The sequence below is a fragment of the Chenopodium album genome, chromosome 22 (assembly GCF_948465745.1).
Source record: "Chenopodium album chromosome 22, dcCheAlbu1.1, whole genome shotgun sequence".
Taxonomy (NCBI): Eukaryota; Viridiplantae; Streptophyta; class Magnoliopsida; order Caryophyllales; family Amaranthaceae; genus Chenopodium; species Chenopodium album.
Genome location: NC_137855.1, coordinates 18,829,276 through 18,901,364, shown reverse-complemented (window position 1 = coordinate 18,901,364; position 72,089 = coordinate 18,829,276). Strand labels below are relative to the sequence as shown.

Genomic DNA, 72,089 nt, shown 5'->3' with positions numbered 1-72,089 from the left:
GTCGGGTTACTTAACAGTTTTTTTTTTTAATTTGTCTCTCCGGCTGTAGAGTCGTAAAACAATATTTTGGCTGACCATGGGGTTAGCTTTTTAAGTAATGATGAATCATCCGGCCATTAGTTCGGTTGTTGTTTATACTTTGCATTTAAATGTTGCATATTTTGCATTTGAATTTGGGCTTGATAGGTATGGCATTCCGGATGTATATGACGTACCGGATGCTTTGCCCCTGGACGGCTGTGTGCTTGGGTTTACAAGTTGGTTGATTGACTGAAAATTGGTGATACCAAAAAGAAAGGTATGAGTAAATTCTAAGTCAATCAATCACTAAGGTGATTGCCCCAAGCCAAGCACACAATCGGCCATACGATCAGACGGTGCTGAATGCAGGCGGTCTTTCGACCTTGATGTCATAGTTGAATGACTAGTCATGCTACAGATATTACAAGTGCATGAGTTAGAATATAAAATTTGATTACTCCGCCTGCTATTCTTTTATTACAATAGCAGACGGATTTGTATTTTCCAGGCAGCCTCAGGTGCCTTCAACAGATTTCAGTTATCCTACTAGGTCCAATTTTAGAATCGGTTCGTCTGTGTAGGTTGATAACCACAAATGTTTTTTCTAATTATACTTAAACTGTTTGGCCCATTTTGGGAGACTGTATAATTTCTAAGAGTAACCTGAGTTAAAACTTTAGTCAATTGCTGGGTGATACAATGATCATCCGGTTTCATAAGACTGATTCATTTTTCAAGTTACTATGGTCAGGCGGCTATGAGTTGATCAATCGAATCGTTCAATTTTTGCTGTCTGTATGCGATGGTAGAGCAGACAATAGAATGCTCTCTACGACGATAACACCCGGAGAGGCGTCGCCGGACGCCATGTTTCTCATTGGAGCAGGCGAATTTATAAAATGTCCAACCATCCGGCTTAGAGCCTCATGCCCCATTTGGAGGGCGGTTGTATAGCCACTAAGCCTTTTTGTGCCTAGTTTGATCTCTGGCCATTGGCCTCTTGTTCAGATCTATATCGACCAAACGGGTCTATCTGTGTTTTAAGCAGATAGATTACATAAAAGGGCGCATGTATGTTAAATAAACAACATGATAAAATAAAAGCATAATTTGAAAACAGGAAGCTACTTTTTTAATTCATAAGCTTACTATTTACAAAAATTTACAATGCTTAGAAGTAGTACTTTTTGAGATTGTCTACATTCCAAGTTCTGGGTAGCCGCCTACCGTCTGGGGTTTCCAGGCGGTAGGTTCCGTCTCTTACTTTCTCATAGATCCGGTAGGGTCCTTCCCAATTGGGAGTTAATTTTCCAAGTTCATTCGCCCTACCGATTGCCTCCATTTTTCGTAACACAAGATCATCCACTTTCAAAGGGCACTTGTGTACTTTCTTGTTGTAGGCTCTGGTCATTCTCAGACGGTATATCTCATGTCGCAGGGCAGCATTACCCCTACGTTCTGGGAGGGAGTCCAATGCAAGTCGCATGGCCTCCCAATTTTCCTCTTCATCATATAACATGATTCTTAGAGTAGGCTCATAGCGTTCAATGGGTAAGACAGCCTCAGCACCATAAACAATGAGAAATGGGGTTTCACCGGTTGCCCCCTTTGCAGTTGTCCGGATGGCCCACAAGACATGGATTAATTCCTCTACCCATAAGCCACCAGCTCTTTCAATTTTCTTCTTTATGCCGTCTGAGGTGAGTTTGTTGAAGGATTCAACTTGGCCGTTTGCCTGAGGTCGACCGACTGAAGCAAAGTAGCTGGAGATACCCTGATCTCCCAACCAAGTTGTGAGTTGAGGTGTTTCAAACTGAGGGCCATTATCAAACACCATAGACATAGGTACCCCAAACCGGGTGATGATGTTCTTCCAGATGAAAGAGATGACATCCTTTGTCTTGATGTTCTTGACCGCCTCTGCCTCCACCCACTTGGTGAAGTAATCCACATCCACCAAAATATAGCGTTTTCCGCCTGGAGCAGGCGTATAAGGACCAAGGATGTCCATGCCCCATTTAGAAAACGGGACCGGGTTGTGGATTGCCGTCAGATCAGTAGCCGGACGGTGGATCATTTTGCCAAACCTTTGACACTTGTCACATTTTTTAACCATTTCCATGGCATCTGATTTAAGAGTTGGCCAGAAGTAGTGCCGTCTGGCTCTGACAGCCAAAGACCTGTTGCCTATGTAAGAGGCATAGAACCCCGCATGTAGGTCTTCGAGAATATCCTTCCCCTTCTCTGGGGTAACACACTTTAACAGAGGCTTAAGGAAACCAGCCTTGAAGAGTTCTCCGTTTCTCATCTCGAAGTTTGCAGCTCGCTTTTTCTGGATGGCCGCCTCCTGGGGTGAATCCGGAAGCGTTCCATCAGTAAGGTAAGCCCGGATGCCATCCATCCAGGTGGAACTTCGGTCAAGGACTCCAATGGGCTCTTCATGTATACTTCTTCTTTCTAGAACTTCCCAAAAGACTGACCGAGGTGTGTCACAGCAGGCGGAGGTACTAATTTAGACAATGCATCCGCCTGATTGTTGTCTGACCTGGGAACTTGACTCAAGTGGAATTCTTCAAGTGTCCCGGCCTCCTCTTTGACCGCCTGAAGATATTTGATCATAGCTGGATGGGTTGCTTCAAAGACACCCTCATACTGGCTAACAACCAATTGTGAATCAGAGTAGGCGTCAATTTTTGTCGCCCCAGCCGCCTTACACATACGGATGCCGGCTAGCAGGGCCTCATACTCTGCCTCATTGTTTGAGGCTTGAAACTTAAATCGTAGTGCATACTCAAATTTATCTCCTTCAGGAGACTCATAGATGACGCCTGCACCACAACCATTTTTTGTAGAACTCCCGTCCACATACACTTTCCAAACCTGATTGGGGTTATCTGGAGGAACCGGACGTGTCATTTCAACAATGAAGCACCCTTCACTGTCTTCCTTGGTTCGTAAGTGATTTCAAGACTTTGCATTTCAATAACCCATTTTAACTTTCTACCGGATGACTCCAAGGTTGACATTGGCCGCTTGAGAGGTTGGTCTGTATATATAACGACCGGATGTGCCAAGAAGTAAGGTTTCAACTTCTTGGATGCCATATAAAGAGCGAGGCCAAATTTTTCAACCATGGGGTACCGGAGCTCAGCATTCCTAAGAACATGGCTAACGAAATAGACAGGGAGCTGGATGTCGTCTCTCTCAGCAAGGAGAACAACACTGAGGGCATGATCAGAGACCGCCAGATACATGAATAACATCTCCTTGGGCAAAGGGCTGACTAGCCTTGGCAAAGAGTGCAAGTGTTCTTTCAATTTCTTGAAGGCCGCCTCAACATCATCCCCCCATGAAAATCTAGTCTTCTTCCTGATAGCTTGGAAGAAGTAGAGGCATTTGTCACCTGACCGGTTGAGAAATCTTCCCAAGGCTGCCAGGCAACCGGTTAACTTCGGAACTTCTTTAACAGTGCGGGGCGACTTCATGTCGATTACCGCCTGTATCTTCTCGGGGTTAGCCTCTATTCCCCTTTGATCAATTAAAAATCCGAGAAACTTCCCAGACTCAACACCAAAAACACATTTGTTGGGATTTAACATAACCCTATGCCGCCTGAGTGTTGTGAAGGTTTCTCGGAGATCAGCAAGGTGATCCGCCTGGAGATATGATTTAACTATCATATCATCAATGTACGCCTCTACATTTCTTCCAATTTGATTTATGAAAACCGTGTTAATCATTCGTTGGAAAGTAGCAGGCGCATTCTTCAAACCAAACGGCATCACCGTATAACAGAACAACCCCTGATCAGTGACGAAGGCCGTCTTCTCTTGATCTTTCTTCCAAAGGGGGATCTGATGGAAGCCTGAGTAGGCATCCATGAAACTCATTAAGGCATGACCGGCTGCAGAGTCGACAAGGCTGTCGATCTTTGGAAGAGGGTAGCTGTCCTTGGGACATGCCTTGTTGAGATCCGTATAGTTAACACACATGCGCCAGGTACCATTCGGCTTCTTCATAAGCACAACATTAGCAACCCAATCAGGGAAGTTACATGGCCGAATGAACCCAGCGTCTAATAATTTTTTCACTTTGGCGCCTGCCGCCTAACTTCTCTCCTCGCCGTGGTTTCTTTTCTTCCGCCGGATAGGCTTTCTCTTTGGATCCACGGCGAGTTTGTGGACAGCGAGATCCGGGCTGATGCCTGGCATCTCTTCCACTTCAAAGGCAAAGATGTCTTTGAATTCTTTCTGCAGAAGGTGTAAGTCTACACCCAACTTAGCATAAGCAGCCGTCCCAACCTTTACAGTTCGATCCGGACGAGAGTCGTCCAGAGCGAGATCAATATGCTCACCAGCCGGCTGGGGACGGAGCTCATCTGACCGTTCTCCGGTCAGTGATTGCTATTTCTTTTCCTTCTTCACCTCCACCAGTTGGGTCATTTTTCTTTTCTTTCCGGCTGTTGGTGGGGCTTGGCTGGCATCCTTGACTTCGTCAAGGTCTATTGGTTCCTGCCCCTGACCATCTGGGGCCACTGTATCTTTGACAGCCGAGAGATAACACTCCCGGGCCGTCTTCTGATCACCGTTCAAGGAACCTACAAAGCCATCATCCCTTTCATACTTGATAAGCATGAGTGAAGGGATGATAACAGCCTTGGCTTCGTTGAGGGTGGGCCGACGTAAAATAATGTTATAGGCAGTTAATTCCTCAACGACCAAGAATTTGACGACCAGATGTCGCCCTTCTCCTTTTTCTCCCAGCCGGATGGGTAGGTCAATTCGGCCGGCTAGGTACACCATTCCACCCCCAAAACCAACCAGAGGGTGGGACATGGGGTGCATGTTGCTGGGCTTGTACTTCAGCTTTTGCAAGCACTTGTAGCTGATGATGTCTGAAGAGCTGCCTGTGTTTATAAGTATTCGTCCAACCAGCTGGTTGGTGACTTTACATTCAATGACAACCGGATCGTCATGCGGGCGGCGAACCCTGCCCTTGTCCTTCTCAGTAATCAGGACATCAGGGAAGGCGCTGCTAGCAGACGCCTGTTCCTCATCAACAGCCGAGTCCATCTACCTCAGATGGCTCTTGGCGCCCCGAATGGTAGGGCCTCCACAGGAGAATCCACCTGCTATGGTGTAGACCGGATCTTTATCAGTGCCCTTGCTACTAGTAGGCTTGACGGTCTTTGACGACTGTCCTGGATTCTTCCCCTTGGACTTGGAGATGTAAGATTTCAACATCCCCTGGTCCGCCAGACGATCCAACGCCCTTTGAAGACAAAAGCAGTCGTTGGTATCGTGGCCAACTTCCTCATGGAATTGGCAAAATTTATTCTTGTTTCGCTTCGGGAGGGAACTCTTCATAGGATTCGGCTTCTCAAGGGATAGCCTATCCTTGATCTCCATGAAAATGGAGTTACAATCCTTGTTAAACTCGTACTTGGGGACGTACGGTTTAAACTCTTTCTTTTTCTTCCGGGTCGGTTGATCTGAGTCATCCACCGCCCAGACTTCCTTTCTTTTCTTGTTCTCTTCCTTTTTTTTGGCCGGCTGTCTTTTGGTTTGTCGGACTTCTTAGGGTCCGACTGATTTCCAGACGAGCAGAGGTCGGTCGCTTGTATGAAGCTTTCGGCCTCCCTCAATGCCGCCTGTAGGGTGAATGCCCCTTTCCTGACCAGGTCGAACTTAAACGTTGACCCGTCTTTCAGACCCTTGAAGAAGTCTGTGAAAGCTACATCGTCAGACAACCCCTGGATTTGAAACCGGGTCAGGTTAAACCGCCTGACGTATGAGCGAAGGCCCTCCTTCTCACCCTGCTTAATGGTGCTCAAGTCAAGACTTGTTTTCTTTGCGGGGTTGTTCATTGAGAAGTTGGAAGCGAACAAGAAGGATAGCTTCTTGAAGCTATCAATGGATCCGGCTGGCAGATTACCAAACCATTGCTGGGCAATGCCCTTCAATGTGGTCGGGAAGCAACGGCACCAGGTGGCATCATCCAACCCCTGCAAATACATGAAGTTGGTGTACGCCATGAGGTGGTCTTCTGGGTTTGCAGTACTGTCATAGGTACCCACCAACACATTCTTAACCTTGGCAGGTTGAACCGCCTCGGTTATCTCACTGGTGAACGCAGAAGGTTGTTCACCAAATCTAAGCAGACGGAGCTGCCAGTCCAGAGGCTGGACATATGCCGCCTGACCTCCAAAGGGGGCCGGCTGCATGAATTGTAGGTCATACTGACCATACGGCGCCTGGGGCGCAGGTGGGGCGCGTCCAATCATTTGGGGACCAAGCTGAGCGGACTTTCCACCAGTTCCACTCTCATGTAAGGACAATGAGTTCCTTACAGAGGTTTCTTTGAAGCTGTCTGGAAAGCTCAAGGTTGAGGCTGACTCAGACAGTTGCTGATGTCTTCTTCGCTCGATGATGTGCCGAGCGTTATGAGATGATTTTTTGGCGGTTTTCGGCTGATCATGCCGGTTGTTCCTCTGAGGCCTAGTGGGCAGGAGGATCTTAGTCCAGTCAAGTCGTGCGGCTTCCTTCCCCTTTGGATGGGGAGTCGGCTGCCTATCCTTGACTGGCTTCTTCTTTGTAGAAGAGGGAGTCTTTTTGGCCGGTTGGTCCGTGCTAGAACCAACCTTTCTTTTGATGATCATTTCTTTGATTTCACCCTTGAAGGAATTCATGAACTTCATGAGTTCCTCCCGAGTGACTGGGGTATCCCCCCTGTTTTAGGGGCTTTCCCTTCTAACCTTCCAGGGGGCCTTTTGCTTGGACCCACCTGGTCAATATTCCGTTCCAGCTGGTCTCTGGAACGTCTGTACTTAGAGATGAAGGAGTCGTCCTTGGCTATATATCTCTCCACCTCATCATCATCATCATCATTTTCATCCTCAGTGACGACCTCTAGCTGAGGCCGACTGGTTGGCTGAGGAATACCAGAGCTTCCTGGTTGAGCAACCGGTTGAGGGTTTTCCTGGACTACCGGTTGGATAACCGGTGGTAGATTGGTAGGATCAGGCTGTGGTACAGACTCTTGAACCATCTTAAGGTACTCTCCCCACAGACGGCGCCAAATTTTTTGGGTGTTTTTAGTCCCTCAGGAGAATTACAGCTCGAAGATTGCTCCGGTGCGGCCTGTACCTGCAAAACAACGGAAACTCCTGTTGGTTGGAGTTTCGCCTCCGACGATCAAGTTAGAACGTGTAGGAGAATAAAGTGTGCGGAAATAAAGGTGAGATCTTTACAGATCCCGAGATCAGGTGCTTTCTCTGTTTGTGAGAGAAATGCAGGTGATGTAATAAATGATTGAATCAACTTGTCCCCATAATGGGGAATCTCTCCCTATTTATAGGGTCATGGGAAAATGTGCCCTTATTCTAGGTCATGTGACCAAGATTTGGTGGGCTATGACAAGTCATGGGGAATTGGGCCTGAAAGCCGCCATTCCTTGGTGTGACAATGGTGTCCACGTGTCCTTTTTCGGTTGGCCTTGTGTAGACCAATTAGGCGAGGACAAGTGTCCTAATACTGGGCAGACACGTGTTGTATTCTCAGGCCGCCACGTGGCAGGGTAATTTTACCCAAAACAACATTGGTAAATTTTTTTTTTTTTTTGGAAGTAAATCTAATATATAATTGTAGAGTCGTTTTAACGAGAAGCCTCCAAAACTCCAATCCCAAACTCTCATTCATTCCCGCTGAAACTTAAAATCCCTCCAATTATGTAATTAAAATTTTAAATTTCAAAAAAAAAAAAAAAATAGAAAAAAAAAGAGCAATCTAAAATCTGGCTGATAAATACTTTGTAGGCGTGTAGCAGTTATCATTTGCTAACAGAAAAAAAGAAAAGCCTAAACAGAAGGATTTATAGTTTTATGCCTCATACAGTCATACTCCCTCATACTCTCAATAATGGGTAACACACAACAGCACAAGTTGAATGAGATATGAGAATCTGAATGGATGGAGGATACCGAACTCCATAGCCAACCCGAATCAGTCGTCAATGAAGAAGAAAGCGAAAATGAAGGAGAAGCCCGAGAAACCGGAGAAGGCAATCAAGTAGGCGACTTTCAGAAATGGGATTAAAGATCTTTCTCCTTCTTATTATGGGATTCTGTTTTGCTATCAAATCAGCGTATATAGTTAGTCAGTGTTTGTTGGTTGCATTTGAGTTACTTAGAATGGCAGTTGAAATTGTATGTATCACGGTTGAATCTTAATACAATAGAATTGTTATACTACGTATTTGATCATCTTTGAAGTTTAAATTACAAGTGTCATTTTAGTAACATCTTTAATTAGGTTTATGAATTAATGTGGGGTGGTTTGTATCATTATTAAAACTGATAAAGTGATAATTTACAGAAGTAGTTTAAATATTTGTTGATTTCATAGAGTTCAATTTCTTTCAATTATGTTGAGTAATATGTGAAATAATCTTAATGCACGAGATACGTTATTTGTGAAAGAAAACAATACAAATTGTATATTGGTAGTTAATTAGAGTGCCTTGAAAAAAATAATTAGGAAATTAGTTAGTTGATAGATATTGATTGATTAAAATCGGTGGGTCAAGGTTAATTAGAGCAATGAACTGTAGCAATGTGAGTGTTTTATTTGGTAATTGTATGCAACCAAAATCAGAAATCTAATCACATGTGATCTAATTTCGTGAATGATTAATAATTTTGGGAATATTTTGTTAAGTGACTCACTAATCTCTTTATTAATGGCGGTTCAATATTTGATCCCGTTGGATCCATTATGGTATTCGTGTTTTACTATACCATTTGACTTTTGATTGAAATGTTTTTTTTTTTTCATGGGAAAATCAACATGTCCCTTGCACTCACCTATTTGTGCTTATTGATTTACATATTGTTTTCTTCTGAGTTTTATTCTGTATAATTAGGAAAACTTCAATTCATTTCAATTAATGATTGTTATTGCTTTGATGTGTTTCATTGTTTCATTGCACTGTATTATAACGACGTCATAAGAATCATATTGCTTCGTGTGTATAAGCCTTACGACCAAGTAATATGAAGATTTAAAAATCCTTATACTTTCATATGTTACAACAAGCAAGCAGCTCAAAAACGCTCTCTAAGCATCCAGCTCAAATTTGGGCGATTTTCAACCTCACGAAAAGTGAGTCCTAGGATTTGAACCCCTTTCCTCATCAATTCCTTCCTTCTTGTTCTTCAATTTCCCAACCAATCACCATTTTCCCCATAGATTCATGCTACCAATCCCTTTCTTCCGCATGCCGCTGGCCAAGGTACTGAAGTGTCTTCATTAAATTCTTCAAGGTACACCTGTCCTTTCCTTAGCCTTTGCATGCGAGTTCGTCCTTTTAAGCTATTTCTTTCTTCGTCTTTAAGGTTTTGCTCATAGCCTTTGGCTTTTTTCTTTCTAAACGTGGTTCACATTTTCTTTGTGTTCTTCACTAGTCTTTCTTTATAATTTTCTCAACCACCTTCTTTTTTTATTGTTTTTTGTTCAAACGTGTTCTATACTTCCCACTCTGAGTTTAATATGGAGAACCAAGATAATCACCGTGGCCCTATTAAAAGAGGAGTATTAGGTAGGCATCCGTCAAGCCACAGATTAAGGCCTCCTACTGATTGGGATAGCTCTGCTATAGGCAGATTCTAGGGATCTTCTCCTCCTGCTCGTTCAATTGTCCAAAACATAGTTGACGCTAGGTGGATTAAGAGGGGCCCAATTCGAGTCAAACGAATAGGAAACTTCTACGCGTTTGTCTGCTCTAACCCAGCAGATGTGGATGCTATTCTTGAGTTGGATACCACTGTTATAGATGGAAGACTTTTTACGTTTCGAAGAGGTCAGCGTGGACTACTCTTAGCCAATCTCAACTTCGACTTCGCTAAGATTTGGATTAAGGTTACTGGACTACCTCTTGACCATCTTGACCCTAAATGGGCAGTTGAAGCTCTTCGCCATGTAGGTCCAATCATCAAGATCGAGGATCATGGAGAGGAGGAGCCTTACAATCCAGATTACAGGGCGCTGGTGATAGTCGATCTCTCAAGGCCTCTAATACCAGGTTGCTTCCTTCCAACTGATACTCCAGGTTAGGCAGTTTGGGTTTTCTTTCAATACGAAGGTGTGTTTAAATTCTGTCAATTATGTGGTGCACTTGGTCATTATACTAGCACTTGTGTTCTTACTGAGTATGAAGCTAATCGTCGGTTAAATCTACGTTATGATGCTTTTATGCAACAAGGTTGGAATGTTATTTTTGGTCCCCTGGTCATCCCCTTTACTCGAATCTTATTGAAGGGTTACCTGATTGGTTTGTTCACCGCAACACTAAGGTTAATTTACTTGAATTGGGAGATGTTCCTAGGGGAGGTTTCTTTGGTAATGGTGGGGATGATAATAATGATGATGCTAATGATGACTTCTATCATGGTAATGTCCCGCACGCTCATGACTTTAGCTCCTATCATAATGTCAATACGGTTTTCTACGAGGACCAAGGTGACAGCAGTGACTCAAAACAAGGGAGTGAAACAGAGCAAAGAGAACAGGGGATCGTGTATATTTCAAGTGACGAGAACTCAGATGATTTGTTTGTACACGCTTCTGAAACTTTCGAAGGGGAGGGAGATTCTGGAGAACCTCCATACAGACTTGTTACTCACCCTGATCCGAAAGGTAAGCAGCCCTTGATAGAGGAAGAAGATGCTAGATCTCCCCCGTTTTCTCAAGCACAACTTTTAATAGGCAGGGGTTCAAGGGCTTCTAGGTTTGGGCTTTTGGATGACCCGTACACTCAGTTCACTACCCAATCAAGCGACGGTGATTCTCTTTCTACAGGTAGGTTTTTTCGAATGTCTTTGGATGAAGCACTTTTATCTCCCACAGGTTGTCAGCGGTCGACGGAAGAGTTGCTAACTCGTAACCCCAATTTCGAAATTGGGGAGCCTTCTTCTAGGGTTGTTCCTCACGCTCAGCCACCACAAGTTTCCGCCGCCTTTAATCATTCTGAGTTATCAGGCCGAATTGCAGCAAGTGGGTCGAACACGGCCTATGTTTACATCAATGGAGTTCGAACCCCATTTATAGAAGGTGTCCCTCAGGTTAATAGGGATGGTACTTACTATCCAATTCATCATCGATGGGAGGACCAAGAGCCGCAGCACCCTGATGGGGTGCGGATTCGTGGGAAGATTCGATCCTTCCTTCACTCTTTGGGGAAGCGAAGCAGAGTATACCCTGTCCCGGCGCCGGTTCGAATTTCTCCACCTAATGTGACTTTCTCTTCGCCAAATTCTCAGGGCTCACTTCCAGTTCCACCTTTGGAGCATTATCAGGTACCGCATAACTCACCTATGCCTCAGTCGCTTCTTCAACAGGAAACATCAGATGAGAGTATGCAGATACAAGTTGAGTTTGAGCATAATTGGCCTCGTAAAAGAGCGCGTCCTTTTGCCAGCATCTTGGAGCGATCTCAATCACATGACGTGCCTGCTTTTCTTCGCTACTGCACTTCGAATTGGCTTCAGAAAAGAAGAAGGCTTCGATTAGAGAGGCTCGAAATCAAAGGGGCCTTTAATCTTTGGTCAGACAAGAAAGGTAGCAAGCTTCTATCTTCGAAATGTGTCACGGATGTCACAATGGCTGACGATATGGGGGTGGAGCCGGGGTTTCCTTCAGCTTCGACCGCCCGTAAAGGTAACAATCGGCTCTCTACAACAGCAGGAAAGCGTCATGCTTCTAAGGGTTTATGAGTTAGTTGCAACAAACACAAGGTCGATTCCTGTGAGGCATCGGACTCCTCAGATTCGGTGAATATGGTTGTGGACAATGACTCTGATCAGGCTACTAGTTCCGACAAATCGGGGATGCTTTCCTCTAACTCCCAATGAAGATGATAGCTTGGAACTCGAGGGGGCTTAATTCTCATGATTCTCCTAAGCTCCCTTACCTTTTGTGGCTACTTAATGTACATAAACCTATGTTTTTGTTTCTCTCCGAGACTAAAGGCTCGGTTAGTACGATGGCTAGCTTCTTTAGTCATAGGAGTCCTACTTTTGTTTCAGGTTTAGACTTGATAGGCGCTAGTGGGGGTCTACTAGTCTTAGGATGGTCTAGTTTGCCTATCTCTTGTGTTTCCATGTGTTGTTTCAATGAATACTACAAGAAGGGGGGGTTGAATTGTAGTATGAGAAATTAGCTAAACTTTTTGCGGAATTAAAACTAAGTAAGCTAAAGGAACATAAAGATAAACTGAAGGAACAAAAGTGCAAGAGAGATTTTTACGTGGAAAACTCCTTGGCCCTAATCAAGGAGAAAAACCACGACCACTTGGGATTTTAGGAAAAGAATCTTCACTAGAATAGGGCAGTAAATCCTATTACAAACTAAAGACTCTTACTTCAAGTTCCTCAACGAACTTGAAGCCCCGAGGAACAAGTCACCCAACTTGTTACTCCTTCTCTTCTCTTTCTCTCTTCTCACTTCTCTCTGCTCTTTCTCTTCTCTTTCTCTTCTCTTTCTCACTTCTCTTTCTCACAATACAGAAGTTCACTCAAACTTCCCCATTCCCCAAATTACAACTTAAAAGAAAGAATTTAAACTCTAGTATAAGAACATTAAGAACACTCAAATAGACTTGTATGGAATTGGACTCTTAACTCGAATAAAAGATGAAAACTTATGTGAGCAAGGGTGAGTTTTTCCAACAGAAATCAAGAGCTATTTATAGATCACAAAACATGTTTGGAAAAACTTAATTGTGCAGCAAGACACTACGCCACTACTCATACCCACTAAGAAGATCATGTCCCTAAAATTAAGGGACCATAAACTCCTCAATGTGCAAGACCATGTCTAGAAGAAGAACATGGGAGAGTAGGCCGTAAGTTTTAGAAAACGTGGAGATTTTTATTTTCAGAAAAGATTTTGTAAAATCAGAAATAAAAATAAAATCTTCTTTTTTGCTTAAAAAGATAAACGTTAGAAAATAACCACTTTCCTAAATTTTAGCTAGCACAATATTATCTTCTTAGACCAATTCCACACAAGAAATTCGAATGTACTAAGTATCTTATACTTACATAAATCCTAAAATACAAAAGTATATTTAGTCTTCATGTTTCTCTGATGAAGCTTCTACTTCGAGGCTTCTGTTCCTTGGAAGGAACTTCTCTTCTCTGGTGATGCTTCTTCTCTGAAGCTTCTGTTCCCTGGGGGAACCTTCTCTTCTCAAGTCTTCATTTCTGAAGCGCCTGTTCCTGTGAGGGAACTCTTCTTTTTGGATAACTTTGTTTCTGGCCTTCCTGTTCCTCATGGTATCTTTGCTTCGATACTTAATTCTCCTAGTCTTTGCACTGATCACACACTTAAACAATCAAGTCTTTATTAGTATGTAAGTAAGTGAGGTTGTGTCATCATCAAAATCATTAAGTCCAACAATATTCCCCCTTTTTGATGATGACAAACAATCCAAACTTACTTATAAGGAAACAAAGATAATCCACCCTAAACTAAGGAAAGAAAATGCAAAAAAAATATAATGCAATGCAGAAATAAACTACTTAACTAAAGCTAGAAATAGAAAACAAAAAGAAACAGAGAACAAAAAGAAGAAAATTTGCAAAAATTGAAAAAACTTGTATTTACATATACCTGCCTGTAGAGAAGTAGGCTTGCTGAGAAGACTTCGAACAGAGACCATAGAATGATTAAGTTTCCTTGGGATAGTTTGCATCTTTTCCCCCTTTTGGCATTATCAAAAACCAACACACAAGCAATAGTATACCATAACACAGCACCATCAAGTGGTCTAGTGTTAAGACAAGAAGCATGCATATATAGAGAAAACATTCACAAAGCATATAGGCAAAAGCATTATAGACATTCATCATCCAAAACCGATTTAAAACATCGGCCAAATGTACCAAATTTGCAAGTTCACAAAAAAACAGAGTGCCCAAAATATTACAGACCAAAATAAAAATTGTTTCCCAAAAACAAATAAAAACAGAGTTTAATCAACATAGATAGGCTGCAAGGAAAGAGAGGTTAGGAAGCAATGCTCTGGTCATCATCTACAGCAAGATCCTCCAGCTTCTTGCTGATTTGAGACACTATGTCCTTCACCATGGACTGTCTCCCCTGTTCTGAGCTTGAGACCAGCTTCTTGACATCAGTGCTCAGAATGAGCATGCTCTTCTTCAGTTCTGCCATGTTTTGCTTTGAATCCTCTTGTTCCTTCAGCGCCTTCAGGAGCATTTCCTTCATCTCCTTGACCTCCTCGCTGAGAATCTTGGATGGGGAACTGAAAGCTGCGAAACCTGTTCCTGCAGATGCATACTTGCCCGAAGTAGGAGAGGTGGTAACCTTTTGAAGTTCCTCCTGTACCCCAGTAATATCTATACAGATAGGTGCTGGGGCCTCCTTCTTTTTCATCAACCTTAGGCTCTTCCTCTTCTTCCTTACCCCTGTCTCTTCCACCTGCTTTTCCTCTTCCTCCTCTTGATCTTGTATCTCCTGAACAACACCCTCAACCATAGCAGCAGCCCTCTCATCTTCCCCCTCAGATGGTGCACTTACTTCCTTAGGTCTTTTCTCCTTTTCCTCCTGCACAACTTCAAAACACCCATCTACAACCCTCAACTTATGGTTTTCAAGGAATATAGGCTGTATGTACTCAGTGTTTTTGAGGGGCAAGGGTTCAACATCAGTTAGGGAAATACCAAAGCTTTCAAAGACATAGGTAAGGAGGTTACCATATCCCACCTTCCATCCCTTAGGAACACAGTGGGAAAGGTGTTGGATCATGATGGAGGGAAAGTTGATTTGGATCTTTTTGGCTAGAAAATAGATTAGGACAGAGTCAAGCTTGTTGGCACTGTCTCTCTTTTGAGAACGAGGGATAATGTCATTGAACACGAATTTTAACAGGATTTTGTCAAGAGGGGTTAGGTCATTGTGGTTTATGTAGGTTTCCTCCGGGTCACACCCTAAGTACTCCACAATCTCATCAATATTTGCATCAGGAAGAGGGTTTCTTATCACATTGTTCTTAAAATAGATATCATAACCAGTGTTGGGCACATCAAACAACTCAGCCAAGTACATCGCATCAAATTCAATGTTTTTCTTAAGCACACAACAATGAATTACACCTTTAGAATATTTAAAGCTTTTACAGAAATCCTTCATAACATCAACATACAAACTCTGATTGAATTATTCACCCAACAAATTTACCCAATTTTGAGCCTCAAATAAATCTAACAATTCATACAACTTAACAGATCTACACCAAGGTAAATTGAGTGCCAAACCTGTCACAAAGTGGTCACTGATCTTCTCCAGCTTTTTCATGGAAGCCGGTTTGTCTCGAAAGTTGACACCCATCTCCGGAATGTTCTCGATTTCTTCTTGCATGTCTTCAGCTTTCCTCTTGCGAGAAGAATTAGATTCAGTGGGGGATTCATGCTTGGAGGCTTCGGGATTTTGAGATTCCGGAATGATTTCCATGGTGATGTCTTGGGTAGTGTTTGTGTTTGCTTCGGCTTCAACTTGGGTTTTTGGTGAGACAGACATTGGTGAAAAGTTTTGATCGGAGTGATGAGAGAGAAGGTAATTTTTGTGAGGTGTAAATTTTGGTGAGGCTGACATGCTTTTATGGTGGAGGTAACTTGAGGGAGTGAATAAGTGAGGTGTCATTTGGGAGGTGAGGTGAATTTAGTTGATTTGACACTCCTATTTATTGCTTAGGGAAACGTAAACCGTGTTTCAAGAGAGTAATGGATGTGGGCAACTTTTGAACAAAAGATAATGATGAATTTTGATATATTCATCCGAATTTAGTGTTTAGATAAAAAAAATTGGAATTTTGAAGATCAGATAAACACAACAATTTTATCTTTTGAATTTAATTAATGAAATCACTTGCAAATACACTTGATACACGGAACAATTCAACAAGGCTCATGCAATCAATTTTGGACTTCTAATATCTATGACTTTTAAATTTACATGCCCATTAGTAAATGTTTCTCCTGCTCACAACTTGCCTTAACTATGTAATTAAACATATAACACTTGTGCACAGTATACAATAGTTTAAGCACGTCAGTTTGAGTTTCATACCTGAGGGAACTTGATGCATTTTTCTTAGTATAACTTAATCATCCCAAGTTCCATTCTCATCTTCTCATGCCTTTCTCTATTCAAGGGCTTAGTTAATATATCTGCAATTTGATTGTCAGTTTGGCAAAAATCTAACTTAATTAAACCCTTTTCAACATTATCCTTAAGGAAATGATGCCTTATATGAATATGCTTGACTCTTGAATGATGGACTGGATCTTTAGATATGCAAATTGCACTAGTGTTATCACAATAGATAGTAATGCAATTAAATTTAATACCAAAGTCACGCAACTGTTGTTTAATCCAAAGGACTTGAGAGCAACAAGCAGCTGCTGCTACATACTCAGCCTCTACAGTAGACAATGCAACAGTATTTTGTTTCTTGGAACCCCAAGAAACTAGACAAGAGCCAAGGAACTGAACCATACCTGAGGTGCTTTTCCTGTTGACTAAGTCACCAGCATAGTCAGCATCAGTAAATCCTCTAAGCATAAAGTCATCACTTCTAGGATAAAACAGACACAGGTTATCTGTTCCTTTGAGGTATCTCAAAATTCTCTTAACAGCCGTTAGATGAGATTCCTTAGGGTTAGACTGAAATCTAGCACACAGACCGACACTAAAAGAGATGTCAGGCCTACTGGCTGTTAAATATAGCAATGAACCAATCATACCTCTATAAGTCGTTTGATCCACACTTGTTCCTCGTGGATCCTCATCAAGTCTCGTTGCTGTTCCCATAGGTGTGTGATTTGTCTTGGCATTCTCCATGTTGTACTTCTTCAGAAGTTCCTTGATGTACTTTTGCTGGTGAATCATTATTCCTTCTGCTGTTTGCTTTATTTGGAGTCCAAGGAAGAAATTCAATTCACCCATCATGCTCATCTCAAATTCACCACCCATTAGCTCAGCAAAGTACTTGCACAAACCACTGTTAGTAGCACCAAATATAATATCATCAACATAAATCTGAACTACCAACAAATCAGTTCCTCTAGATTTAAGGAAAAGAGTTTTATCAACCTTTCCCCTTTTGAAATCATTTTTCAGGAGGAACTTTGAGAGCCTTTCATACCAGGCTCTTGGTGCTTGCTTAAGCCCATAAAGAGCTTTATCAAGCTTGAAGACATGATTTGGAAACTTAGGATTTTCAAAACCTGGAGGTTGTTCTACAAACACCTCCTCATTTAAGAAACCATTTAGAAAAGCACATTTCACGTCCATTTAATAGAGTTTGAAACCCATAAAAGAAGCAAAAGCTACTAGGATTCTAATAACTTCTAATCTAGCTACTGGAGCAAAGGTTTCATCGAAATCAATAGCTTCCTGTTGGTTATAGCCTTTCACAACCAACCTTGCCTTGTTCCGTACAATGGTACCATGCTCATCCAACTTGTTCCTGAACACCCACTTGAGCCCAATGATCTTCTTTTCCTTAGGCTTTGGCTCAAGGTGCCAGACTTTGTTCCTTTCGAACTCATTAAGTTCCTCTTGCATGGCTACTATCCAATCAGCATCTCCCAAGGCTTCTTGATGATTTCGAGGCTCTAGGATGGACAGAAATGCTTGGAACGCACAGAAGTTCCTCATTTGCGATCTATTTTGAGTTCCTTTCCCAATGTCACTGATTATGAGATCAGTAGGATGGGAGCCTTGATACCTGAAGGGCTTGGGATGAAATTCCCTTGCTGGAACTCCAATTTGAGGAGCTTCTTGTCCTGTTCCTTCTGCTTCTTCCTCTTCAGCTTGTTCCTCATTCACCTGTTCATCTTGGTGAGGAACATCTTCATTCTCTTGAGGTTCTTCCTCTGCTACAGGATGCTTTTCTTTGGCTTGCCTTTGATCTTCTTCTTCATCTTTGTCTCTGATCAAACCTATTTCAAAATCATTATCTTCATCCTGTTCCTGTACACTCACAAACTGGTTAGCTTCATCAAATATTATGTGAATGCTTTCCTCAACACACATTGAGTTCTATCAGAGGCATATCCAAGAAATATAGCCTCTTCACTTCTCTCATCAAATTTGCCTAGATTTTTCTTACCATTATTATGTACAAAACACTTACAACCAAAGGCCCTAAGATGAGATATGTTTGGTTTCCTTCCCCTGAAAAGTTCATAGGGAGTCTTGTTGATGATGCTTCTGATTGTTACTCTGTTAAGAATGTAACATGCTGTATTCACGGCTTCAGCCCAGAAGTTCCTTGGCAATCCACTTGCAATCAGCATGGTTCTAGCCATTTCCTCAAGGGTTCGATTCTTCCTTTCCACCACCCCATTCTGTTGGGGAGTTCTTGGAGCTGAGAAGTTATGGTTCATGCCATTTTCCCTGCAAAACTCATCGAATCTTGAGTTCTCAAATTCAGTTCCGTGATCTGATCTGAGATGGACTAGTGAGTGACCACTGATTTTCTGTATCTTCTTGGCAAAAGCAACAAACTCGTCAAAAGTTTCATATTTACTTGCAAGAAAAATAACCCAAGTGAATCTGGAATAATCATCAACAATAACCAAAACATATTTCTTGCCACTCCTGCTTTGAATTCTCATGGGACCACACAAGTCCATATGGATCAGTTCTAAAGGCTTTGTAGTGCTCACCATTTTTCATTAATTTAAAAGATGAACGGACATGCTTGCCTTTCACACATGCATCACAAACTTTATTCTGTAGGAACTTGATAATAGGAAGTCCCACAACCAAGTCCCTTGACCTTAGTTTGTCCAGTAATGAAAAGCTAGCATGTCCAAAACGTTTATGCCATAGCAGGGGATCATCTTCAACAACACTCAGACATGTAAGGTTGTTCCTTGGGATTAAGTTGAGGTCTACAGTATATGTATTCCCTCTTCTTGTTCCTTCTAGAACAACCTTTCCTGATTTATTGTTGATGATGTTGCAAGAATCAGAAGTAAAACTTACAGAGTTTCCCTTATCACAGAATTGTGATATACTGAGCAGATTTTGCATTAAGGCCTCGACCAGGAACACATTATCAATGGAATGAGATTTTGATCTTCCAATTTTTCCTTTTCCAATGATCTCGCCCTACTTATGGTCCCCAAAGGTTACTGTTCCTCCAGGGTAGTCTTCTAGTGAGAGGAATTTTGATTTATCACCTGTCATATGCTTTGAACACCCGCTGTCGAGATACCGCGAGTTGTTCCCCCTCACTAGAACCTGCAAGAAAACTAAGCATTAGAATCAGGAACCCAGGTTTCCTTGGGTTCCTTTGACTTGGATGCAATATCAGTTTTCTTGACCCACACTTGTTTCACATTCCTTTTATTAGCTTCTTCTCTATTCCAACATTGACCATAAAGATGTCCAGTCTTACCACAAAAAGTACACATTTTCATGCTAGGAAGCTCAACATATTTCTTTTGTTTACCTTTTCTCTTGGTCATATAACCAAGTCCTTCTGTTCTTTTTCCTTGAGCTTCAGCAATCCATTTGGGTATAACTTTTGGGTCAATACTCCGATCCTTTCTAGCATTCAGTTCATTTTCAAGTTGATCCTTTTGATTCCTTAAGGTCGAAAGTTCATTTTTCAGATTTTCAAAATCAACATTGAATTTAAGCAACTGATCACTCGAGGAACTGCTAGAACTGATATCAGAATTCATGAGCTTATACTGAGTTAATTCAACATTCAGAAGAATACTTTCATTCTTGATTCTATCAGCTATCTCTTTTATGTGTTTATTCTTAATATTCAGCTCTTGCAATTTGCTTTGGGACTTGGCATAAGCTGTTTCCAACCAAGTGCCATGTTCCTTGCAAACTTTAAGAGCCTTCTCACACTTATTCAGTTTCACACAAGTTTCTCTAAAGAATTCTTCTTCTTCTAGACACAAATCTATTAAGACATCTTTAGAGAGAGTTTTAAGCTGTTTAGGATCAAGAAATACCTCTTTGTGGAGTTCCTCAAGGTTAGCCTTTTCATCATCTGATTTGGCCATCAGACACAGATTAGTTGTCTCCTCTTCTGGTTGGTCATCCTCATCTTCTTCACTGTCAGAATCACCCCAAGCTGCAATCATGGCTTTCCTCATGTCCGACTTTTGAAAGTTTGCTTTGCTGAATTTTTCTTTTCCTTGCTCCTTGCCCTTTCCTTTTCCTTTATCATTTTCCTAGAGGGGACAATCTCTGATAAAGTGATCTGTGGATCCACACTTGTGGCAGCTGTAGTCAGGTTTGGCATTAGAGTTCTTTTTCCCGAAGTTCCTTGAGGTGCGGCCTTTCTTGAACATCCTTTTGAACCTTCTAACGATCATGGCAGCTTCATCCTCGTCCACTTCTGAGTCTTCTTCCTCCTCTACTTTCAGAGCCAACCCCTTGTTCCTCATGGTTTCAGTGTTGACTCCAAGGTGCAGCTCATGGGTCATGAGAGAGCCAGCAAGTTGCTCGATGTTGAACTTGGTGAAGTCCTTAGTATCCTGTAGGGCTGTCACCTTAGCTCTCCATCTCTCGTCCTGTGGAAGACTTCTGAGAACCTTCCTAACCTGCTCATCTATAGGAATCTGTCTACCAAGGGAAACTAGCTCATTTATGATGTTAGTAAAATGAGTTAGCATTTCCTGGATGGTTTCCTTAGGTAGCATCTCGAATCTTTCATACTTAGACATAAGTAGATCGATTTTTGAGCGTTTAACCTCATTAGTTCCTTCATGATTAATCTGCAGCAAATCCCAGATTTCCTTAGCATTCTTGCACCCCATAACACGATTGTGTTGATGAGGTCCAAGCCCGCAATGGAGCAATTTCACAGCCATAGCATTGATTTCCATTTTGTCAAAATCCTCTTTCTCATATTCAGACATGGGCTTAGGGATTACCTCATTCAGAGCATTTGTCTTGGTGACTTCGAAATCACCAACTTCAATGACCCTCCAAACTTGGTAGTTCTCTGCCTTGACAAAGATCTCCATACAGTTCTTCTAGTAGGTATAGAACTTCCCGTTGAACATAGGAGGTCTCTGAGTTGAGTATCCTTCCTCGAGCTTTTCGTGAGTATTCATTTTCTCCAAGACCTTTCTTCTTCAGGGTTTCCTGATTCTATTAGAAGTTAGGCTCTGATACCAATTGTTGTTTCAATGAATACTACAAGAAGGGGGGTTGAATTGTAGTATGAGAAATTAGCTAAACTTTTTGCGGAATTAAAACTAAGTAAGCTAAAGGAATAGAAAGATAAACTGAAGGAACAAAAGTGCAAGAGAGATTTTTACGTGGAAAACTCCTTGGCCCTAATCAAGGAGAAAAACCACGACCACTTGGGATTTTAGGAAAAGAATCTTCACTAGAATAGGGCAGTAAATCCTATTACAAACTAAAGACTCTTACTTCAAGTTCCTCAACGAACTTGAAGCCCCGAGGAACAAGTCACCCAACTTGTTACTCCTTCTCTTCTCTTTCTCTCTTCTCACTTCTCTCTGCTCTTTCTCTTCTCTTTCTCTTCTCTTTCTCATTTCTCTTTCTCACAATACAGAAGTTCACTCAAACTTCCCCATTCCCCAAATTACAACTCAAAAGAAAGAATTTAAACTCTAGTATAAGAACATTAAGAACACTCAAATAGACTTGTATGGAATTGGACTCTTAACTCGAATAAAAGATGAAAACTTATGTGAGCAAGGGTGAGTTTTTCCAACAGAAATCAAGAGCTATTTATAGATCACAAAAAATGTTTGGAAAAACTTAATTGTGCAGCAAGACACTACGCCACTACTCATACCCACTAAGAAGATCATGTCCCTAAAATTAAGGGACCATGAACTCCTCAATGTGCAAGACCATTTCTAGAAGAAGAACATGGGAGAGTAGGCCGTAAGTTTTAGAAAACGTGGAGATTTTTATTTTCAGAAAAGATTTTGTAAAATCAGAAATAAAAATAAAATCTTCTTTTTTGCTCAAAAAGATAAACGTTAGAAAATAACCACTTTCCTAAATTTTAGCTAGCACAATATTATCTTCTTATACCAATTCCACACAAGACATTCGAATGTACTAAGTATCTTATACTTACATAAATCCTAAAATACAAAAGTATATTTAGTCTTCATGTTTCTCTGATGAAGCTTCTACTCCGAGGCTTCTGTTCCTTGGAAGGAACTTCTCTTCTCTAGTGATGCTTCTTCTCTGAAGCTTCTGTTCCCTGGGGGAACCTTCTCTTCTCAAGTCTTCATTTCTGAAGCGCCAGTTCCTGTGAGGGAACTCTTCTTTTTGGATAACTTTGTTTCTGGCCTTCCTGTTCCTCATGGTATCTTTTCTTCAACACTTAATTCTCCTAGTCTTTGCACTGATCACACACTTAAACAATCAAGCCTTTATTAGTATGTAAGTAAGTGAGGTTGTGTCATCATCAAAATCATTAAGTCCAACACCATGACTCCGCATTTTTTCCACTGTAATGTACATGATCGGAATGGAATGATATGGAACGTCTTTTTTGTGTATGGGCCGCCTGTTTTTGAGGATAGGTTTTTTTTTTGGAATTCAATGTTGCAAAACCTACAACATTTTCCTAATAGTCTTGTGTTAGGGGATTTCAATCAGCTGGAATTACTTGAGGATAAGATGGGAGGGAATACACACATTAGAGGTTGTGAGGTTTTCACAGATTGGAAGTTAGGAAATCAGCTTTTAGATGTTCCTTTTTCGGGTCCGAGGTTTACTTGGAAGAATAAACGTCTTAATGGGGGTCTGGTTTTGGAACGTCTAGATAGGGCCTACATGTCAAATGAATGGTTTTTCCAGTTCCCGGAGAGTAGACTTAGTAACCAGCCGCTGTTAGCTTCGGATCATGCAGCTATCATTTTTACCAATGAAGCTTGTCAGCAGAAGAGTAACAGACCTTATCAGATAGATAATTGGTGCTTAGATTTTGCTGAGATTGGTTCGATTGTTTCACAAACGTGGAATGCGACTATCCAGGGTTCCCCTATGTTTTCTGTTTCTAAGAAACAGGTCTTAACTAGATCTCAGTTACGTCACTGGTGTTTACAGAATACTAAGCTCTGGGGGGTGAATTGGAAATTGTTGACGACGGAGCTAGCTACACAGGGTATGTCAACGGATGATCTACATCATGCTCACTCTTATGTCACATCGGTTGAAAATACTATGACTGCTGCCTCCTTGAGTGTCGTGTTTTGGAATCAGCGCATGAAAGAAAAATGGATAGCTGCGGGAGATCTCCCTACTTCCCTTTTGTACTCGAAGGTGAAGATGCGACAGAAGCGAAACCTTATCCACACTCTTCAAAATAACGCCGGAGTCTGGATCGAGGATAAGGATCACGTTAGGGATTTGGTTGTAGACTCAATGAAGAAGGTTTTATGCCCGGCTCAGAATTCCCATACTGATGCTGCAACTAACATGCTTTTAAGGGCACTTCATATCCCGACCTTAGATAGTCGCCAGCTGGCGACTCTTGCGAAACCAGTCACAGCGGAGGAGGTTCGGAGGACTATGTTTAGCCTCAATGGTGATAAAAGCCCTGACCCGGATGGCTTTACAGCTTCTTTTTTCAAAAAACACTAGGATAAGGTCGGGAATGACGTGGTTGCTGCTATCCAGAGTTTCTTTGCTACAGGTTACTTGCTAAAGGAATGGAATCACTCCATTCTTGTGATGATCCCTAAGATTGACGTCCCTGAGACAACAGCGCACCTTCGCCCTATTAGCCTTTGTAATACAGTTTACAAATGCATCTCTAAATGCATGGTCAATCGGATGAAGAGGGCTTTGCCGAATCTTATCTCCCTTTCCCAGCATGCTTTTATTACAGGTAGGCTTATGACAGACAATATCCTTCTGAGCCATGAAGTTATGGACAAGATTAATAAGAGGACTACGGGGGGGGGGGGGGGGTGGATTCCTTAGCGGCAGTGAAGATTGATATGAGCAAGGCGTATGATAGGGTTAACTGGGATTTTCTGAAACGGGTTCTGCAGTGGTATGGGTTTCCCTCCACCTGGTTACAAATGATAAGTCAGTGCCTCTCCATGGTCTCGTACAAAGTTCTCCTAGATGGGGAGACAAGTGATAAGTTCAGACCTTCTTGTGGGTTGCGTCAGGGGGACCCTTTATTGCCTTATCTCTTCCTTTTTTGTATGGATGTTCTTTCAAGAATGTTACAACAGGGGTGTGACATGCGTCTTTTCGACGGGATAAAATTGGGGAGTAGGGGACCCTCTATTTCTCATCTGTTTTTTGCGGATGATGCCCTGCTGTTCTACAAAGCTAATGTTCAAAGTACCCAAGCGATTGCGGGCATTTTTCACAGGTTCTGTAACATTTCGGGCCAGGAAATAAACCTGGCAAAGTCTTACTTTAAGGTCAGCCCTAACACCCCGCTTGCCCTGCAGACATCGCTCAGAGGCATTTTCGGAATGGCCAAGGTGGAGCAGTTCGTGACGCATCTTGGGGTCCCCATTGATTTGGTGGGCCGTAAGTCTACCTCTTTTCAGTTCATAGTTGATAACATAGCTAAGCGGCTTACGAGTTGGAATGCGATCAATCTCTCTCAGCCACAAAAATTGATTGTTATCAATTCTGTTCTCATTGCAATTGCCTCTCATGTTCTCAGCTGTTTCGAGGTGCCAAGTGGTATTGCTCATAAGGTTGACTCTCTGCTTGCTGCTTTCCTTTGGTCTCATAAGGATAATAGGGGGATGCACTGGGTAAGTAGGGATAAGGTGTGCTTGCCTAAAGGAATGGGGGGCCTGGCAGTTCGTAGTCTTGGGTCTTGCAACTCTGCTCTGCTAATGAAACAAGCTTGGCATTTGTTCCATAATCCCCAGCTTTTGGCTGCGAAGGTTTGTGCGGCTAGGTTTCATAGCCCATTGTCTAAGGGTGTGGAGCTTCGCTATCGGAATAGGAATTTCTCTTGGGGTTTGAGGGGCCTCATAAGGGCTGGGAATATCCTCACTAAAGGTTGTGGTTGGAAAGTGGGTAACGGTAGGTCTATAGTGGCGGGAAGGGATAGATGGATGGATGGCAGAGTACCAGAATTTAATGCTTCTGTTACTTTGCGTCAGGCCAAGGAGTGGAAGGCCAGCCACTTCATTTGCCCATCTGAACCTGAGTGGAATCTAGCACGTATTCATTCTGCATTTGTGCACAATGACGCCAAGGTTATTGCGAGCATGGAGTTGCCAGGGACCGACTCAGAGGATTATCTGTATTGGCGTTTCCACCGGTCGGGTCGCTTCACTGTTAAGACAGGGTATGCTTTCCTCAAACAACTCTCCGATTCTTCGGACGACATCTCAGGTTTGTATAAAATCTGTTGGGCACTCGACATCTTGCCTAAGTGGAAATTGTTTTTGTGGAAGCTGCTTCGGAATAGGATTGCCACGAAGGCTTTGGGAAGACGTGTCTTGTCTATTAGTATACACTGTGACCTTTGTGGTACGCAGGAGGAAGATTTATAACACTTGTTTAGGTTTTGTAGTGTCGCACGGGATGCTTGGAGGGGTGGGATTTTAACTATCCACTCAGAAGCTAACGCAGACCAGTCCTTCAACGACTGGATTCTATACTATATCCGGCTATTTATAAGCCAGGATGGGTTTCATGGTCATAAAACTACCTTTTTCGTTGCAACTTTGTGGGGGTTGTGGATATCGCGTAATAACAGGGTTTTTACCCGGCCTGGGACTGGCCACTTGATGACACCGACAATTATATCAGAGGGACTGCGCCAGCAGGAAGTTTTTTCTACCGAAAGGGAGGGGAGTCTACGCGTCTTGCATCCTCCAGAACTGGTAAGTGATTATCCTCCGGGGTTCTTACGTGTTGTTTTACAGGACTCAGGTTCGGGAAGTCTGCTTTTCCAGACAATCATCCTGGTTGACGGCTCTTGGAATAAACGGACTCATAGTTCTGGGATGGGTTGGTGCCCAGAGATTGGGGAGCACGGGGAGCAAGGCTGGCTGGGGGGGGCTTCTTCCGGGCTAGCTCACTCTGCTCTTCACGCAGAGTTGAATGCTTGCCTGCTGGGGCTACAATGGGCGGTTACAAGATCCCTTCGTGCGGTAGTCATTTACACGGACTCCACTACAGTGGTACGTTGCCTTCGGAGCGACCAGGATCCAGATATAGCCATTCGATGGACGCTTGCTCGTATACACCAACTAAGCAGTAATTTTTAGTGGTGTTCCGTTCTCAAGGTCGATTGGGAAGTTGTGGAGAAGGCCCAAGTTCTTGCTACAACCGCTAACTCTAGCTTATCCTCTTTTAATTTTGTTGAGTAGTGTTCACTATCTGTTTAAGCTCTTGTTAAAAAAAATAAATAAATAAATAAATAAATAAATAAATAAATTCTAACCTTGAGATGGTCGAACCAATTATTAAATTTTTATTTTTCCACTAACATTGTGTGGATTGTTATGGTTTAGTGTTTAACAGCGGCCACTATAAAAGGCAGTCGGAATCAGGGAGAAGGGTGGCCGGAATTCGACGGAGAATGTAGCAAGGTGGTCAAAATTGAACGGTGGAGGGAAATAAGGGCGAAATCCGCAGTGAAAAGGAATGAAAGGGGCGGAAACGGTGGGGGAAGAGAGGGGGGCTTTTGAAATTGGATGGGGATGGGAGAGAGGTGGTCAGAATTCGATGCGGAAGGGAAAGGAGGGCGGAAACCGGCGGGGAAGGGGGGGGCTGAAACGGAGGGGGAAGGGAGAGGGTGGTTAGAGTTGGATGGGGATTGATGAGGGGCAAGTGATCGAAATTGGACAGGGGAGGGGGAAGGGAAGGGGGCCGGAGGAGGCAGGTCAGGGCTGCCGCCTGCTGGGTATGGGTTAGGGTTTTAATTATTTACAAAAAAAAATTTTGGACCTAGCATGTGTTAACATGTGTCTAGTAACTTGCTATATCAAGTTGGATGACCAATTGGGTGCAATAGGGGCGAATTGCGTAAAAAGTTGGGATTAATAAAAAAAATAAACGAAAGTTGAGTTTAATTTTGACAAACAGAGCAAAGTTGAGATTAATCCCAGCAATTTTTCCTAATTGATAATGTACAATTTATAAAAGATAATGATATATGTAACCCATAATATACTTTCGGTTACTAATTGTTTTATGTATTTGTCAAATGAAAGTTTTTTATAATCCTATAATTAATTATAATATCTTATAATATCTTTACCTAAAAAAAACGCCCTATAATCGATACATTATAATATTTGTTCCCCTAAAACACACACTTAATAAATGATTTTTTTTTTAAAATTAAAAAATATTATTCATCTTCAACCTATATTCATCTTTAACCTTTAGTCATCTTCAACCTTAACATTTAACAATGGAAGATTGCTATTCAAAAAAATCAAAAAAAAAAAAAAAACATTGCGAATGAATCATGAAATTACATCAAAATGAAGCACAATATAATTTTGACTAATAATGAAATAATTATTATTCTAACCTTTAAATAAATTACTTTTACTTGATTATTTTTAGAACTTTGAAGTTTTTATTGACGAATTCATCTAACAAAATTCATTGACGAAATCAAAATATATATTAAGTGATTTTTTAAACAATGATACAAATAAATAAATTGATTATAATTTATGAAATTAAACTAAATATAAGAATTAAATTAATTTGAACCAAAAGAATGAATCTTGTAGGTTGAACATGAAGGTTTTAGATGATATAGGTTTAAGATGAATATTTATTTTTTGGAAGATATTTTAATTCAATTTTGTAACACACACACAAAAATTTTTTTTTTTAAAAAAAACTATTTTTGAACAAAAAAATTTAACCAAACAAGACTTAATGACTTGATGACTAGACTTGATGACTGTTTATTTGAGGTGTCGAATTGGACGCCTAGGATTAGTCAATTAACAAATAAACGGTTGAGATTTAATCTCTTATCGTAGTCGACCATAACCGTCTGTAGTTGTCCGTAGTTGACGACTACGGTAGAGTTTTTAATTATCTTTGTTAAGTTGTTCTAATTGCAATATTATATTTTTAAAACACTTGAAATAAGAGATTTTTTTGTTTAAATTTTTTTGTTTTTTTTATTTTTTTTTATTTTTTTTTTTTGTTGTTTAGAGAGCCACAACGGACGGGGGTGGGAATCGATTCCAAGATGTCATGAAACCGGGAAGGAAGCTCTAATCATTTGAGCTTTAAGGACCATTTCAATAACAAAAGTTATGGGGAAAAAAATTTATGCAAAAAGAAAAATGAAGTTAATGTCTTCTTCCTTCCTTTTTTCTTCTTTTTTCTTTTTTTTTTTTTTTTTTTGATATGTTGTTCTTAGCTTGTTGTTTTCATTGTTTTAATTGCTTCATAATTGAGGATTTATTTTCGGTAGTTAAATGATTAGAGAACAAGAGCACAATCTAATACTTCGTACTATGTTTTCATTGACCTACATATGTGGCTACACAAAGTCTTATATGAGGCTGGCCACACCGTGTGGCAGGGGTTACTTCGTTATTGTAATAGGGGTTACTTAGTCAGTTTTAAAGGGGTTACTTGGTCAGCGATATAGGGTTACTCGGCTAGTGTAATAGGGGTAACTTAGTCATTATTACAGGGGTTACTCGGTCAGTGTTATCACACAGTGTGGCTAGCCACACACAAGACGGGCTGATGCGGCTATTATTAGAGAATAATTAGGTATTGGAAATTATTATTCTAATTAAGATTGTGTGTTATTTTGTATTATTTTAATTCCAAAAACAACAAAACTTTCATATGTTTAATGTGCTAGTAAAAGAGTAAACCTTTTTTTTCCGCATTTTTCATTAAATTAATGGCTTTAATCAAAGAAATTTTCCAAGAAAAATGAAAAGCATATCCTTAGAGAAAGTTGCATTTAATTTATTTTAATCACTTGCAATTACACCTATTTCTTTTTAATCAATTGCAATATAGCCATCATCTCTCTTAAATATAGTGTGATACACCACAAACAAGAAAACTAGTATAGTAAAAAAATAAAATTTATAAACTAATATTTTCACCAAAAGAGAGTTTTATTTTGATATAAAAAAACCAATTAATCATACAAAATTTTAATGACAATATTTTTTTTAAAATTATTTTTAATAAATCACACTATTTTGTAACCGTCCAAAAACTCCATACTATATTATCCATCCACTTTATGTGTTTATTCTCCTACAAGGTTTATTTATTTATCAAAAAATAAAAATAATAATAAAAAAGGTTAACTAATTATGAGCCTACCAAACAAAGGGGAAAATAAAGTAGGGAATAATCGAGTGGATGAGATTGCTAGCTTTTAATAAGGCCATTTGGGACCTCTATCAAGTGGCGGTCATCTTAGTGTTAATCTAGCAGCTTAGTTGTCAATTTAGAGCTGGGCATCGTGCCGCCACAACATCGGGGCTATACCTCACCGTGCCAGGAGGTGGCTCGCGCCGTGCCATGCCGGTCCTGGATGATGGAAGATTGTGCCACCAAATGAAACGACCCACGTGCCTGGCGGGCTAGGTCGTGCCGAACCGCGGGGCAGCCTATTATTTTTATTATTAATTTGATAATTTTATTATTAATTAATTAAATTCAATATTTTTATTTTTATTATTTTTATTTTTACTGTTTTAATTATTAATTAATATTCCTCGTGTCATGCCACTAGTGGGCTCGTGCCGTGTCAGACCTCTACTGTGTCGCCCGCGGGCCAGCTTGATCCACGACTCAATTCATGCCCAACTCTTGTTGTCATTGTATTGTTAGAGCAGAGTGATAGAAAGATCAATTGAAAATTAGTTGGCAAATTCACAATTTAATTACCATCTTTTTGTTGTTATTTAAATTAATTTACTAAAAATAGTGTAATTTTAATAGTTTTTTTTAAAGGTAAGAAAAAAGAAAATCATTAGGAAACCATCCTCACGAGGGGAATTCCTAATGCATCTGAGGAAATATTGGGAATTAAACTAGAGTTATTACAAGGTATGATATATATATCCATGTTGTCTCTAACTAAATGACCTACATTTTCTATCCAATCTATTACTCTATTCGCCTCTCGATAGATATGACATCTTCTGGTTTAATTTGGTGGAGACATATGTGACACGTGGCTTGTATCCTTGATTTGGCACGCCTTATAATGTATACGTACTTTGATAACCCATAACCATGATATACTTGTAAATCATAATTGATACTAATTTATATCTTTATTTACGTACACGTAAAAATTATAAAAACGTAATATTAAAAAAGTTTACAATGATGAGACGAATCTCACAAGACTACTCATGACTATAATATTTTTCATAGATTAACGGTAATTTATAGTTAATGTTTTCAAAGTTTGACCCAAAAAATGACAATGAGGTCAAAGGTGCCTTTTTGGTGCAGCAGGCCACACCATGTGGCCTGCTGCCAAGTCAGCAAAAATAACTGACCTAGAGATTACTATTCACGCGCATGTAGGAGTTACTGGTATTGTCACGGTTACTTGTATTTTTCAGATGTTACTTTTCTTTTTTTTTTTTTTTTTCCAGGAGTTACTTGTATGATTACTTATTAAGGGGTTACTTGTATTTTTTTTTTCAAGAGTTACTTGTATAGATTACTTATTCAAGGTTTACTTGTATTTTTCAGGGGTTACTTGTTTTATCTTTTTTTTCAAGGGTTACTTTTATGGATTACTTATTTAGGGGTTACTTGTATTTTTCAGGGGTTACTTGTTTTTTTTTTTTCCTTCTTCAGGGGTTACTTGTATGGATTACTTATTCAGAGCTTACTTGAATGGGTTAATTAAAGGGTTATTTGTATGATTACTTATTCAAGGGTTATTTGTATGGTAAGGGTTACTTGTATAAGTTACTTATTCAAGGTTACTTGTATGAGTTACTTATTCAAGAGTTGCTTGTAGGCCCCATACCAAACCATATTTATCATCACATCGGATGCCTTGTGCTAGCATTTTGAGCTTCAAGATTGGAGGAACTCGAAGAACAAGTCTCTAGACCGGTGCACGCATGCGGTGGGGGCATCATCTATGCCACAAACCCACCAAAATGCTCATATACTTGCTGCCTACTTTGATGTTCATCACCATCACCAAGTTGTGTGCACAAGGATGATCAAGATCGAAGAAGGGGAGGAGGAGACCCTCCTAGGTGCGGGCGCACTGGGGGTCTGTGCAGCCGCACAGGTGGCGCGTGCGGCCGCACAGGAGGCGCGTGCGGGCGCACCCCCTTGGGTTTGTGCCCGTACCCTTTCCCGTGCGCCTACTCTTCTTTTCTATGTGCGGCCACATCTCCGTGGGTCTATTTTTGGACGTCATAACCGACTTCTCTCTAGTTAGTTTTACTATATATAGTTTTCCTTCTATTTTTAGAGAGAGGAGAATTAGAATAGATTAGAATTAGTTTAGATTGAATTTTGGATAGAGAGAGAAAAACACTTTGTAGACACCTAAAAATGTCTCCCCAAAACTAAACCCGATGATGAACAACCTTTCACCGCCATTATTGGTCGGGTTGACTATGTAATCTTTAGAGTGCTTAAATCCATGTCCATTCCCAATACATTTCATAAACCAATCCAATCAATTCATAGCCTATTTTCCCAAATCATAACTTATTTTCCTCTTTTCGTGCCTTTAAACCCAAAATAATTTATTTCGTGTTCATTAAAGTCATTCATTTCGTGTCCTTTTTATAAAAAACGTTTATACCAGTTTATTATGGTCCATAATCTGGGTCCAATGATTAAATATTTGGATGGGGATTTAAAAGAGCTTTCCAACGATATATTATAAGCCCAAATCCGAGTTATAACGAATAAGTTATGGCCAAAATACTAAACTGAGTCTAAACCGAACCTAACCCACCTTACCTACGACCCAATGATCATGTGGAGGGTCCAAAGGATTTAATCTCATTCCTAATCCAATTAGGATTAATTGGAAGCTTCTATAAGTTTCTAAAATATCTTAATTATCCTTTTTGAAAAGATAAGATTAAAGAGTTTGAAATAGAATAAAACTCCTCTAGTAATTTGATTCGAATTGAAAGACATTCAAAGATAGTTAGAAATTATTTTCGTGCTTCATAGTTTTTATTTTATATGGTTGGATATCTCTTGAAATTATCTTTCCAATGATATATTATAATATTAATTCCGAGCTATAACGAAAAAGATATAAAAGAAATACGAAACTCTATCCAAAACTGACACCGTCTCACTATTTCGGCCATATCTTTTATTCTACAAAATATTTTAATCTGATTCATCTTATTCCGATTTCTAGATCAAAAGATATGATAAAAACAAAAACCGCAAAAACTTCTGTCTATTGCAAGAGTTTTATCCGATTCGAATTCTTATCTTTTCTTGATTCGACCCCTCTTTTTTCCCTATAAATAGAGGTCATATATATCTCCCCTTTTTCAATCATCAACAAGCTTGATCATCAAATCCTTCTCTCTTCCTCTCTTTTCCACCAAAAATCATTCTCTTCTCTTTCTCTCATATTCTAAGCCTCAAACCTATATTCCTTATTACATCATTCTTCCCCTAAGCACTCCAAGGAGTCCATACTTAACCCGAGGTTCCATCCTTAAACCAAGGTGTGAAAGCTACAAATAACTGAGGGATTGGGCCAAATTAAATCTACATTTATTTAATTTAATCTCCATTTTATTTTTATATTTATTGAAGTTACTAACAATTTATTCATGATGTAGCAATTTCAAGGAACGCGCAGAATGTGAGTAATTAATTTAAGTACTTATATTACTTTATATTGCTAATATCATGATTAGGGTTATTTTTATTTGATTTGGACTAACGCTATTATTGTTAAATTGCTTCCAATATTAATGTTTATTCTATTATTATTTATGATCACCATATTGCATGTTTAAAGGGAATATGTAATTGAATATCACGCCTAATAAGATAATTTGGACAACCAGTTTAGGTTCCTTTTTAATCTTGTTGTTTAATCAAGTGATCACTAATATTTTAGAATTATGTGTTGCATTAATATTCAACCAATTTAGCATAATAATAGTTTGGAGAAAATTAAATATTTGTTTGTATGCCTTTGAGATCGTAGGAATTACTTTTCACAATAAGAATCGAGTAGAGGCCAATACAGGCGAATGTGACTCCTTGCCTCACTTTGTACCATCATCTTCGATCCTCCTTTTGTGGTTCCGAACCATATGGAGTTAGTAATCTCATGGATTATGAATGGGGTGTAATCTTCACGGGTCAATCGTTGTTGCCTATCGTTGTCCCTTAATCGTGGTTGCCTTAAATGATCCGTGAATGGTTTACAAGTTTCTTAAAAACTTGTTGGCGGCTCCCTACTTTATTTGTCCCTAATCGTTGTCCCTAATTGTAATTTCAATTCTCATTTCCTTTGAGTGCCAAGCATATTCACCACATGCTTTTACGTAGGCGCACTTCAAACGACGCCTACACACTTGTTCTTAGATTTTTAGAGAGAGAAACTTTGGATTTGATGATTGATGATATAAGATTGCTACATTTGGTTTGATTTCTATCAAGTTTGTAAGAATCCTTTACTCTTTAATACAATCTTATGTTTGATTTCATTTGTTTTGTTGATTGATTAAGCTTGTTGATAGTTTGATTGATTTAGTTTTATTTCAATTGATGAATATGAATTTGTTGATTAGTTTAGCTTTGATTTTGATGTTCTTAATGGATTGTGAGTAGTTTGATTGCTAGGGTAATGGTGAAGCATGTATTAGTAATGAATTGAAGTTAATTTGGGGAAATTGATTAAGTTGATAATGTGATTAAATTGGTTGATTGATTTTGTGCATGTGTGTGTTTGATTTAGGCTTGATCACCCTAGTTATTCACACTAGATTGCATTGTAATTAAGTTTTCTCGATGTTTTTTGTGGGTTAGGTAATGACTTAAACTATCTTTGGTCATTACATAGGATTTGATAAACAACCATATAAAGCTAATAACAAAAAAAAAAAAAAAAAAACAATTTTTAAATTTTTTTGGTAAACTCTTATATGTGAAGGTTTTTTGATATTTTTTTTTAAAAAAAATATTCTCTTAAATGTCATTAACGATTTGAGAGAGAATGTTTCTCTATAAATTGCTAAATAAATAGGCAAATATCTAATATATATATATATACATATATATATATATACATATACATATACATATATACATATACATATACATATACATATACATATACATACATACATATATATATATACACACACACACACACACACACACACACACACACACATATATATATATATATATATATATATATATATATATATATATATATATATATATAAAGGGATGTTTTTTCCTGAGTTTTTAGAGAGCTACGTAGGATCTAATTTTCTTAGTGCGCCACAGAGGATTATAAATCTTAGTATTAGTATATATATAAAGGGGGGGTTTATCCTGAGTTTTTAGAGAGTCACGTAGGATCTAATTTTCTTAGTGCTCCACGTAGGATTATAAATCTTAGTATTACCCAATTAAATAAGAGATTATTATAATCTTCTATATTTAAATAATTCAAATGCCACGTAAGCAAAAATGGCAAATGAGATTTTTAAACTTAAATTAAATTAATTAAATATAAAATATTATCTTTAGATATTAGGAATTTTATCTAAATATATAACCAATTTTTAGCACATAAATTAAAAAAAAAAATTCAAACAAACTGTGGCTTCATCTAGTCATATAACAAAGCTATATTGGTATTACTTTGTAAAATATATATATATATATATATATATATATATATATATATATATATATATATATATATATATATATATATATAAATGGCAAAAAATGTGTTTCTTAACAATGATAAAAAGGATGGGTCTTAAAATAATGGATGTAGATGTATATACGGTCATACAACATGTAATTTAAGAAAGTTATCATTATCTAATATATAGCTAATAACAAAAAAAAACAAGGTGAATGAAAGCTAGTTAGGAATATCTCAATATTATAGCCACTAATTTATATGCCGAAGATTTCAAAAATATTTTTTTCCAAAATATAATAAGATAATTATCCATAAATATATTTTGTTAAAATGATATGAAAATAATTAAAAAAAATATTTTTTCCAAAATGTAATAAGATACTGATCACAAAAATATTTTTTGCTAAAATTATATGATAAATATTCCATAGATTATTTTTTTGTAATACGATTAGCGTACAAGTAGATTCCAACTACAAAAGTAAAACTAAAATTTTAAGTTAATGACCTAACTAAATATAGGTGATTACCTAACCACAAACAGATTACAAAATTCGGAAAATAAGATTCTTGATCAAACAATGCGAAAAAAAATTCGAACTCTTATTGAAGAGCAAACCCTCGTTTTCCATTCATTGTTTAAAAAAAATGAAAGATCTGCATTTTACATCATCATCATAATAGACATTCCTAATACTTTTTTCATCTTCAAAACTATCAAACAATGTGATTTTTACATTAATCAAAATCATCAATCGAACCCTAAAACAAAATTTGTAAACGAATTTGGACGGAATTTTGGTCAGAATTTTGATCTTCGTTGTGAATAGATTGTGGGAGTGGTTAATTACAATCATGAATGATGATTGATGATGAACAATGATGAATTTTTTAATTTCTAGATTTTAATTATAATTTAAATTTGGAAAATGATTTTATTAAGATGAAAAAAAAAAGATTTTAAAAATCTATAATTACACATTCTTTACAAAAAAAAAAAAAAAAAAAAAAAAAAAAACATGTATATACAATAATACATACATGTATAGTATGTCTAGGATTTCAAAAATAAATAAAAAAATGGACCAATCATAACATGACACATCAGCATGTTATGGTGTCATTTTTTTAGTATACATGTATATACTTAGTCGAGGACACATTTCCTTCAGTTTGTTTGTAATTGGTATGCATATATCCAAATTTATTAGTTGGTTAATTGGATTCATTGTTAACTGGACTTTTCAAAATTATTTAAATTGAATATAATTTTGTTGTAGGTTTATTGTTGGTATTTAGTACAATGAGTTTAATTATTGAATTCTGATGAAGGTTTATTATTGGTATTTAGTGTATTTGGTTAACTTCAGCCCTTCAGGCATTTTAATCACCATTGTTGAGGCTGGACAAGAAAGCACCTGGCTTTAGTGGGTGGACCCCACATAACTCAAGTCAAGTAACTCAAGTTGAGTTAAAGGTATAACGTCCGCTTTCCGTTAAGAGCCTTTTATAGAACGAAGAAAAGTTGGACACGTGACCATAAAAGAATCTCATGAGGAGAGTTCTAAAAAGTTACTTGATTCATGTGCATTGCAGAATGAAAATTCTAAAAAGGAGGTATAACATTTAATTCATTTGGTTTTTCGTCAGACTCATGCAAATAATAGGGAGTGAAGGTCTAGTTTGTTTTTTTTTTTTTTTTTTTTTTTTTTTTTTTTTTAGAAAGATGCGCCAAACCTTAAACCTTGAAAAAGGAGTTGTATTTAATCAAACCTTAGAAGATGGCTTGTCATTTTCAATTTTCCATTTTCTCCTTATAGCAATTTTTTCTGTAAAATACGACAAGGTATTTGGTGTTTATATACAACAGTAACAACACAAAAATTCTCTCAAAAAAATACATAACATCAGCACCAGCATTACAAAACAAATCTCCCAAATCTCCAACATAGTCCCAAATCTGAAATCTCCTCTCATCCCTCGAATTTAGCATCAGCACCACCAACACAAACACCACAACCGCCGACAGCTGGTCCCTATACTTTTCCACCTCAAATGGTTGACGACTGTTTTTCCATTTTTGCTCTCCCACCTCAAATGGTTAGCGACTACTACGATGATGATGACGACGAGGATGGTGGCGACGACGACGACGACGAGGATGGTGGTGATGACGACGACGACAACGACGGTAATGAAGAAGACGACGACGACGATGAAGACGACGACAAAGACGACCCCAATGACCCCGACTACGACCCCAACGATGACAGCGACGAGACCGACGACGACGACGACGACGACGGTGAAGACGACGACAAAGACGACCCCAACGACCCCGACTACGACCCCAACGATGACAGCGACGAGACCGACGACGAAGACGATGAGACCGAAGATGAAGACGACAACTACTACGACGAAGACGACCCCGATGATCCCGACTACAACCCCAACGATGACAGCGACGAGACCGACGACGATAGCGACTAAGTTTAAGTTGTGGAGGTATTGTTTTTTAGTTTGTTGTTATTTACTATTTCTTTTTTTTTCGGATGTAAAAAAGAAATAGTTGGAAAGGGGTTAACGTAACCTTTTTTTCCCTTATACTTACAACCTTAATAGAAATATAAAGTATATTTTTTTCTCCTCCTCTTTCAACTTGGTAAAATGTATTAATAAATTTTTAAGTTTTGTCACAAGAGTACCAAATTCGATTTAAAATACTAATTGCGATAGCAATGAATGACAATTTTTACCTTGAAGATCTCAAAATTGATGTAAGTTTTTCGTTTTTTGTTATTATTTTCGAGTACTCTTGGTGCTGAACAAGTGAAATAGGCTGTTGGTCTATTTCAACCAAATTGAACAAAATTGATATCCCTATTCCGCACATATTGAACATAATAGTATACTCTATTTTGTACACATTGAACAACATAGTACTTTTTTTTTGTGCATATTGAACAAAATAGTATACTCTATTTAGTATGTATTGAACAAAATAGTACACCAAAATTCTTATATATTGAACAAAACAATAAGCACTATCTCATTAGTGTTATCAGGTTTTATATTTTGCTCGGGTAGTAAATCTTGGGATGCTCTCATCATTGCACGTTTTGCTCTAGCAGTGACTGTTATTGGCCTGTTATTGGCAGCTTGTGGTGTAGGTTGTTTCCCCCCTCCCCTCCCAAGTGGAGCAACCAATCAACTTCAATTTCATGATATAAGTATGGGCTGCTGATTTCCGCACACCCCTGTTTAATATCCGCACACCCCATCCATGTCCCCACTTGCCAAAGTTGCCATATTTCATTGCTTTGCACGTAAAACTGAGTATACTTCACTTATTTTTGCTAAATGTATTTTATCTTAGTTAATTCATTTTTTTCCCTTTGTAGTAGCTTTTGTTTATTCTAATATTATAGTATTTCTAATTTTATGGTAAAATCAAAGTTATTTATTTGTTGGGTTGTTATTTTTTTTACATGTAACCTGATTTGATCATACCTTTTTTTTTTTGTTTTTTTTTCAATTTTATCTTTCACAATAATAACTTTAACAATTAAACATCATAAATCAACAAATATGATTATCTCAAATTAAGTACTTGACAAAATGTAAATGTTGGGAAAAAGTTAAATCGGCAAATATTTTTGCAAAAATACTTGTACTAAACACGTACTATTATTGTCTCAAAAGTGTGCCACTAACTTAGAATTAACTATTCCAATGGGTAAACTTGCGTCCATTACAACAAAATTAAGCATATAAAAATAATTAATCTAGACAATAAAACGTAATCAAACTATGAAAATAAAACCGCATACCTTGGTTAAAATTAGTACGTTATGCAAATCATCAAGCCCTATTAAAATTCTTAGAAGTGAAACCAAAACATGCTACAACAAGTTCTTTAAAATGAGAACCAGTACTAGAACCTATTATGAACATGTTCTTAAAATATGGGATTGTAGTTTCCGATTCTGATTTATGTATCATGTCATTTAATACATTTCGTATTTTTTTGCAATATTAGTTTAAAAAATTTTAGAGGGTCATGTTCTTCTAACTTGCAAATACAATGACCCACAAAAATAGATGTTTAGCAAATTTAATACGAAGTACATATATTAATAACTATTTTTGGGTCGTGATTAATACGGAGTATTATTTTTATTTATTAAATTTGGGTTTGAATTGATATATGTGGGTTTAAGTCATACTTTTATTTCTTGCAAAAAAAAGTCATACTTTTATTAGGTTACCCTATAGGTATCGGTTCCAAAATATTGAAAACTTCAACCGAAACTTGTTGTAACAGGTTCTCCATTTTATTAATCAGAATTGAAACCTCTTGTACAACTTTCGATTTCAAAACTTGCAGTTCTGCACAAAGGTTCGATTTTACTTTATTAAAATAGAGGTAATTTGGAAAGGTAGAAGCTTTTGAGGTTAAAAGGTTAATGGTGAAGATCCATGAAAAGGTAGAAAATTTGGGTGTACAGGGGGTTTAGGTAAAAAGCAAAAACTAGTTTTACTTTAATTTAGGAGCTAAGTAATTAATTGGTTAAAATCAAAAGTCAAATTATTAAAAAAAATTAAAAACATAATACCAACATTGGCACGTGATCTGAGAGTAAAAACATGAAATAAGAAATGGAGAGTTAGAGGGAAAGTGGGGTGTGCGGATATGAAATAGGGTGTGCGGAAATCAGCTCCCTATAAGTATAGGCTACAATGCTAGCAATAGGAACAAGAATTAGGGGATTCAAATAAAAAAAATAGAAGAATTGTGAACATAAGTGCATAATATATACTTAGATACCATGAAAGATGGAGTAAAAAAAATTAAGACAGATCATGAAAGATTACATTTACAACAAGAACGAACAATTTGTAGGGAAGATCAAGCGATAAATTTCGTTTGAATAATGATAGTACAAATTATCAAATTGATTTGAGAATTGAATGAATTTTTTGGTTGAAAATTTTGGGGTTTTGGGTTGAAAGAGAGAACGTAAGAAATTAAAGGGAGTTTGAGGGTGAGGGTATGTTTGGGTTTTTAGGGGGGTGTGCCAAGTAAATGAAGGTTGTATTTAGCAACCATGTTTGGGAAGAGTGGAGAACACATCAAATGGCATGCCGTGTAAGAGTAAATGGAAGCTCAAGGTTTTTGATGCGGATCGCGAAATTTATTTCCTATTATTAGATTTATAATAGCGTAATTAAAGAGCGTTTGACATTTAATTTGTACTCCGTATTACAGTTTTTTAGACATTGCATTTGTATTACATTGTTTATTTATACATATACTCCGTATCGTTTTATTTTGATAATAATTATTTTATTACATTGTCGATTATAAAACGATGTGTAACTAGGTTTTTTTTTAATTTATTTTTTTGTTTAACATATACTATACATGTACTGTATTTATGTTACTATTAATCGGATATATTCCAATAAAAAAAAAGGGATAAGAATGACCCCTTTTCACGTACATAGTATTAAAGAATTAGGATAAGAATGGAAATTATGTGTGTGATAGTGGTTAGTGGAGATTAACCAAACAACTTACCCCTTTTCAAGTTGATTGAAAGTATTTTTTTTTTATTTTAATAAATTTTAAGCCTCTGTAAAATTCAAATTTTTTGAGGGAACCAAGGAATATAGACAGCTAATACAATTTCAGTTCCTAAGGTAAGTCTTTATTGACTAAAATATATCTATAGTATGGAGTACTATATAAAGAGAAAGGACTTCTTAGTCGATAAATTTTGCTTTTCCTAAAATACCCGTCTATTTTTTAAAAATTACATTATATACCCATAAAAAAAAAATAATTTTGCATCAAAAAAAGAAAATAATAAAAAAGTAATTTTTTTGTAAAAAAAACTATCCTATTATAACTACCCATAAACATAACCATTATAAATAAAAAAAACTACCTATCATAACTATCCGATAATAACTGCTCTTGTTTTTATCTGTTGTTTGTTTTTACGGTTAATTTCTTTTTTTTCTTCTTCTACTTTTTTATATGGTACATGCATAGCGAGTACTCCATACCTCTTAGCTTGTACAATTAATATGATAAGTATGGATATATGATGAATATATTCTAACATTTATTTTCTCAATATTTCAAATTTATTTTTGATTCTTTTCACACTATATACATAAATTCCAATATATATATATGAAGATAACAATCCTAGGTTGTTCATCTTTTTAGCCAAAATATTAGTATCCCACCCTTCCTATATAATTGGGTCAACCGAATACTATTTTTTTTTTTTGACAAGAACCGAATACTATTTTATTTTATTTTATTTATTTATTTATTTTTTTTTGGAGGTGAAAACCGTTTTTTAATTTTTATTTATTTATTTATTTATTTTTATTCTTTTCATTTTCAAGGGTGTGCAAATACAAGTTTTTTATATGGTACATGCATAGCGTGTACTCCATACCTCTTAGCTTGTAAAATTAATATGATAAGTATGGATATATGATGAATATATTCTAACATTTATTTTCTCAATATTTCAAATTTATTTTTGATTCTTTTCACACTATATACATAAATTCCAATATATATATATATATATAAAGATAACATTCCTAGGTTGTTCATCTTTTTAGCCAAAACATTAGTATCCCACCCTTCCTATATTATTGGGTCAACCGAATACTATTATTATTTTTATTTTTTTTAGGCGAAAAACATTTTTTAATTTTTTTTTTATTCTTTTCATTTTCAAGGGTGTGCAAATACACTATCTTCTCGTGTATATGCCGTCAAAAAAAAAAAAATCTTCTCGTGTATATTGGAGTATGACTTTTCTTTATTTGTAATTTATTTTGTTGTCAAAAATAGTAGTAAGGTATTTAAGGGGTGTATTAAGAATAAAATTATCATAAAATTGGCAAGTTTATATTACCCGAAACAAATAAGTATGATGTGATTATAGATCAAGAGTATCATTGAATTGAGACTCAAAACTCAATGCACACGTTTAATCTAATGCCGAATCGGTGCATGTATCATTTCTAACAGATTATTTGGAGGCAATAACCGGTTGATATATATATATATATATATAAACCGTTGAAATTTTGCCAATTGAAAAACCAAACAAAAAAAAAAAGACAACGTTGAAATATATATATATAATTTTGAAAAAAATCTACAGTTATATTTTAAATTTTTTATATAAAAAACCCATCTATCTTAAAATAAAAATCCATCTACTTTGGTTTAAAATACCTGAATCTTTAATAAACAAATCAAAAACATGGATGAATTCTTTATAAAAAAAAATATGGATGAAGATAATGAAATATCTTTGCCAGTGGAACCAAGTGAAAAAACTCTTGACTATTTTTTTGATGACAATACATGGGATTCTTTTAAAAAACCTCTCAAGGATTTTGACGAAACAGACATGAAATCATTGGAGTTCTATTCCTTGGAAGCATGTGAAGAATTTTATTCGATCTATGCAAAAATCAAGGGTTTTAGCATAAGAAAAAGGAGTCCACGATATAGTACTGTTGACGGACATCCAACTTCTTGCCCATTTGTATGTGAAGCCCAAGGTTGTCGAGGTGCCAAATGGGATAATTTAGAGGGAAGAAAGAAAATTCCGAAGAAAATAACACGATTTAATTGTGAAGCAAAAATGCGAGTCAAATTTATCAGAGGTGACAATATTTGGAAATTATATCACTTCACTGGAGAACATTCACACCCTCTAGTGCATCCAAAGCATGTGCCATATATCAGGTATGATTGATTAAAAAAATTTCATATTGTAATTTTTTTTAATACAATTGTATCATACGAAGTATAATGTATCATGTAAATTATATGTATAGACACATAAATGAATATTTGTGTTCAACTTAATATTTGTATTATAGGTGTTCAAATTTAGTATGGATAGTTTTAAAATTTTCATCATCCTACTTAAAAAAAATAATAAAAATAACAAATAATCATTGTATAATTTGGCCTTCATGTTATGAATTTGATATGGAATTGAGTTATGTAGTACTTCTTTCAGTTAACTTGAATTTGATATTAATGTAATCATAGATTTATGAGATTTGGAAAAATTATGTTTTTAACAAAGGCAATTTTGGATGCACTAAATTTAATTACAATAAGTTGTCTTATATTTAAGGAAAAATCAAATTGTACTACCCTTCAATTTTAATATATTATGCAGGTCTCATAGGATAATAAAAGATGCCGATAGAATTGTAATTACCCAAAATTAAAATTTTGGAATCAATCAAAGCAGTATATTGAGACATATGGTTAATCAAGTAGGAGGACATGAAGCACTTACTTTCTTGAAGCAAGACTTGTATAATTTTGTTGAAAGAACTAGACAACAAGAAGTTGAAGGTGGGGATGCAGAAGCTGTGTTAGCATATTTGATAGGTAAAAAGGTGTACTATCTTAATTTTTTTTATTTCTTACACTCGTAAAAAATCTAATAATTTGGAAAAGTTATTTTGGTGTGATGGAGCATCTAGGGTGGATTATGAAACCTATGGACATAATCTAGCTTTTGATACAACATATAAATGTAATGTCTACAATAAGCCATTTGTAGTACTAGTGCGTGTTAATAATAATCGGAGAACAGTAATATTTGGTTGTGCACTTATCGTTGATGAGAAGGAAGATACTTATACTTGGGTGTTGGAACAACTAATTCAAGCAGGAGATGGACTAAAACCAAAAACATTATTAACAGATGGTGATAAAGCCATGGCTAATACTATTAAAGAAGTCCTCCCTAACACTAAGCACAGGTTATGCTTATGGCATTTAATGCGAAATGTGAAGTCAAACGGTGGAAAAGAATTTGGAAATTGTTTTATAAGATGTCTTGATAGATACAGAGTGTCGGATGATTTTGAAAAGGCTTGGAAAGAACTCATAACCAAATTTAAACTCGAAAATTCAAAGTGGGCGACTCAATTGTATGAAGACAAAGAAAAATGGGCAGAAGCTTATATGCGCGGTTATTTTTTTGCAGGTAATTTATTTTCACTTACTTTGGCCAATTAGTTGAAGATTTTAATTTATCATTAATTCTAGTAGTCTAGAGATGGAACTTTTTAATTTGGTTAAATAGAGAATGGGCTTAAGTGTCTAAAATTTGAGTTTCTTTGTTATCATTAATTATAGTAGTTTAGAGATGTTATTTGACATTGACATTTTTTAACCATGCATTGTGATTAATGCTACTGACATTTGTTATTGTGATGCCTAGTTAAATCATGCCCAAGTTTCTGCTTTGGTTAATAAAATTAGATTTTTTTTTATTTTTTATTTTTTTTATTTATTTTTTTTTTGAGACAAAGTTACTAAAATTAGCTCATAGATACCTAGTCGTTCCTTTAAAGATTAACATAAATATTTTTAGGCATGCGGAGCACGCAGCGTTGTGAGTCGATGAATAAAACATTGAAAAAAGTATTAGATCAAAAAATAATGCTTTACAGATTCTTTCAACTCTTTGACGCTTCAATCAAAGATATGCGATTTGATAATGGAACTGATGATTTCACAACGCTATATTCGGAACCTGTCTTGACGGGCACATTCTGCAATGTCAAAAAACATGTTGCATCAATATATACCAGAAAGTCTTTTCAAATCTTATGCAAAGAGATAGAGGCCGAAGCAATGTTTGTTGTCGTAGAGGTCGTTGAGGAATCTCCCGAGTCCACAGGTAATCAACAATCCATTTTTATTGGTTAGATGAAGTTGATTCAAATTATAAGCAGTACCTTGTGATTCGTCATGATAAATTTGATACTATGTACTATATTATTGTTGTCTAAATTTGATACCATGTAATGGTTGTTCTCGTAGAGGTTGCAGAAGAATCACCCAACCCCACAAGTGATCAACAACCCATTTTTTACTGGTTAGATGAAGTCTATGTAGAAGACAGGCAATACCTTGTGATTCGCCATGATAAATTTGATACTATGTCTTGTTGTTGCCTAAAATTGGAGTCAATAGGATATCCATGTCGACACATGTTTGCAGTGATGAAATATGCAAAAATGAAGCAAATACCAGCTGGTTGTATATATAAGAAGTGGACAAAATATGCTACGGATAATGTCATTGAAGGAGAAACAACAACAACAACAACAACTGAAAATGACGAGTCACAAGAAATGAGTAGGTTTTTATCTTTAATTTGAATGGTTTTTCCTCCAAAGTAAATCTATTTGCTTCAAGAAACCAAGAGATGTATGATAAAATGAAGGATCATTATGCAAAGATATTGATTGAATTCCAAAAAGGCAAAGAAGCAACTCAGAAAAAAGGTAACCATAATAAGAATACCCCTATTGGCATTGGAGACCCGGAAGTAGTAGTTAATGTAAAGGGGAAAATGAAGAAATCAAAATGTACTTGCGGAATATGTCACAAACCGGGTCACAACAAACACACTTGCATAGAAGCCCCAAATATATCTCCATCACCCGCGTCAAATTTTGCTAGTAGTGATGACTATTCTGATGACCCTCTAACTGCAAGTAATGACATGGAATCATATAATGCCTCTTCCCAACATGCTTGCAACACTATGTCTATGTCAACAAGTGATGATTCACAACACACTAGAACTAATTTATCAGCTATTTCAGAGTACATGCCCAAGATATGTGTAGAGGGACAAGTACAACAGGTAAATTTTTAACGTATGATTATTTATCTATCTCTTCTTTACTAAATTTATACATGGAATTTGATATAGTTTTTTAACTATAATTTTTGTATATTTAATTCATATATGTCCATTACTTTTATATTGTAGGATGTACAAGAATATCATTTGATTGATTTAGAGAACAACCCTCTAAAGTATGATTTTTTTTTTTGGTGAATGAGAGGGAACAAGCCCGAAATAAAAAACAAGACGGAAAAGAAAACAGACAGAAATAAAAGAACAAGCAAACAAAGCAGTAAAAACAAGAACAAAAAACCCCAGCCAGCAAGCCGTGACTCAACCCCTATCCATGGGAACAAGCCGAGCTCTAGCAACACCACTTAAGTCCTCCAATAAAACGGCCCGAAGATCCCTAGGGACCGCCTCAAGAATCTCCAACCTCCGCCTCAAGAATCTCCAATCTCCAACCTCCGCCTCAAGAATCTCCAACACCATAGTTAGCCAACCAATCCGCCGCCTGATTAGCTTCCCTATAGCAATGCCCAATAGACACTTCCCAACCTTGTCGCGAGAGGAGAGATTTACATTTCCGAATTAGATGAATGAAAGGAGAGTGTGGAGGCTCTTCCTCCACCAAGAAGCGCACAACAACCTCATAATCCACGGTCAACTGAACACGTCTATGCCCAGAATTCCAAGCCAAAGCCAGACCACGAAGCACACCAAAGAGCTCAGCCTTGGTGTTCGAACAAACACCACAATTAGAAGCAAAAAGCTGGAAAACCTCACCATCACATCCTCGAATGATCCCTCCAGCCCCAGCCTTACCCGGATTCCCTTTTGAAGCGCCATCCGTGTTCAAACGAACCCATCCTACTCGAGGGAACTCCCACCTCACAAAAACCTCTCGACGTCTGGACAAACCTTGAACTTCTTTTCCAAGAGGTGAGACAATAGCTCTCTTAATATCACCCACCCTAGCACATAAAAATGCAACTTGATTAATGGGGATTCTAGGAGATTGGGAGAAAATTTTCTCGTTCCTCCACCTCCATAACCACCATAAAGTCACAGCAAACATAATAGCACGCTGCTCTTCAACCTCAGACTTACATTCAATATGGAACATGATCCATTCTGAACAATTCATGTTCATATCTAGGCTCGTCAAGTTCCGGCCAAGCCTTAGCCAAATTGCCTTAGCAGCAATACACTCACGAAAAATATGACTAATATTCTCCTCTGCAGCACCACAAATCTTGCATCTAGGATCTGTAGTAAGATTACGAATGAACCTATTGGAATTTGACAAAATTCTATCTTGAATTGCAAGCCAAAGAAACATTCGAATACGTTGAGGAATTGGCGCTTTCCATAGAGCTTTCCAGCCTCTCTTGACATCATCATCAATAGGAGTAGCATTCCTAATTATGTTGATGGCTGAACTAATAGTAAACTTACCAGAAGACTCTCCATTCCAAAAGACTTCATCAACCGCCTCATCATCTTCAATAAACTCATGGGAGGCTATTTCTTCCAGAGCAGCACTTGGGAGAAAATCAGCAAAGAGTTCCATACGCCACCCAACATTGCAGTCCCACATTTCATTCACAGAAGCATCAAGTAAATTTGTAGGAATAGCAGGATCAGCCAACTCAATCAAAGGAATTTTTCCAGCCCATCTATGTCTCCAAAAAGAGGTATGTTTTCCATTTCCTACCGCCATACTAACCCCTTTCTTAAGAACATCTATATTTTCCACAATCCTCTTCCAAACATTAGAAGAATTGCCCTTATCCTTAAACATCTCTACATCGCAATGGCCATCACAATATTTACTTCTCAACACCCTTGCCCATAAAGCCTGAGGTTCAGTAAGAACTCTCCACCCCAACTTTGAAAGGAAAGCCGCATTAGCTTGTCTCATAGAACGGAGTCCCAAACCCCCTTCAGATTTTTGCTTCGAAACATTCTCCCAAGCTACTAGGTGAATTTTTCGATTCTCATCATCTCCGCCCCACAAAAATCGCCTCGTTTTTTTATCTATCTCATCACAAGTTGTACGAGGTAATTTTGTAGTTTGCATAGTGTAATAGGGAATTGAGGATAAGCATGCTTGAGCTAAGGTCGCCCTTCCAGCCATCGATAGAGTCTTCGACTTCCACCCTGCCAGCTTCGAATTAATTTTATCAATCAAATATTGATAATCTTGCTTCGAGGTTCGGCCATTAATAGTAGGTACACCAAGGTAAGTACCCAAATCTTCCGTACTATCCATGCTTAGGGTCTCACATATAGCAGGTCTTACATCATGACAAGTATTGCCCGAGAAGAAAACGCAAGACTTATCAAAGCTCACTTTGCTCCCGGAGGCATTACAAAATCTATCCAAGCAACTCTTCATAATTTCAGCTTGCTCCACCGATGCTTCACAAAATAGGATAAGGTCATTCGCAAAGGCTAAATGAGACACCTCCGGACCTTGTCTACTCGCTCGAATAGGTTTCCACCCACCAAACCGAACCTCATGTTCAATCAAATGGGCTAGCCGTTCCATACATATTACATATAAATATAACGAAAGGGGATCTCCTTGTCTAATACCTCTACTAGGGGAGAAAGCTTCCGTTGGCTCACCATTCCACAAAATTTGAAGCTTCGCCGAAGAGATACAATTCATCACAAGATCAACCATAGATTGAGGCAATCTCAACTCAAGAAGCGATTCTCTAATAAAACTCCATCGAGGGAGATCGTAGGCTTTTTCGAAATCAATTTTAACCACCATCCAACTAACTTTACCCTTTCTATTTCTCATAGAATGTAGCATTTCTTGGACAATAATAATATTATCCGAAATTTGACGCTTTGGAACAAAACTACATTGGGTTGGAGAAATAAGAGTAGGAAGGAGAACCTTAAGACGATTAACAATCACTTTTGTTACCAACTTATAAGTGATGTTACACAAACCAATCGGCCTAAAATTATTAGGACGTTGAGGGACATCAATCTTCGGAATTAGCACCAAAAAAGCATCATTTAGCCCATCCGGAAAGCTCTTTCCTTCAAGAACATCTTTGACCAGCCGGATTAAATTAGGAGCAACCAACTCCCAATATTTTTGATAAAAAAGCGGTTGAAAACCATCCGGACCCGGGGCCTTGAAAGGCTTCATACTCATGAGGGCTTTTCTGACTTCGACATCCACAAAAGGCCTCGAAATTTCATGCCTATCCGCTTCAACAATATACGGGAATTGATCTAGGAGTAATCTCTCCCCAACAAAATCAGAAGGTTCTTCTTGAAAAAGACCTTTCCAATAATGAAGCACCATATTCTTCACAGCAGTAGGACAATGAACCCACTCCCCTGACGAACTCATAAGGGTCTCAATCCTATTGCATCTAGCCGTGACTTTTGGAACCAGAGAAGCTCTTCTTGAGCCAAAACATCATCCATCTCTCTACGCAAAATAGCCTCAAGTTTAATCAAATGACGATCTCTACCTTGAGCCAATCTACGCTGAATACCCTCTAAACGAGCCCAAAGTTCACTCTTTTTTCGAAAAATGTTATGAAAAACCTCACGATTCCAATCATTCAAAAGACCAGCAAATTGTTTATGAAAGGGGATGAGAGGAGCATCGACATCCCACTTAGCACGCACAAAGGAGTCAAAAAATTTATGATTCATCCAAGCAGCATGAAACCTAAAAGGTTTTAACTTTGTGGGAATGGGAGCAAACCCCGTAGTGCTCACAAGAATGGGGCAGTGATCACTTCGAGACTTGGGTAAATTACGCACAGCACCCTCTGGAAATCTCAAACGCCAATCTTCATTCACAAGCCCTCGATCTAGCCTTGATGATTTGAAAGAAGAAGGAGAATTACCTCTAAACCAAGTGTGACTCGGGCCTGAGCAACCCAAGTCGATAAAGCTATTATTTTGAATCAAATCATTGAACTCTTTACACCTTCGAACCATCTCAGACCCTCTAGCACTATTACGCTCAGACATGCTTGAAGTTTCATTGAAATCACCCGCCATTAACCATGGACCCGAGTAATTATCCTGTATTTTCTCAAGTTCCCTCCAGAGATCTTGCCGCAAACGACTATTCGGGCTAGCATAGATGGCAGAGAACAACCAGGGTTCCTCCCCTACTCACTGAATACGAACGGTAACATGTTGAGTATGAGTATCATAGGTAGTAACTGTCAACTCATCCTCATGCCAGAAAACCCAAATACCACCAACAAATCCTTGAGCATCTACACGAACATGGCCATCAAATTGAATCTGATTACAAATATTTTGAGCTTGCTCCCCACTCATGTGAGTCTCGACTAAAACTAGCACAGAAGGTCTATTAATTCTCACAAGTTCTCTAATTAAAGAGAGCTTATTTCCAACACCCTGAACATTCCAAATTAATAGTTTTAAAGACATATTAAACGATGGAAAAGAGGGATATCGATCATAGCTGTTCAAAGGAACTCTAGGCATGATTGAGAGATACTCGTTTGGGATCCGGAACGAAGCCAGGAGATTCGGAGGGTTGTGCATCGGAGGAAGGAATGCAAACACTTCCAGATGCCTCTTGTTGGCCAATGGGTGACACGACACCAGGGTTGGACCCTCCGTCGGGTAATCGATGAACATCTCGTATGTCGGAGGAATACGAGTCTCCAACGTAATCGGAACATTGATCGGATTCATTAGAGCTCTGCAAAGAAGCCTCTCCCAAGCTCACACTATTTCCAAAATTCTTTTGCAAGGCAGAAGGAGTTCGAGAAGCAACTTCTACCCAATTTTTCTTTCCAGCGTTAGTCCTTACCTTAGAATAAGGCAACAAAATCTTTTTATTATCTTGTTTCCTTATCACTCTACCATTCATAGACACCAAATTTTTATTATAGGCTGTTAATGGTAATCTTTTATTATAAGGAATATTATCTTTTGGCAAGGAATTAATAGAAATATCATCCAGATTTTTTCCATAATTTTGCTCACCAATATTATGCACCAAATTCTCCAAATCCTGCCTCATAGGAGAACTCCCCAACTTAACATCCATCTCTTTGCTCGAAGAATCACCCAGGCCAATCACCGACCCTTCAGCATCTAAATTAAACTGATCAAAATCGACATTCTTTTGAATTGGGAAATTTACATTATCCATCACATCATCTTCTTCTAAATTCACTGTACTCACATGGGGTACCATGCCTAAATCAAACTGATCCACCACATTACTCACCACCTGTCTATTTACTGGTAACACCGATGGACTTACCATCTCTTCCTCCTCCACTTGAAGGACATTAAATCGAGACCCAGCTTGACTATGAATTTGTTTTGGACTTCTACTCCCTGACTGTAAGGTCTTCTTAGAAGAGTCAATATCACCTTGACCTGCTTTATTCAAAGCACTGCTTTTCCTGTTAATATCCTGCTTTGTTCTTGGATTCTGGTCCACCTTCCCCTTAATAGGCTGTTTTCTATTGTTCCGTTGAACAATCATCCAGGAACCATAAGCTTCCTTCTCCTAAGGCTTACTAGTATGACTTTGAATGCCTCCTTGCTTTTCATTATTCTCTTGAGTAACCAGATTCTTTTCGTGTAGAGAAGCTTCATCATTGTGAAATTTAACACATTGGTCTTCTTTATGTCCCAATTTGCCACATTTGAAACAAATTAACCTTAAACCCTCATACTGGACACGCCAAACCTTTTCATGTAAACGAAATCGAGACAGAAGGGGCTTAGACAGGTCGACTTCAATGCTGAATTGAACGAATTGCCCTCTGCTCTGAGCCTCAGTATGTTTATCAATACGAATCACCTTCCCAATTTGAGAACCAATCTGATGAAGAAAGCTCCTATCAAAATACTCCACCGAGAGATTCGGAATGCGCACCCACGCCGTGAGCGATTTAATTGGTTTCTCATCTGGGATGAAATTTGGAATCCACTTTCTAATAGTCAAATAGCTATCTCCTATCACCCACGAGCCCTGAGTAAGATCAAATTCATAATCCTCAAGACTGGTAAATCTCACGATATAGTATGCACATCCAACATCAATTAGGGCAATATCACCCTTCAGGCACCACTTCATCCTTAATCGTTTAATTAGAACCTCATAGCCAAGTTTCTTATCAAACAATTTTATAATTAGGGCATTCTTCCAGGGCTGCCTCAATCGGCGTTTCTTCTCCTTGGATAGCAGGATCGTAGGGCAAGAAGGGTCATCCTCCTCCTCCCCCTCCTGGTCATCGAAATCTCATCCTCATCTGACATATTCATGTCATATAGAGGATTAACAGAGCTATCAATCCCCTTTGTCACATGCGAATACGAGACTTTACGATTATCAATCGACAAAGGAGTGTTCTCCACCATCGTATCCATAACCACATCCTCTGAATTAACCAAAGGAACATTCTCAGGGATTGGAGCACCAATCTCCTGCGTTTCTTGAATTTTTTATTCGATCTTTGAAGCAAGTCATTTTCCTCACTCGAAAGCCCTACTTTCTCTCTGTTTTTCGCGCTCTCCATAAAAATGATTTAGGTGGTAAATTTTTATTTTAATTTATAATTTATCCCCTCTAAAGTATGATTGGCATCCAACAAAGAACACTTGGTAGAATTTGTTTTTTGTTCTAGTTTTATTTTCGTTACAAACGCTCTACATTGCTTTTTTTTATTTTTTTTATTTTGTTTATTATTTTGTTTATTTTTTTTAATCTATTTATTAATTAGTTCTAGAGTTTGTGGCAGAAATTCAAGGATAATTTTGTTTTAGTTCTTATTTTCGTTACAAACTTGCTACATTGCTTTTTTTTTTTTCTATTTATTAATTAGTTCTAGAGTTTGTGGCAAAAACTCAAGGATAATTTTGTTCTAGTTCTTATTTTCTTTACAAACTTACTATATTGCTTGTTATTTATCTATTTATTAATTAGTTCTAGAGTTGGAAACTCAAGGATAATTTTGTTCTAGTTTTTTTATTTGTTGATGGAGCTCTAGTGACAATCTAGCCAAGCTGACATTTATTTGAGAAATTATTTCACCATATTTGCAAGTCGTACGTATATCCCAAAACTTAATTATCTAAAAGTTGTAATATGATCAAAACAACTTCAGAAGTAAATATTCTATTTTAACTTAAAGCAAGTTTTCCAAGTTTGTTCCATGTGAAATGTCTTACGGAGTATACTAAAAAGTTACAACCTTGATTGATTTTAAAATCCACACGGAATACATTTCCTTCACGCTTAAAATTGATCTAATATTTGAATATTCTAGAGGGTGGTACTCAAGGTTTAACATTAGATAGTTGACGTCATCAGCCCTCCTCTTTGTTTTCCACTTTAGCTAATTGTAAAGCAAAAATTGTAGAGTTAGGGTCTGTTCTCTTACGTTGAAATTCAGTTCAGTCCAGTTCAGTTCAGATGCGTTCAGTTCAGCTGCGTTCAGTTCAGCTCAGTTTAGTTCAGTTCAATTCAGCTCCTAATTTCCTTCTCTTATAAAATATTCATTTCAGTTCAGTTCAGTTCAGTTCAGTTCAGTTCAGTTCAGCTGAGTTCAGTTCAGTTCAGTTCAGTTCAGCTGAGTTCAGTCAATGAGAATAGGCCCTTAGATAATAAAAACTTTTTCCTCATGCCTAGATAATTTGATGTCTTCATGTGTGACTATAAACATGCATTAGATAAATAGTACGAATATCTCCTAAACCTCCACTAAATTTTACAATCAACATTTAAAAAACACAAATTTAAAAAAAAAAAAGGTACACTAACCTTACTCCCTAGTACTCAATAATCAGTATGTGTGCACATAGTATCCAAAACAGCAACTAGGTGTGGTTCAACATGAAAAATCTGTAATGCATAGGTTGTAAGTGTAGGAGTTTATAGGTACTACGCAGCGGAAATAACATGAATCATATTCATAAAGCACCTAATCCCAAGAATCACATGCATAACACACAAGACACATAATCATACCTTTGAAGGGTGAATTCCACGTAGCTATTCGACAGGAAAATCAGGGAGAGAATAGAGCCCCAAGTGTTGCTCCTCTACTTAGTCCACGAGATTCGAACGAGCCGTCCACCAATACTAGATTGTCGAGTGATTGAGGAAAACCGCGATCACCACCTTTTCGGACAACCGACCACCGCACGAACCACCACCACCACGAGACACCACCGTGCGCCGAGGAGGAGGAGAAAACCGTGAGAGAGAGGACTTTGAGAGGGGGTGGGTTTAGTGTTTGCTAATTCGGGTTTGATCAAAAGATCAGTGAATTGCTTACACGCAAATCTTGGCACCTAGTCTATTTATAATCCCATTATAATTAGACTAGTGCACGAAGCCCAAAACCCTCCTTATTCCTCCATATGGCCGGCCACCTAGAGTGATGAGGCCCATGATGGGCCTCGTCCTCTAATGCTCGATCTAGCCCCTTTGTGTGACCTTATAGGATCCGTCAAATTGGGCTTTGGCCTATTTTACTAGTCCAAAGATCGTAAGTACCACTAGCTATGGCAAAACGACGACCCAAATGTCTGGACTTAATTATCTCCATAATTTGATCCAATTATATATCTAGTAATTGCACACGATGAAGACATAACTCCTTCAATCTCCCACTTGTCTGAGACAAGGGTGCAATATTGAAATTCCTTGAGTCAATGTATATGTCGATTTGATAATATGATTGCATCACATGTCGGGATCATATTAATCTACGAATCGTTTCTTGAAATCTGAGTTAGAATTACAAAACCAAATGATTACTGAGTAATGCATTTGAACGCGGCCACGTATTTTCTGAATTCTCCCTCTTCAAGTGGCCATGACACATTTCCTAATTTAATAGGTAGACTCTATCCAATCTTGTGGCAACAAGCCTCCCACTCAACTTCTGAAATAACCGGGAAACATCCTTTATAATCTCCAGTTACAGGTAGACGTTTGAATGTACCACAGTTATAACATCCATTATTGAATGAAATCAATGTTCCACTCATGTCAAAGGAATCCACTAATATATACGGAAGCTCTATACTTGAACTTCAAAGTAGATCAATAGTTCGATCATGCATCATTCATGCATATCCAAGTGATTGACCGAGCATCACTATGCCCCTATAGCCCATGAAACTGCGCTATCCAATCAGTCTTACATGCTAGTCCATTCATTGAAATCATTTATGTCCATTTTAATGATCTCGAACTAGGAACTTTAATAATTTATGAATTTTGTTCGCCTGTGGGGTTTCAATTCAAAAGGTCATTAACCTAGTGAGCCCATCAATTCATAATTATTTTGGACATTTTATTTAATTTCCAAAACCATAATTAAATAAGAGAAATAATAATTTCTGTTTTAAACATAATGCTGCAAATTGATGTATTTCTCATGTAATATGTTTTCTCAAACATACACAACTTAAATTACATAATTTACTTCAATCCAAGAATTTAATATGACTTTCATACCTTTGTCTATGGAAGAGGTTTAGTGATTTCTCACTCATAATAAAACTTTGCAGAACGTGACCTCCCGCTGGTCAATGATCTCATAATTGAGGCGATATCTCATATCCATTTGTTTGGATTTCTGATGTGACCCTGGCTCCTTTGTTCTTGGACAAAGGTGACCCTTTAGTCACATGACGTTTTAATCCGAACTTCCTCTAAAACTATCCGACTATAGCTGAATACACATATTGTGACATTGAGCATGCAATAGTGCTCTGCTTTGAACTCTTCAAGCTCACTGTATTTCTCCATACTGACAAAATTTTGCATCTAGATCAACTTCTAGAATCATCTTGCCTGTTTGGAAAACTTGCATCCATAAATCCTTTTGACAACTTGTTTATCTTTAACACCGTAAACTAGAAAATTTCCTTTAACGCTTCTCAAGCACTCAAGGATTTGTTCTTGGTAACTTTCCGTATGCTTATTCTGTATAGCTTGAAACTTGCTGCACATGCACAAGTCATATGTAACAACTTGCTTTGTACATTTCATGACACATGTAATGGACTCTTTTGCAAAAGCATAAGGTACGTTACCTTTACAACTCAAATCTACTAGCTTTTAAGGCACTGAGTTTTACTGAGTGTAAAAACATGAGACATGGGAAGAGATCCTCTCTTAGATTCTTGCATCTTGAACTTGTGAAGAACTTTATCAGCATAAGTCTCTTGATTAGGTCCAGTCATCCTTCAAGATTCACTTTGTGGATTTTAATTCCCAATATGTACTCAACATCTCATAAGTCTTTTATATAGAAACAATCTTTCTAACCATTGCTTGACTTATTCAAGCATTGATATATCATTTCATATGAACTATATGTCAATTACATACTAGACTAAGAAGACCAATTGCTCCCACTAAACTTCTTGTCTCTACAAGATTCCTTTTCATTCTTCAAAGGTAATCAAACTGTTTGATTTCCTAATGAATGTTCCAACTCCCTGATGCTTACTTCAAACCATGAATTTCTGAAGTTTGCAAAACATTCTAGGAATTCCTGGATTTCAAAACTCTTAGGTTGTATCATATACATGCCATCTATCAAGAACATTTCATGAAGGTGATTTTGATTTCCAAAACTAGAATAATCCGAATAGGCTTCTACAAATAATAGGGTTGACCCCATTTGTAAGACTATCATGGACTAGCACATCTTTCCAGACATGGAGTCCATTCTGGATTTCTTGGCTTTAAGCCACTTCCCGAGTTGGCACTTGTCCAAAGCTTGCTTGTAGGTATAGATTCCAAGCATTCCAATAGGAAAATTTTAGAAATCCACCTTGGACTAGAATTCCAACAAACTGTTTGTTTCGATCCTAAGTAACCTACGATAGGTATGAGCGACAATAGAATTATTCTCTTTAACTCTTTGAAGCCTTTCATTCTAGTAGGACAATAGAAGTCTCGCTAGTTGAACTAGCTTGCTTCGACACATGTTTTATCAAATTACCTGATTTCATGCGCCTTCGTCTCTAATGTAGTGTTACTCACATCCTTTTTTTGCTCGTCTCGAATCTAATTGAGATCAACTTTACTCCATCTTGGCTTTGTAGGAAGACATTTCTTTCTATAAAGACACTATCGCGAGCAACAAACATTTTTTTTCTACGCGATTGTAGGAATAATACCTCTGATTTTAGGGTCTATTATGATATATTTGTAAACATTTTACAAGATTTCATAACCCTTGAATCCTGTTAGAAAAGATAACTTTGGAACGTTTCCAGTCTATAACTCTTATGACATTTGATCTACTGCTTTGGTTAAGTATCTGTTTAGTATATTCGCAATTGTTGTTGTTCTAATGCATACCCTCAAAACGATATTTGTAAATCATTAAAAAACTTGGATCGAACTATGGCAAGCACAGTTTGATTCCTACTTTAAATATACAATTTAATTGTAATGTTCCTGGATTGTGAACTAGTTCAACAATTCTTTAGATGATCATTTGTTTTTGAGTTAAATATTTATCACAACAATCATATTGTAGTGCTAAATTGTTTATCTCAAACTTGATTTTACATTTCATTTTGGAATTTTGAACATTTCAATGATTCCAACTTTTACTTCATTATGTAATTATCGATATATTTACTTAAATCGTTAATAAGAGCAGTGAAATAGTTAAATCTCTTGCTTGGTAACTCTGAATTGCTTTGCTCATCTCTGAATTCCTCCATCTCTGTGTCTATGCAAGACACAATGGCAAGAGTGAAACAAACGGCTGTTAAGCCCAAACGGCAGCGCGCTAGAGAAGTGCCTGCAGATGAGGTTGTAAGAGATGAGGACTATGATGGTCCGGATGAGCAGAACGGTTCCATTGATGGTGCCCCTTCTTCCCCAAGAAACGTAAGAGCAAGGGAGGCGGATGGCGAGGATGCCGTCTCCTCTCAAGAGTTGGAAGAGGGGTCAGGTGGTGAAGAAGCCGCCGAGAGATCAAGGTCAAAGGCTTCTGGCTCTGGCCAAGACAATTTCTCGGCTGACTATCAGCAGCCGGCTAAAACATCAAGCTTTCCCAACCCAAAGAAGACAAGGATGCTTCCGGCCGGGTGTTAGAGCTTTGCTAAAATGCGGCTTTAAAGCTTTCAAGCGGAAATACCCCTTTGGAAAGGAGTGGGATATTATAATTCCGCCTGGGGATGTTGTGATGGCCTGGGGGACGATATAGAAAATGCAGACAACTATTTCGTCTGCTTCAAGGCGGTGATAGAAGCTAGCCTTCGGTTCCCTCTTCACAGAGGGATTAGAAAAATTCTAAAGGGGTATAACCTGCGCGTTTGGCAGCTCACCCCAAACTCGTGGGACAATATTTTAAGCAATATCGCCGCCTGCGAGTTTCAAAACATAGACCCCAGCTTCGCAGCCTTTGCTCATATGCATTACATGAGCAAGGCACCAGGCGGCCATGGGGCGTGGTATACTCTTATCACTCTGCCCCAATACTTGATGACTTTGGACAAGGTGTCCAAATGGACCAAGTGGAAGGAGAAGTTCTACTTGATCTTCTTCCCCTTGCTGAGGCACAACCGGACACTACGCCGGTACAATAAGGAGCCGGCTCTCATGGGTAGGAAATGTGCCCTTTTCTTCTAGAGCCCTGACGTGGGAAAATTAGGTCGTTGGACTAATCCTCCTAAGCCAAACAAAATTTATAAACACTCAACAAACCTAAATACAAGTATAGAGGTAAGTCAAGGGTCGAACCCAAAGGAACGGTAATGTCTAAGTGCTTTCAATTATGTGCCTAAGCTAGGTCGAAAAGGAAGGGTAAAAGAGGATACTAACAACTACTAAGACAAAGAAATCAAGCAAATAAAATGCTAGGGATTAGGATTCACTAATATTAGCAATGAACAAAGCAAATTGGTTTAGGAAGTTGACTAAGTCAAGCAATGTGAGGGAAGATTAATTATGCAACCAAAAGAGCATATCAAGTTATTCTCCTAGAGGTCTAACTAGCATCAACTACGATAAACTCTAGCTAGGAAACATCACAAGACACCTCAATCGTGTAAATGCAAGCCACAAATCAATGGTCCGTATCAATGTGAACTTACAATGCAATCTAGTGTGAATAACTAGAGTGATCAAGCCTAAATCAAACACACACATGCACATAATCAATTAACCAATTTAATCACACTATCAACTCCATCAAAATCCCCAATCTACATCAATCCATTACATAATACAAGCTTCACCAAATCCCTAACCAAACAACTACTCTAGAAACATCATCAATTCAATCAACAACTAAAGAAATCAACAATCAACAATCAAAGAATCAACAATCAAAGAATCAACAATCAAAGAAGAACAATAACTCTAATCAAACATCAACCATCAAATCATCAAAATTTAATAAAAATCAAACAATCTAAACATGAATACTAAACAAAACAATAAATGAGATAGAGTTTAGAAATGCTCATTGATAATAGAGTAGATCTCCAATACAATTGTCACCATTGGATCTTCAATCTCTCAATCACCATTGAAATCCTTCACTTTCTCTCTCTAAAATCTACTCCTAAAACTAACCCCTAAAATCTAGAGAGAGAAGCTCTCAACTAAGCTAAGAATATGATCTAATTGTATTATGAAACTTCTTACAAAAATTGGGTTCAAATAGGTATAAGAAGAGAGAGAAAATCGTCGAAATCCGATCGGAAAAGACCCACGTTGGTGCGGCCACACAACAGGGGATGTGCGCCCGCACAACCATGATGTGCGCCCGCACAACTATGGTGTGCGGCCGCACATCCCTCGTGTGCGCCCGCACATTCTGCGCGTGCGGTCGCACTCAGCTGGGTTTCTTCGAATCTTCAACTCTTCAAGCTCAAGGGGTGCACACATGATTTATGATGGTGATGGAGGACAAGGTAGGCAGTAGCTAAGGCTTAATATTGAGGGCACACACTTCCTTTGAAGGGAGCACAAGAGAAGAGCCAAGACTTGGAACTTCCACTTCTTTGCATCTTGAGCTTCCCAAACTCCATGAACTTGATCCTAAAGCTTCTTCCACCATAATGGATCACCAAAATCAAGACCCGAACCTCGTCCAATACCTACAACCACGAAAATAGAGAAAATAAAGAAGAAAAGACTAGAAAACCAACGAAAAGCACAAAAGCTACAAAATAAGAGAAGAAAGGTAAAACTAAGCAACAAAGCATAAAACTAAGCACTTATTAAGCATGAAAGCTATGAAAAGAGAATAGAAAGGACCTAAATGCTCGTCAAATGTGTGCCATTTATGACACACATCAAATACCCCCAAGCTTACATTTTGCTCGTCCTCGAGCAAAACAAAACCAAGGGAGTGGAAATGACGAGCTTATTAAAACAAACTAAAGAAGAGACGAGATGAGAATATACACTAACTCACTTTCGTAGGAATCACGGTCAATTTTAGCAACTAATGACAAGCCATTTAAACCCCTAGATCGCCCTAGAGGACGAGTGATGCTCTCGTAAGGGTATCCTAAGAGTTTACCCATAACTCTCATAATAATACAAACAAGGCAAAGCATGAAAAAGAAAACAAAATACAAGAAAAGCAAACAAATGTTCATGAAAGGACTTTTTGCAAATGTACATGCACAAGTGGATGCAAATCTTTCTAAACAAGTAAGGGAGTGCACGTTCCAAGATACCCAAGGTTGATTGGAACATAAATATGCTAAGCATAGGAACTAGCTTTCACAATCCACTTTCATCCCAAACGATCTTACCGCGTTCTTCCTAATAGCTTCAAATCGACCTCTAATGAGCATCCCAATGATTCCACGAAGGAACCGGAAAAAGAGAACTTTTAGGCTACTCGACATCTTGACTTTTGCATTCCCTCTCCCTATTCCTAAAACTCACATTCCTCTCCACCGATGAGTGACTCAACCATTTAGGTCAAAAGGTCTTTCCCCAAGGTTGTAACGTTAAGGCAAAAGGGTGAGGGTAGGCTAAAAATTTGAAATTTGGTGGTATTCCTAATAGTGAAGCAAAGAACGGCCAATTCTTAGAATCACAATCAAGTAGACACCAATCCAAACAAAAATACTCACACCCCCAAGCTTATTCAAAGCTATAAATCACAAACATATACACAAGAAGCGTGAGAACGCTTCCCCCCAAGCTTAAATGGAGCATTGTCCTCAATGCTCAAAAAGGGAGAAAACTCACATCAAAATATTTTTGAATTTTTCATTTTTCACTTTTTTTTTTTTTACATTCAAAAATGCTTTGTCCTCGCCTTTTTTACTTTGGACGGCTTTTTCGATTGTGCACTTATTTGTCCATGCCTTTTGTAATGTAGGACGGCTTTTACTCAAACTCATTTGCCATTATTCACAAAGAAAATATAACACAATCTTGCTATCATAAGAACCAACACATTTCAACTTCTCCACCACAAACTCCATCAAGAATGATCAATTGCTTCACAAAAACCAAGAAAGAAAGAAAAATGAAACAAAAGGCCAAAGATCTAAAGATGTGGCTTGAAAAGAAGGGATAAGGCTCAAATGGTTGCAAGAAGGCAAATGTAAACCCAAAAATAAAGAAAGAAACAAACTATCCTAAAAATAGAAAAATACCACCCCGAAAAAGGTGCCTTTTTCCTCCCTAAATGGTTCGGTCTTGGATTCAAGATCTATGAGTCAAGTTTCAAGATTAGGTTTGCAAGAAGTCAAGGATCCATGCCGCTCATACAAGTATAGGTAGAAGGCTTGAAAAACAAAGAACTCACACGGATGTAGCAAAAACTCACTATTGGCGTCAAATCGACTATAGGAAGCAACTACCAAACATGCCACAAACAAGTAGAATCCGGCTTCATGTTCCCACTAGTTCTAACCAACTACCTTAGCATGCTTTATCCTAGAATCAACCAAGCGTACTCTCAAACCGTGCACACCGTTACCATTTAGGAAGAAAAGCATTCAATTATACAAGTCCAAATGTTATTATGTCCAAAACAAGAACAAAACAAAACACATTGCAAAATTGCCTTGATCGAAACAAAAATCTTTTTGGAGTTTTTCAAAATATAAGAAACATGGAAAAGCATATACAAAGGTGCATAACACATAAGAATCAACATTCCACCAAACATGATAGAATACCCTCCCCCAAGCTTGAATGAGACAATACACTCAAACATAAATCATATAATCCATGGGAGGGGAAAACAAGGAGATCAATCCAACAAACCAACATATGTCCAACAAGTCATCATCCACTAGAGAAAGAGCAAGGAAAGATATTACCGGATTTGAGGTGGGTGTAAATACCCGCAAATGACCCAATTTAAACCTTTCAAAGCTAATTTCTCAAGAATTAAACCTTGTCTCCATATGCTCGCAAAGATAGGAGTCAACCTTCCTTGATTCTTGATCCAAATCGAAGCACCAAAGTATATCAAGTCATGTACCTAGCAAAAGGCACACAAAAATTTCCATGAGAGAAAAATCTATTCTAAAAAAAGAAAAGGAAAATCTAATCTAAAACACGGGTTACTTCCCGAGAAAGGCTTGCTTAAGGTCCAAGCTTGACCGCTCTAGTAAAATAATATTGCAAAGATCGCAAGAGCTTGTCAAATGCACTACTACACATTTCATAAGAAAGTAAGTGTGCACATGACAAAAATAAGGCATGAAACAAGCATAGTGCACACCTATGAGGAGAGAGATGCCAAGGGAAGGAAGAAGAATCAAAAGAAAACTCAACAAAATAAGAAGAAAAAGAAAAATAAGAAGAAAAGGAAAAAGAAGGCAAACTCTCCTCAAAATATTTTTGGGTGGCAACATCACCCTTTTCCCAAATTGGAGACAAATGAGCCACATTCAAATCTTCATAGACATAAGGATCCCCAATAGGCTTACCAACAAAGGAAGGGAGAAAAATAGGGCAATAGGGGATGTGATTAAACTTTTGAGAGAAAGGGGTATGAGAAATAGGCAAAGGGTTAGCTACTCCCTCAACATAAGGTCTCACATCACCAATGAGGGCATGAAAATCAATCATAGAATCCTCAAAAGAAGAACGCTCATGATCACCATCTCCCTCAAACATCCAACTCCCAAGAGGTACCACATAATCTCCTCCATTACCTTCATGAACAATAGCTCCCTCAACTTCCTTAAAGCCTAGAGTCTCAAAACCATGCATGAATGGAGGCAAATTAATTTCAAAATCATCTCTCTCCCATGAAGCATCATCAATGAACTTGCTTAAAAGGCTATGGCTATTCCCTATGCACTCAACAAAAACAATTGTCATAACCTCAAACGAGTCCAAATACTCATGGATAGAAGAGTCACATTCATACACTTGAAACTCATCACAATCAACAAAGGAAGAGATGTCTAGACTTAAAATTTCATCAAACTCATTATCACTCTCGACTTTCTCTCCTTCACTCTTATGCTCAACAATAGGATCCTCACACACTCTTGGTTGCTCGGAATTACCATCATCACCCTCAACACACACATTAGATTTGTAACTTTCACACATAAGCATCAAGGATGACAAATGGCTTCCTAGCTCTTCATTTCTCCTTCTTCCCTCCTCAAGACGCTCCTCATTCTTTTTCATCATCTCCAATTGACTTCTTAAACAATTAAGAGTCGACTCTTTGTTAGGCCCAAGATCATCACGAAGCTCAACATGCCTAATTTGAGTTTCCAAGGTAGCAATAAGAGATTCAAAAGGGGTAAGAGATTGAGGCTCAACAAGAGAAGAAGAAGTACAACCAAAAGTGGGATCATCATCATTACAAGCATGAGCATTTTCATCAAATAGGGGGTTGGGAGCATTTTCAAATGTATGAGATTTGTTAGCTTGAACATGCAACACATTATCATGAACAAAAGAGGAAATAGAATTGGAAGCATTTGTTCTAGGTTCAACTATGGGGTCATGTGACACATCATGGTAAATCATGCTAGCATTGAAAGAATTAACACATTGCACATCAAAAATGGAAGCACGTTTACCCTTGTTATAGACTTCCCAAGCAAACCAAACATAAAATTTCCAAGCATCTTCAATAGAAAATGCTCTAAAATCACCATTATGCATTCCTTCAACTATATCCCTAGTTTGCTCATTCAAACCATGATAACAAATCTCACAAGCTTCCCAAAGACTACAACAATTATAGTCAAGAAATTCCTTAAGTCTATTGAAATATTCACAAAAAGGCTCATCATCATGTTGAGAAAAATATAGACATGCCATTTTATACAAAACAAGCAAAAATCAAATAAAAGAAAATTATATACAAAGACCTAGACTCAAGCAATCAAAAACACTCAAACATAGACACCGTTCCCCGGCAACGGCGCCATTTTGACGTGGGAAAATTAGGTCGTTGGACTAATCCTCCTAAGCCAAACAAAATTTATAAACACTCAACAAACCTAAATACAAGTATAGAGGTAAGTCAAGGGTCGAACCCAAAGGAACGGTAATGTCTAAGTGCTTTCAATTATGTGCCTAAGCTAGGTCGAAAAGGAAGGGTAAAAGAGGATACTAACAACTACTAAGACAAAGAAATCAAGCAAATAAAATGCTAGGGATTAGGATTCACTAATATTAGCAATGAACAAAGCAAATTGGTTTAGGAAGTTGACTAAGTCAAGCAATGTGAGGGAAGATTAATTATGCAACCAAAAGACAATATCAAGTTATTCTCCTAGAGGTCTAACTAGCGTCAACTACGATAAACTCTAGCTAGGAAACATCACAAGACACCTCAATCGTGTAAATGCAAGCCACAAATCAATGGTCCGTATCAATGTGAACTTACAATGCAATCTAGTGTGAATAACTAGGGTGATCAAGCCTAAATCAAACACACACATGCACATAATCAATTAACCAATTTAATCACACTATCAACTCCATCAAAATCCCCAATCTACATCAATCCATTACATAATACAAGCTTCACCAAATCCCTAACCAAACAACTACTCTAGAAACATCATCAATTCAATCAACAACTAAAGAAATCAACAATCAACAATCAAAGAATCAACAATCAAAGAATCAACAATCAAAGAAGAACAATAACTCTAATCAAACATCAACCATCAAATCATCAAAATTTAATCAAAATCAAACAATCTAAACATGAATACTAAACAAAACAATAAATGAGATAGAGTTTAGAAATGCTCATTGATAATAGAGTAGATCTCCAATACAATTGTCACCATTGGATCTTCAATCTCTCAATCACCATTGAAATCCTTCACTTTCTCTCTCTAAAATCTACTCCTAAAACTAACCCCTAAAATCTAGAGAGAGAAGCTCTCAACTAAGCTAAGAATATGATCTAATTGTATTATGAAACTTCTTACAAAAATTGGGTTCAAATAGGTATAAGAAGAGAGAGAAAATCGTCGAAATCCGATCGGAAAAGACCCACGTTGGTGCGGCCACACAACAGGGGATGTGCGCCCGCACAACCATGATGTGCGCCCGCACAACTATGGTGTGCGGCCGCACATCCCTCGTGTGCGCCCGCACATTCTGCGCGTGCGGCCACACTCAGCTGGGTTTCTTCGAATCTTCAACTCTTCAAGCTCAAGGGGTGCACACATGATTTATGATGGTGATGGAGGACAAGGTAGGCAGTAGCTAAGGCTTAATATTGAGGGCACACACTTCCTTTGAAGGGAGCACAAGAGAAGAGCCAAGACTTGGAACTTCCACTTCTTTGCATCTTGAGCTTCCCAAACTCCATGAACTTGATCCTAAAGCTTCTTCCACCATAATGGATCACCAAAATCAAGACCCGAACCTCGTCCAATACCTACAACCACGAAAATAGAGAAAATAAAGAAGAAAAGACTAGAAAACCAACGAAAAGCACAAAAGCTACAAAATAAGAGAAGAAAGGTAAAACTAAGCAACAAAGCATAAAACTAAGCACTTATTAAGCATGAAAGCTATGAAAAGAGAATAGAAAGGACCTAAATGCTCGTCAAATGTGTGCCATTTATGACACACATCAAGCCTGGGAGCAAATAATGGAGCCAAGATTTTTCGAGACCATAACTGAGCCCTTGGGGGATGGGGCTTATATAATTGTGCCAAAAAACTAGATCCCCCATCCGGATTTTCTTAAGGACAAAGCCTTTTTGTCCGCCTGTGTGTTATGCACCATGTTTCCCAAGGGTGGATTTGCTTAATCATTCGGCAATTGCCGCCTCTGTTTTTGTACTTCAACGTTTTCAATTATTTTGACTAACTCTTGGTTTGCTCTTTATAGAAGAAGCAAAGAACATGGTGGACCCTAAGAAGACTCCGGCTAAGTCTGTTGCGCTATTGCGCAAGGAGTAGCTGCTGGCCAAGAGGGCAGCTGTTGAGGCCAAGGACGCCAAAAATGGCGGGCTAAGACCGCCTGACTTGTTTGCTTTAATTCCAATGTCTTCCAAGTATTTTGCCGGTTGTTAACTTTTTGCTTTTTTCTTGCGGAGCCCCGGCAAAACCATTCTCTGCTCCATCTCCAAGCTCATCAAGAGGCCGGGTGAGGAGTTGAATAATCTCCGGCTGCCAAAATCTCTAAGAAGAACCCTTCTCAGTCAACCTCTTCTGCCAACCCGAATCGTCCTATGACCGGGTTAAATCACCTTCTATTCTGAAGGCTATGAGCGAAAACTTGGAGCGTTTAGTGAAGAAAGCACCGGATGCCTCTAAGGCATCGAAGAGTGGCGAGCCACTCAAAGCTGCAAGCGATGCTGCAGCGACTGGGGAGGGGGAAACTCCACTGCCCCAAACTCCAGGTAAGATCATTACTGAACTTCCATGGCCATTTGACTTCATGCGGGTCAAGACTATGGTCGACCCTTCTAGAGGTTCGGTAAGCAGCCGGCAACGAATGAATGCCAACTATGCGGCAACCCTCTGACCAAGTACTTCTTATGGTGCAGATGTTACCTCCGGGCCTCCTGACCTCCCAGCGTTTGCCAAAAGGATGGTGAGGACCCTTACCCGGTCAGAGAAGAATTCCGTGCCTTATCTACAAGTGGTGGATTTCGACCGGATAATGGGCCAGCTGGCGGAGGTAAGTTGATCTCAACTCATCACTTGTATTTTTTCTTTTATTTTGTTAAGTACTAATTTTCTGGCTGACCCTTTAGGTAATGCTAAGAGTGGATGGGTTGCGAGGCCCCTTTAGGCGGAAGCAAGAAGAGGTAAATGATGCTTAAAGGAGGGCCACATAAAATCTCAACTCTGCTAAATATGCTAATTATATGTCCGAAATTAAGACTAAAGTAGTAGAGCTGAAATAGGATGAGCTGATCCGGAACCTGACGGCTGCTAATGAGGTTGCCACTAACCAGGCAAATGACCTTGAGCAGCAAATGAAGAATGCTTAATCAGATCTCAAGGCGTTAGAGGATGCTGACCAGGAGAAAACAAAGATCCGGGCGGATGTCACTCAATTAGGGGTAGAGCTGGTCAACCCGAGGAACCAACACCGTGATGAGATCTGCCAGGAGCAGCACCGGCTGGTTGAGAAGAATGAGCGGGACAATGAGGCCCGCCTGAAGATAGCTTGGGGGCTCCTCTACCCAGATGTAGACTTCGAAGTATACAAGCTTAGGTATGATTACGCCACTTCGATGTATGATGCCCAAGTGCTGGGAGAGGCAGCTTCGCCTCGATTTAAGGCCTGTACTGTAGAGTTGGGATATAAATTCTCAGATGAGGAAGGGGAGCAGGCTGAAGGCCAAGAAAACAGAGACCTCCAACCCCAGACGGCTGAGAATCAGTCAAGAGCCCTCCCCGCCGGTTAGGACCAGCCGGAGGAGCCACTTCAGCAGTAAAAGTCAGCTGCTCTTCTTTCTACGGCAGTATGCCATCTTTTCTTCTTTTCTGTCTTGTATGCCGAATAATCTTGTAATTTTAGCGACTGTGGAGTCGGGTCAACAATTTCCTTTCTCTTGCCACCGGATGTGTTTCCGGTTAACAATCTTATTCGACCTTGTGCCGATTTTTAATTTATAAAGTATTCCAACTTAGTCGGTTTTTTACATTTGCATTTGATTTTTGGATTTTTACATATATATACTTGATATTTTGCCTAACTTATCAAAAGCATGCGGTAGGTATAATCCGGCTGTCCTTGCGCCTGGGCGGCTGTGTGGTTGGTTTCCTCTTAGATTGATTGATCGGCTTAGAAACGTTTGATACTTTGAGGAGTATGAGATGTTTGTAAGCCAATCAATCACAATGGTGATTACCCCAAACCAAGTGCACAGCCGGCCATTGAAACAGGCGTTCCAGCCTCTTACCCAGGCGGTAATTTACCGTCTGGGGTGGTTGCATAGCCATTACACTAAGCTCATTTGCCCCATTAGGGAAACCTGTTGATAAATAATCTAAGTAGGAACTTCAGTTGATAGCCGGATGATGTTCTACTACATCTGGTTTCTCACATACTCGGCCGTTCCCTAGATTATTCTGGTCAGAAGGCTATGAGTTGACCAATTAGGTCGTTCAATCTTTGCCGTATGGATGCGTACGTAGAGAAAACGATAGAGTCTTCTCTGCGATGATTGCACCCGGAGGAGTGTAACCGGACGCCAAGTTCCGTATTGAAACAAGCGATTTTATAAAATAAGCAACTATGGGGCCATAGACCTCATGTCTTAGTCAGGACCGTTGTGTAGCCACTAAGCCTTTTTGTGCTTAGCTTATTTTCTACTAAGTTTCAAACTTATCTTTTTAACAAATGTGAATGGTCCGTCGTCTGTGCATTGCCCAGACGGCGTAAAACCAAATAACAATAACAGTAATAAAATTGAATAAAAAGCAATTTTTCATTAACAGACTTCTTGTTTACAAAAAATTTACAATTCTCATAAGTAATACTTTTCTAAATTATTTACATTCGAAGTTCTAGGCAGGCGTCTGCCGTCTGGAGTTTCCAAGCGGTAGGTGTCATCCCTAACTTCATTATAGATTCGGTAGGGGCCTTCCGAATTAGGAGTTAGCTTTCCAAGCTCATTGGCCCTACCGGTTGCCTCCAACACAAAGTCGCCAACTTTCAAAGGGCGCTTGAGCACTTTCTTGTTGTAGATTCTCGTCATTCTCAGACGGTATATCTCAGGACACAAGGCAGCATTGTTCCTGCTTTTCGGGAGTGAGTCCAATGCCAGCCGCATGGCCTCCCAATTTGCCTCTTTATCATTAAGCATGACCCTGAGAGTCGACTCGTGATGTTTGATTGGCAAGACGGCTTCAGCACCGTATGCCTTGAGAAATGGGGTTTCACCGGTTGCCCTTTTTGCAGTTGTCCAGATGACCAATATGATATAAAAAAATTCTTCTGCCCATAAACCACTGGCTCTTTCAATTTGTCTTGATGTTCTTTACCGCCTCCGCCTCCGCCCACTTGTTGAAGTAGTCCACAACCACAAGAATATAGCGCTTTCGCCTGGAGCATGCGTATAAGGACATAAAATGTCCATGCCCCATTTAGAAAATGGGACTGGGTTGTGGATGGCCGTTAGGTCAATAGCCGGATGATGAATGAGTTTGCCGAATTTTCGGCACTTGTCACATTTTTTCACCATCTCCTAGGCGTCTGACTCAAGGGTGGGCCAGAAATAACCATGCAGCCTTGCTCTGACAACTAAGGATTTGCCGACTATTTGAGAGGCGCAATATCCCGTGTGAAATTCTTCGAGAAATTCCTTCCCTTTTTCTAGGGTAACACACTTCAGAAGGGGTTTTGGAAAACCTGCCTTAAAGAGCTCTCCATTTCTCATCTCGAAGGTTGCAGCTCTATTCTTCATGACGGCTGCCTCCTGTGGTTAATCAGGGAGCGTCCCGTCTGTTAGGTATGCCCGAATGTCGTCCATCCAGGTAGAGCTCCGGTCTAGAATTCCAATGGGCTCTTCATATCACTAGTAGAAAAAAGCAATTCCCCACCAGTTCAAAACCCCCCTATGCTAGGATTTTGAACTGGTGGTCATTTGGGGGGTGGCAATACTCAGTTGAAAAAGCCACCCGTTCAAAATCGGTGGCAAAATCAAGTATTGCCACCGGTTAACCGGTGTCAAAAACAATTCCCGCTTTTTTTTGTATTACATATAAATGCCACCAGTTAACTGGTGGCAATGTACATTATTATTATTATTATTATTATTATTATTATTATTATTATTATTATTATTATTATTATTATTATTATTATTTGCCTTTTTCAAAAAGAAATATCATAAAATTAGAACATCAAAATAAAAATCAAACGATATCAATAAATATAATCGAAAATTTACAATATATAATCCAAAAAATTTACAGTATAGATCGATAAAATCGATCAATTATTTCCTTCAAAAAAAAAACAAAAAAATCGATCAATTACAACATAAAAATAAAAAAAAATTACAATATTAATAAAAAAAAATTACAATCTAAATCAATATTCTTCGACTTGATTCTTCGATTTAAGATCTAAATAATTATACCTGCACCAATTAAAACAAAAATAAATAAATTGATCTGCATGTAGCCTTAAATTGAATAAAATCAGTTAAAAAAACCCAGAAAAATAAAAACAAAAACCCAGGAAAAAACCCAGAAATTTATGTTCAAGAACTCGGAAATCAGAAACCCAGAATTTTAATTGAATTCAAATCGATTAATATAAAAAAAAAATCAAATTAAAATCGATCAAAATCAACCCCCAGAAATTCCAAAATAGATTAAAATAAAAAAATTCGAATTAAAATTTCAAAATAATGCCAGAAAATTCCAAAATCAAATAAACCCATCAATTCTGAACAATATTACAACAATCAAACCCAAAAAAATCAAGGCATTAAACAAAAATAATTAAACCCGGAAACCCTAACCTCGAATAATTAAACCCAGAAATATTACATGCACTAAGCGAGGGTGTTGTTGTTGATGTCGGAATTGGTGGCAGCGGTGGTTAGTGGTGGTTGTGGTGGTGAGACGAGATGAGACGAGGGAAAGAAGAGAGGCGAGGGAGAGAAGAGATAAGAGGACGGCGGTGGTGATGGTGGTGGTGGTGAGACGAAAGAGCAGGAGATCGAGAGAGGGAGAGGAGATAGCAGGAAGAACGAGAGAGGGGAGAGCAGGAAGATCGAAAGAGGGAGATCGAGGAGAGAACAGGAGAGAGAAGGAGTGAGGAGGAGGGAGGCTGGTGAGTGTGTGAATGAGGGTAGCAGGGTAAGGTTAGAGTTTTTTTTTTTTTTTTTAATAAAATGCCACCGGTTCAAACCGGTGGGAATAATGGTTTTCCCACCGGTTTGTTTTAAACCGGTGGAAACCACTCCTCAAAATCCCGCCTATTTTTCTCCATATTTTCCCTACCGGTTTTTTAAAACCGGTGGCCTTAGGGCGGTGCCAATCTTCTTTTTTCACCTAGTGTATATAATTCTTTTTTCAAGAACTTCCCAAAAGACTGCCCTGGAGTATCACATTAGGACAAGGCATCCGCCTGGTTGTTGTCTGACCTGGGCACTTGACTCAGACGAAATTCTTCAATTGTTCCAGCCTCTTCTTTGATTTCCTGAAGATATTTGATCATAGCCGGATAGGTTGCTTCATACACACCCTGGTACTAGCTTACGACCAATCGTGAATTAGAGTAGGCGTCAATCTTTGTTGCCCCTGCTGCCCTACACATGCGGATTTCGGCTAGTAGGGCTTCATATTCCGCCTCATTGTTTGAGGCCTGGAACTTGAACCGTAGTGCATACTCGAATTTGTCTCCTTCTAGAGACTCATAGATAACGCCTGCACCACAGTCGTGCTTCGTAGAGCTCCCATCTGCAAACACTTTCCAAACCTGATTGAGATTATCCGGAGGAACCGGTCGAGTCATTTCAACAATGAAATCAGCAAATGCCTGACTTTTCACTGGCTTTCTTGGTTCGTAAGTGATTTCAAGGCTTTTTGTTTCAATAGCCCATTTCAACATTCTTCCAGATGACTCCAAGGTGGACATTCGCCGCTTGAGGGGATGGTCGGTGTATATTACCACCGGATGTGCCAAGAAATAAGGCTTTAACTTCTTGAATGCCATATAGAGAGCAAGACCAAAATTTTCAACCATAGGGTACCTGAGTTAAGTATTTTTAAACACATGGCAAATGAAATAGACCGAGAGCTGGATGCTGACTCTCTCAGCAAGGTGAACAACACTGAGGGCATGGTCTGAGACAGCTAGGTACATGTACAGTGTCTCTTTAGGAAAAGGGCTAACAAGCCTAGGCAAAGAGAGCAAGTGTTCTTTTAATTTCTAAAAGGTCATCTCAGCAGCATCCCCCCATTAAAATCTAGTCTTCTTCCTGATTGTTTGGAAGAAGTAAAGG

The 72,089-nt window shown here is 38.3% G+C and overlaps 4 protein-coding genes across 4 annotated transcripts; 2 read left to right on the top strand and 2 right to left on the bottom strand.

The window, feature by feature from the left end:
• The first annotated feature begins 22,667 nt into the window (after window positions 1-22,667).
• LOC145604057 (uncharacterized) lies at window positions 22,668-23,711 on the top strand. Its single transcript, XM_081660010.1, has one exon. The coding sequence runs from the start codon at window positions 22,668-22,670 to the stop codon at window positions 23,709-23,711; it is 1,044 nt and encodes a 347-aa protein (XP_081516136.1).
• An 18,555-nt stretch (window positions 23,712-42,266) lies between these two features.
• Window positions 42,267-45,180, top strand: LOC145604056 (protein FAR1-RELATED SEQUENCE 5-like). Its single transcript, XM_081660008.1, has 5 exons — window positions 42,267-42,730; window positions 43,251-43,393; window positions 43,569-43,997; window positions 44,499-44,696; window positions 44,840-45,180. Exons 1-5 carry the CDS (start codon window positions 42,267-42,269, stop codon window positions 45,178-45,180), a joined length of 1,575 nt encoding a protein of 524 aa, XP_081516134.1.
• A 3,854-nt stretch (window positions 45,181-49,034) lies between these two features.
• On the bottom strand, window positions 49,035-49,703 carry LOC145604054 (uncharacterized). The gene has a single exon (XM_081660007.1). It carries the CDS (start codon window positions 49,701-49,703, stop codon window positions 49,035-49,037), a length of 669 nt encoding a protein of 222 aa, XP_081516133.1.
• Window positions 49,704-51,204: 1,501 nt separating this feature from the next.
• LOC145604053 (uncharacterized) lies at window positions 51,205-51,777 on the bottom strand. Its single transcript, XM_081660006.1, has one exon. The coding sequence runs from the start codon at window positions 51,775-51,777 to the stop codon at window positions 51,205-51,207; it is 573 nt and encodes a 190-aa protein (XP_081516132.1).
• Window positions 51,778-72,089: the final 20,312 nt, after the last annotated feature.

Bases quoted from the DNA above. Each gene is read 5' to 3' on its own strand.
- LOC145604057 (XM_081660010.1), top strand. From the start codon at position 22,668: ATGTTGCAAAACCTACAACATTTTCCTAATAGTCTTGTGTTAGGGGAT.
- LOC145604056 (XM_081660008.1), top strand. From the start codon at position 42,267: ATGGATGAAGATAATGAAATATCTTTGCCAGTGGAACCAAGTGAAAAA. The intron at 43,998-44,498 runs GTAATTTATTTT...CTTCAATCAAAG, and splicing joins GCGCGGTTATTTTTTTGCAG to ATATGCGATTTGATAATGGA. The intron at 44,697-44,839 runs GTAATCAACAAT...TTGTTCTCGTAG, and splicing joins GGAATCTCCCGAGTCCACAG to AGGTTGCAGAAGAATCACCC.
- LOC145604054 (XM_081660007.1), bottom strand. From the start codon at position 49,703: ATGGCGGGTGATTTCAATGAAACTTCAAGCATGTCTGAGCGTAATAGT.
- LOC145604053 (XM_081660006.1), bottom strand. From the start codon at position 51,777: ATGAAGTGGTGCCTGAAGGGTGATATTGCCCTAATTGATGTTGGATGT.